Raw genomic sequence first — 72,089 nt, 5'->3', positions numbered from 1 at the left:
AAGTAAGTAAAAGAAACTCCCCTCCCTACATGCACACAATCACAGTACACACATGTATTCCTACATCCCCTACCTCTCCAACTAGCAACAGAAAGAAAGAGGTCCTTTGGAAGTAACACATATCCATCCCAAGGTTAGGCTAATACGACGGCTTGCCCCAAATGTCGACCTGGACTGTGATGACTCTGCACTGGCATCCTGAACTTGGGCTGCCTTCATAGTTTAGACCTGTGGGTTGCTGTATAAACACAGCTGACTGTGTTACTCTTATTGAAAGCAGATTACATTGACTCAATTCATCAGCAAATTGCCTATCTTTGTTCTCTGCCTGTGAGAGCTTGACCAGGTTCTAGTAGTGGCTTCAGGTCTGTTTTCGCTTGGCAAGGCTGCAAAGTATCACCTGACTAGTTCTTGGTGTTTCTAACCTGGTTCTCTTGGACCCATTGATTTTTTTACCCCCTCCAGTGTTAACCTGCTTGGCACCTTTGGGTACTTTTGTACTACAGATAAACCCTAAGGCAGCCTCAGAGTTCTTGTGGTAAATTGAAACCACAAGTAAAAAGAAGCATGGCCCCTCCCACCACCACCACCCTTGCCATCTGCCACCAGAATCTCTCTCCCAGAGCGAGCCGTGGCTGAGGAACAAGTAATTTATCAGATATGTGGATTGCAAATATTGTTTCCCTGTTGCTTGTCTTTTTTTTTATTGTTGCTTGTCTTCATTTTCTTAATGCTATCTTTTTAAGTACAGAAGTTTAAAATTTTGATGAGATCCAATATTTTCTTTTATGGCCCATGCTTTTTATGCTATATCTAAGAAATCTTTGCCTAACTCAAGGTCTTAAAATTTTGCTCCTAAGATTTCCTTTATTTTTTTTCTTGTTTTAGCTCTTACATTTAAGTCTATAATCTGTTGCGAGTTAAAATTTTTTGTGTGGTGTGAGGTAAGGGTGTAAGTTCATCTGTTTGTACATGGATATCCAATTACAACAGCATCATTTTTCAAAGCTATTCTTTCCCCCAATGAATGGTGTTGGCACATTTGTCAATAATCAAATGACCATAAATATATGAGTTTTTTCCTAGATTCTCACTTCTGTTCTACTGATATGTGTCTATCCTATTCAACTACCACACTGTCTTAATGACCGTAGCTTTATAGTTAGTTTTGAAATTAAGTGATGAAAGTCCTCCAACTTTGTTCTTTTTCAGAACTGTGTTGGTTGTTCTAGGTTTGCATATTCGTATAACTAAATTCCTATTAGTTATTTTTTTTTTTAGCTGAGCCGTCCTGCCACCTGTTGGCAGCTCAGCAGCAGCTCAGCTTGGGCCAGGAATTTAACCGCTGTTGCTCAGAGCTCAAACTCTTGAGCGAGTTCTTAATGAACTGAGCCACTCGGTTGGCCCTAAACTCCTATTTTTATAGTGAGGAAACTAAAGTGCCCCAAAAGCTTGTAGTTTTAAACAGAGTCTAAATAATTTTGTGTTAGCCTTCTTACATTTCAAAACTCATGCCCGGTGGTGGCTCTACTTTAAAAGCTCCCAGTAAAACTCTATCCAGCCTTTCTAGTGATCATAAGCCCAATGCCTGCTTTTTATCAGAGATCCTACCATCACCAGGACCCTGTCCTTTCCACTTTCACCCCAAGTCTCCTGATATCCTTGCGTGTCCCATACTCTCTCCCCTGGCTCCTCCTCTACAATCTACCTAGTAAACTTAGCTCTATTCTATAGCACTGAATTAAGTATTTGATATACAGGTCTTAGAAAATCCCTGCACTTGGCCAGAAAAGTTATGCTTCAAAGAAATTGCTTTCTAAGAGTCATATGTTTCTAATGAAATTGGTTCCAAGCAGCTGAAATCCTGAGCTCCTTGAGTGGCACTTGCCAGGGTAGCTAGTGTCTACCAGCCAGCTATGCTCACAGCTTCTTATGAGCATTACTTTACCAAATCTGAATCAATATCAACAGCAAGGGAAAGAGGCAAATTTGCCTATCAATGGGATGCTGAGGCTTTGAGGGGGCCCAGGAACCCATTTGAGCAGGTGTTTGCACCATCCTAGAATTCCCTCTTGTGTCCAGTTTCCATTCAATATGACTCCTCTCTATATAAAGGCACTTAAGAAATAAAATGGTACCCCTCTTGCTTTTCCTCATCCATTTATCTTTATATTATTCACCCTATGGCTACCTTTCTCTCCCCTTATCTCCCTGTAGTACCCGCCTTAAGAACAAGATGTGGTATGGCCTTTTGGGAAGCAAGGAACTTTTGCAGCGCTCTTACAGGAAACTGGAAGAACGAGTGCACCTGGAGGTTAGTGGGAAAGAGGGTAATCCTTCCTAGGCAGAGAAAAAGGAAATCTCATGACCTTAGGAATCAACTTTCCCCTATATCTTTGGTTTTCCCCAAGCTTTATTTCTGATCCTCACTCACAGCTCATGGGAGGAAGGTATGAAAATAGATTTCCATTTTATGGATGAGAAAATGATAGCATGAAGAGAAGACAGAGCCCTTCCCCCATCTCTGTAAATGACCCTTCATATTGGTATCTTTCAGTGTGATGGAGAAGCCATCTCCTTGCCAAACCTGCAAGGCATTGTAGTGCTCAACATTACCAGCTATGCTGGAGGCATCAACTTTTGGGGAAGCAGCACAGCAACCACGGTGAGTATGGGAAAAGGAACAGGGAGGGAGAAAGGGGTTCCCCCACTAAGGTCTCTCAGAAAAGAGAGCTAGACTGACTGGAGTAGGAAGTGGACAATGTGGGGTGAGGAGATAGGATGGGAACTTTTATTAGTAGCAGCTATAAAGCAGTTTTTAAAAAGGCAAATACCATTTCATAGCACAAGAATTAACCAAAGACCTCAGGAACAGATCAATTCTTAGGTGTTGCCTAGACTTTGAATTTTCCATTCCTCAGGCCTAACAGATACTTGAAAGGTTACCTAGGCCATGCTCTTTTCTCCAAGGAGGTCTGTCGATAAAATCTCCTGGAAAATTGGCCATGACCCTTTTCTTCTGAGCTGACCCAAGAAGACCATGAGGCCAATGGGACTGACCTTGGGCATTTTTGATGCTAAGGAGGGAACCAGCTAAGAGCTGTGATCTCAAAAGGGGCTAAGAGTTTTTACCTCAGTGCCCTTTTCCCAGATTGGTTTCCTGACCTCATCTTTCCCCCCATTTTTAAAAGATTTTATTGGGGAATTGGGGGAGGGGAACAGACAAGTTGCTGTCCTTTTATTCTTCAGTCTTGTTGTGGCGGACGTCACTTCACTGGCCCATGTTGGTATTATCATTGCGCTCTTCCTGGGTGAGGCAGTCACTCACTGGCTATTGGACGGCCGCTCGCGGTGGCTCACGGCAGCTCACGAAAGCGCATGCCAGCTGCCGGCCAGCCCCACTGCAGCCTACTCCGTCGCCGGGGAACCACGGCAGCCCAGCTCCAGGTCGAGCTGTTGTTCACCATCTTAGCTGTAGAGGGCGCAGCGTCACTGGCCCTCATGTGGGATCCGAACCGGGGCCCTGCTGCTCAGACCTGGGGTCCCAAGCCAACTCCTAACCAACGCAGCACTCGGCCGGCCCATCATCTTTCCCCGTTTAATAAACAGTTACTCCACTCTTCATGAGCTAAAAAGTTCTCATCAGGAGCCTTCAAAGCATACCTGCTTATGATAGATAAGATGTGTGGGATATGTGACATCGTTCTTTCTCCTCAGGCATATGAGGCTCCTGCAATAGATGATGGAAAGCTGGAGGTAGTGGCAATCTTTGGTTCCATACAGATGGCAATGTCTCGTATTATAAATCTGCATCATCATCGTATCGCCCAGGTAGGCACCTGAAAGGGGCTGGAGCTCTATGGCTACAACCCAGGATAATGGGGTTGTCCCAGGAATTAACTAGGTATCAGTGTGTCAGGGTGGAGGGAGCTGATTATCTGATGGGCAGCAAGGTGCTGGCTAAGGTCAGAGACAGAGGTGGTAGGGACTAAAGAAGCAAAAAGCCCATAGATCGCAGGTGTCTCCTCCCTGAGATAATCTGATTCACATCCTTGCCAGTCCTGCTTCAGATACACATTAAGGCCATGACTGTGGGATTATCAGATTGGTTTATAGTAGTTGACTCATTTTTCTCCCCCATTCTCTGTCCTCTTCTGTGGCAGTGCCGTGAGGTGATGATAACCATTGATGGTGAAGAAGGTATCCCAGTGCAGGTTGATGGGGAGGCCTGGGTTCAGAGACCAGGCATTATCAAGATTAGATACAAGAATGCTGCCCAGATGCTGACAAGAGATCGGGTAAGAAGGGGAAGGCTCCTCTTGGGTTCCTACATTGTCTCATCTACAGCTATTGGGTTGTCGGAAAAGTCATGACGTATTTTTTCTATGTTTTTTGTTGCAAAAATGCATCATGACTTTTCCGACAGCCCAATATTACTTGAGTACTGAATACTTCCAGTTAAGCAGAAATCCTCAAAGGAATGTCTGCATGCTGCTTGCATCAGAGTCACTTTGGGTGCTTACTAGAAATGCACATTCCTGGGCCCCACACCAGACCCAACGAATCAGAATGAGGGTGGGTAGTTCCTGGGAATTTGCATTTGTAGACAAGCCTCCTGAGACATTCTGATATATACTGACATTTGGAAACCACTGTCCAAGGGAGTGAAATAAGGAGCTCCCTCCTGTAGTTTTGGACAAAGTTGTCCTCCCCCCACTGCACAGAGAGCTGAAGGTCTCAGGTGCTTATGGAGAAATCTGCTCTTTCAACAAGAGATTCTTCATTGAACATGGTCTTTAGGTTCCTTTAAGATTACTTAAAATGCTGCATTTGCAAACGTCACACACTTCAGCTAAACCATCTAAAGCTAGAAAGGAGCCATTATTGATCAGATGTTCTGTGCTTGGAGGCTTTCTTCCATTCCGATCTGAAGACAGGGCACAGAAGCAGCAATAGAGAGGGGAGGGGAAGTCTAGTTTATAAACTGCCTACCTTGCACTGGGCACTTTACATATATTCATTCTCTAAAGGAGGTCCTCCCAACAATCCTATGAGATAGATACACTTATTCCCTTTTTACAGATGAGGAAAATGGGGACCAGAGAGGTTAAATAATTTGCTAAAGGTCATACAACCAATAAATGATAGAAGGATGATTCAAAATTAAATTAGATATGTCTGGCTCTAAAATCCATCACAACATATCACCTAGATTTGGCAAAGAAGGGAGCGTGAACGGTGTTCCACTGTCTTATTGATAATGATGCCCTCATATAGGAGTTTCTGGAAGGGAGACATCTGTCTGATGGAAGCATGTTCTCCCAAGACTCAGCATAGTAACAACAACAAAAACTAAAAGTGCCTAGTACAGAAGAATAAAATGATGGATAGATGTATAGATGTGTAGCTGGGTGTATGGGGGAATGGATGGGGCCCGATTCTCCCTTTGCCCACTATACCCACAAATATGAGACTCAGAAAGATCTGTCACAGCAATCATTAGGATCTGACACTGTCTTCATCTCCAGGACATTGAGAACTCAATGAAAATGTGGGGGTATAAGCATACTGAAATTCAAGCTGCCTCTCAACCCCAGCTGGACTCCCAGGAATCTCAAGATAGCCTCTCTGATGAGGAGTCTGCTCAGATGCAGCACTTAGCTCGGCTTGCAGAAAACCTCATCAGCAGGTAAGTGGACTAGATTAGCCCAGATACAGGGCTGGTAATCCTAAGAAGGGATAGAGAGAAGAAGCCAATTTGTGTCTTTTGGCTACTGGGGAGCCTGGGCTCAGAAAGGAGTCTTATCCAGGGCTCTGAAGATTGATAGGGACCCTGACAACCCAGGCAGGCAATGGTCTTTGTGCTCAGCAATAAGCCAGTTTGGACCTCTCCCATTAGGCCCAGAGATGAATTTTGATCTCCTCCTGCTGCCCCAGACCCAACAGGACTGAGAGTGTTTATCATTGCCCTTAAATATCAGGACAGCCTTGGACTTCCTGGAGTCAGCTGCCCTCCCCTATCTGGCCTCCCACTTTCCCAAAGCACCCAATATCTAATACAGGTGAGACAAGGATGGACAAAGGTGAATACCTAGAAAAGAGGAGAACCATTTTTGGCTTGGTGGCTACCTAGAGATGAGTACAAATAACAGGAGGGAGTAAAGAATCCAATTTGGGTACCCAGGGCTTTCATTTCTATTCTTAACCCAACCCTCACCAGCACCCCAGGCCAGAAGTCCTTCAGAACTCCAGACTCATCTATCCGTCCTTGTTTTATTGCAGACTTACTGACCTGAGCAAGGTCCACCAGCATGTGTCTGTCCTCATGGATTCTGTGAATGCCAGTGCTAACATCTTGAACAATGTATTTTATGGCCAAGACAGTGGCAACGAGGCAGGTGCAGCTCCCTGTACTCCCACTGAGGTAATGGGGGGGGAAAGGCAGATGAAGGAAAGGAGTCAAGCCAAATAGGAAAGGGGATGAAAGGGAAGGAAGGGGCGTCGCAAGGCTGCATGGAGAAGCTGGGCAAATGATATTTCAGGAAATTGATGGATAGAGTGAAGGGGAAGGTAGGCATTCCTTGACTTGTTACAGGTCCAGAGTGGCTACTGGGGGAATCCCATAGCAGATTCCATCACCCTGAGAGCTAGCCCTCTTCCCTGATAACCATCTACCACACTGGCCTCAGGGGAGAAATGGCAAGTGAATGGAGAGAAAGTTGGTCTTGGCCCGTCCTCATCCCTGTTAAGGTGACACCTGTCATTGAAACCTGAGCTCCAGGCTGCCTTTGTTTCACTCTTGAGGGAAAGGTCCAGATTAAGATACTTGATGTTAAATGTGCTGTCCTGTGATTTTACCCACTGCCAAAAGATTTAAGGGATGCTTTTAAAAAGCAACTTTAGTGTTAGGCAAATGATACAAATGGGCCAGGGTCAGGGCCTCCTGAAATGTGGGTTACCTATTTATTTTGGGCCAGATCTTAGTTGAAGGAGGCCTGGAACTCAAGGCTTGGAGTTTCAAAAAGAGAGTTGGTTGGACCTAACTTCACCTATCATGGGAAAGGTACTTTCAGCCCAGCGACAAGTAGCCCCAAGCTTACTCTCTGGTTTGCATATTTCCTATTTCCCTATACCCATAGCACTCAATGATGCCAAATACGAAGTTGTGCTGTGCCACCACTTCATAGGACACACCACTACAGCTATAGTAGTTGACAGCTGGTATCAGTTCTGATTGGTTGGTCCCCATTCTGTACTAGTTGTGCTGTATTTTGAATATTACTTTTTCACTTACGGCCACATCCTACTAGCCTGCTCCTACCTTCCCAAAGAGAAGCCAGCTACTGCTTGCCTACTAACCAACAACTCCTGTCTTTGTCTTTTCTCTTCCTTTCTTTTTCTTTCTTCTCCTCTCAGACTCTAAGCAGAAATGATGCAGTCGATGTTACATTTAGTCTTAAAGGGCTCTACGATGACACCAAAGCTTTCCTGGATGAAAACTTGGTGAGTGGAGGGGGTTGGAACAAGGGAGGGCAAAGTATCCCATCCAAAGATGGTCATGGTCTATGCTTGGTTCTAGGACACTGGAAGACCTGTAGGTATATTTTGGCCAAGTGCTTACCTGGCAGTCCCTGCTGTCTCATCCTCACTCAGGGTTGTCACTGACTGTATCACTTCATAGGTTATGCTAATCCATAGGGACTACCATATCCTTGAAGAAAAGTGTCCCCCTATTCTTTGGCAAATGTCTCCTGGGTCCAGACCAGGCCAATCAAAAGCAGGTTGTTCTCATCATGCCTAAAACAGCTTCAGTAGAAATGGGTGAGCTCTTTTGAGCTGTTCTGTGTCTCCCAGGTGTCCATATACCTCTCTCACCATGTGGGAAGACAGTATGGAATAGTGGGAAAAATTGGTGGACTCTGTTCAAATCCCAAATCTGCCACTTACTAGCTGTATTAGTTTCCTAAGGCTGCCGAAACAAAGTGCTAAACCTTGGGTGACCTAAAACAACAGAAATTTATTGTCTCACAGTTCTATAGGCCAGAGCCTGAAATCAAGGTATCAACAAGGTGATAGTCCTCTGAAACCTACGGGGTGGGGGGGTCCTTCCTTGCCTCTCCCTAGCTTCTGGTGACTTGCTGGCAATCTTTGGTGTTCCTAGGCTTGTAGATGCACCACTCCAATCCTCCAGCTCCACGTGGTGTTCTCCCTGTGTCTCTCTGCCTTCAAATGGCCATCTTCTTATAAGGACACCAGTCATACTAGATCAGGGGCCCATCCTACTCCAGTATGACCTCATTTTAAAAATTAATAATAGATATGTATGATATCACGTGTGGGGGGGGGCAGTAGATTGCGGGAGGGGGCTTGTCACTTTGTGAGAGTTGAAAAGTATAACTATTGCATTGTTTTGTATACCTGAAATTGATAAAGAAATTTTTTAAAAATCGAATTATATCAGCAATGACCCTATCTCTAAATAAGGTCACATTCTGAGGTACTGGGGGTTAGGATTTCAACATATCTTTTTTTTTTTTTGGCGGGGGTAGGGGGCGGGGTCACAATTGAATCCATAACACTAGCTGTGTGAAATTACTTCACCTTTCTGGATCTCAGTTTCCCTATCTACAAAATAGGAATTGTAATCTCTACTTCTCCAGGCTGTTGTGAGGATTAAACAAACTATTGTATATTAAGTGCCTACCTGTGCTTGGCACATAGTGGCAACTTGATAGATGGTACATTTTGTTAGTGTTAGGGAAAATGGACTCAGGCTCAGTTTTTGAGCTACAAGAATAGTTGCGTGTTTCCTGAAGGCAAAGCCCATAGGCATGCCCATAGGTCTGATGAGTCAACTGATCATGACCACCTCACTTTGGAGTCGGCTATTAAGGCCCTGAGGCAGGTGCTGTTCTTGTCTCTCATCTAACTATGGTTTATTTGAAGAGGGGCTTCTGAGTTGATATTCCAAAAAGTGCATCCATGTCTTCTTTTCAATTTGCAAATCTAATTGGCACCCTGCACAGGCAGCAGAGTACTCAGGCAATCAGGTCAGGCTGTCCCAGCATCTGAACCCCAAGCTAGAGTCTTTCAGCCTTAGACAATAGCAACAGAAATACCTTCTCTATATAGGCAGAACTCAATGCCTTACCACTTTGGGCAGCAGGAAATATGGGAATTTGGTCTCTCATTGCCACTCAGGCTTTCTTGAGGCTCATGGTATGGATATTGGTTCCTGCCAGCCAACAACTCACATTGAACACATACCATACTTAACAAAGGACTTACTAAGGATCCACACATATCCACACATCCAAATGAGACCAAGGGCAGGCAGCGGCTAACTAAGAATGACCAAGTACATCCAGAAAAGCTATGTCATAGATGTGGAATGGAGGTAAGGCTAATTTCATTTGGATATTGTTATGCCTCCCCTTGAAACAGGACAGTACAGAGCTCAATGTTGGCAGAGGGATGGAGACTTATGATGAAGTAAATCCCACCCAATAACTCCCACTTCCCTTATTTGGCAGCCTCACTTGTACTATGGCTAATGATGTGTTGGGACAGGAACCAAGAAATGAGCAACAAAGTCCTCTGAGCCAGTTTGCACATTTACCTCAGAGAAGGGTCCTGGACAAGGTTTCCACTGGAGCCAGAAGGACAGGAGAATAGACCACAAGACTCAGGCCCACCCACCTACTATTTTTCAGAGCCTGAGTCTCCAGACGCCAAATAAGAAGTCATTAGGAAGCCATTTTATTCCTTTCCTGTTATGATTAGGGATCACTTTCCAAGGCCCCAAATTCCTCTCTTTCTTCTGTGCTTTTGGGTTTGACTACCACACCATTTTTGAGTACCGCTAGTAAGTATGCCCCTAAGGACTCCCTGCCCCTCCTCCCCTTACCTGGCCATTTTTCCCTGACATCCACTCTCCCCCATCCCACCTCCATGTGCACACAAATGTCCTGTGCATCTGGGCTACTCTGTACTGTTCTAAATCATTAGCTGTAAAACAAAATGACGAGATTATTTGTCAGCACTGATTTGTTTCATCCTGACTGGCTATAAACTCCAATGCCATACCCCACGCATTCCTCGGCCACCCATTTGTGACACTTGGCAAGGATCCACTTATGGCTGGAGCATCAAGTGGCCCATGCACAGTAAGAAGCCACATACAGGCCAGGTTGAAGGTAGAGTTCATGCCAGGGAGAAGAGATGAAGCCAAGTGAGGTGGGCTGGAAAGCATGCCCAGGCTGAAGATAGCAGCATGCACCTGTTCTCCCAGCCCAGTTCACTGAACTATGAACTATCTCACCTGTGTTGCTGGTCTAGAACTTGGTTTGTCTGAGTTGGAGATGGTCCCAGAAGAATCCATTTTGTCTCCCTTGGACTGAAGAGTTCATCCTGTGGGTGCCGGGAGTTACTAGGGAATGCTTAAGCTGTGTTTCCTGAACCTGTGGGACAAGCCATCTGGAACTCATTTCTTACTAAGAGTGAATAGATAGGGGCTCAAGCACAGCCTGGGGAGGCAGGCCTTCTTTGCCAGGAAGGGAAATTGAGCCAATCTCTCTCTCTAGCCCTCTCCTTGCTTCACAAAGCAGCCTTTAAATTATAGTAACTGCAATAAAGATCCGGCCCCACCCAGCATCTGGCCATCTCACATATCCTTTCTGGGACTGTGGTTTAGAGGGGAGGCTATAGAGTTAAACAGATCTGGGGTCTGTCTTGCCATGTGATCTTGAGCACTAAACTTCTCTGAGTCTGTTTTCTCACCTATAAAATGAGAACAATAGTACCTTGTAAAGGTATTGAAAAGTTATTGGAGGGGAGGGGGGTGGAAAAGGTGAAGGGATTAAGGAGTACAAATTGGTAGATATAAAATAGTCATGGGGATGTAAAGCAAAGCATAGGAATATAGTCAATAATATGGTAATAGCTTTGTATAGTGGTGCCAGGTAGGTACTAGACTAGTCGAGGGATCACTGCCTAAATTATATAAATGTCTAACCACTATGCTGTATACCTGAAACTAATATAAAATAATATTGAATGTCAACTATAACTGAAATAAAAGAAATAAATAATTTTTAAAGTGTTGTTGGAAAGATGGAATTTTGAAATCATGCATACACAGTGCCTGGCATACAGTATGTGGTCAAAAATTGGTAGCTGTTATTTAGGGATGCACTCAGATGTCTCTAGGAATTTGAGGGTCGGGCCGGCCGAGTGGCTCAGTTGGTTAAGAGCTCGCTCAAGAGTTTGAGCTCTGAGCAACAGCGGTTCAAGTCCAGCCCGAGCTGAGCAGCCGCTGAGCTGCCAACAGGTAGCAGGATGGCTCAGCTTAAAAAAAAAAAGGAATTTGAGGGTCAAGGGTAGGATCCTTGTCCTGAACCCTAAGCTGTCAGAGTATAAATGAGCATTACACTGGTCAAAGGGCCTTTCTGCGTGCCAAACTGAGCATGTCCAGCCCCACCACCTGGTTGTTTCCTGGGTCTCCCTGTTGAGAAAGAAAAGAGCTTTCCATGACCCCAAGGCCAAAGGGGATGGAAGTTGGCACCCTGTGGTCTCATGGCCACTAGCAGGGACTGGGAGTGGGGGATAGGGCAAGAGTCTGTGAAGGCAGGATGCTAGGCATTGGACATTCACTTTCTCCTGTCTTCCCCAGCTGAGAAATGCTGAGGATGAAGCCACACTGCAAACCTCTTTGGATGCCATGAATAGGGAGTTTGAAAAGCTATCCGAGATCGACTGGATGAATTCAATCCTTGTTCCGGAGGTATGAGATCTGGGGATTGGGAAATAAAATGAAAGAGGGATTCTTTCTTGGTGCTTTACCTTCCAGTGTGGGCCAGGACTGATGTAGGAGAGGGAGTCCAGTAGTGGCTCTTGGACTGAGCTTTTAATAGAGCCTCCCCCTCCCATCTTCTCATCATAAGGAGACAGGACAAGACAGAAAGCACATTGAAAAATTAGATGACCATGGGAAAGTGACCAGGAAGAAGAACCATTCTGTGGCAGATGATTGGGAAAGAATAAGCAAGATTGGTTTTGTTTGTTAGTTAGTTAGTTTGTTTTCCTGTACTGTTCTCCTGGCCACAATGTGCCCTCCCTGCTCAGTGCCTGCATCTGGTACATACAATTATGGCCATACCAGCTGTTTACAGCCAACTTCTGTTCTACATGGCTGGCTCCCAGGTCTTATTGGTGGTTAAATCTTCCAACTATCCCCTCTCTCTGCTGCTTATCGTCCCTCCCCCTCTGGGAGGATGGTAGGTTCTCCAGTGCCTTCCCCTAGCAGGTGCGTGGCTTGAAAGCAAATCAAGCATGGCAGTTGTAGCTACAATATAGTTGTAGGGACGCTGTCATTTTTGGACAACTCTGAGTACTTTCCTGACATCGAAAAATAGTCCCATTTAATAAATCAAATGACTCAAAGGTATCCACCTATCACTAGGTAAATTACTACCTTTACAGTCTGACAGGGTTTTTCATTAAATTTCCCCACCATAGACTAGCTCATTTCAAACTGTAGGAGTCCCTGGTTCCCCTACTCATTATACCCGTTTCTGGCTCCATACACCAGTCATATGCAAGTGAGCAACCCATACAGGCATGTTTGGACTAGTGCAGCAATCTGGCTACCATTTAAGAGAAAAACCATATACAACTTCAGGTATTAAAGGATTTAATAACTTACTCATATGACTTGACTGATGACTTTGCTGCTCTTGATCAGTAGCCCTCAGGGGAAGGAAAACATGCTGGCATGCAGAAAAGGAAGCACACTCCTGTAACACCCTGTTTCTATTATTACTCAGTTCAGCTATATCTCACCAAGCTCCTGAACTAGGCAAGTGGGCTGGATATTAAGAGAAATGAGAAAAGGCATCCATGGCCTGATGTCTCAGTGTGTGAGTCTGCCTGGCCTGGAGCATAATCTCTTTTCTGGGCTTCAGTATTTCCATAAAGATGAAGAAGCGAGGCTCTAAAGAAGGGCAAAGTGGATTGAAAGAAAGCCAGGAAGATGTTGCTCATTCACGTGACACTAATTTTGCTCAACTTAAGGCCACAGAAGATTCAGATCCACTTTGGCGGGGAAAAGCAGGGTGACTCAATTATTCCTTGGGCTTTCCAAGGCTTTGGCTGAGGGGCAAGGTCCTGTGCCCTTCCGTTAGGTTTCTTCTGAAAGGCAATTCTGAAGTCTCTTGTCTATGTCCTCAAGAAGAGTGTAAGTGGGAGTCAGAGCAGGAAGAGGAGGAGGACAGGTTTATATTCTTCTTCTAATGGAGGGGATCAGAGGTATACATAAACTTGAAGAGAAGAAATCCCAAAGTTTCTTGGAATGCGTTTGGCTGAACTTTCCAGCAACAAAGTTAACCTTGGAATAATGTTTTACTGAGCCCAGTAGCAAAACAAGCACACTTTAGCAGGAGTGAGAGGACTGGGAGGCTAAGGTGAAATTAAGGAGCCTGCATGATCTGTACAGCAGAGAGCCCACATTCCTCATGAAGAGCTATGTGTAGAGACCACTTTTTGTATTCCACACAGGAAAGCAGGTGGCCTGGTTCTTCCCTATAGGAAGGTATTTGGCCAAGGGAATGAGTCGGGGCTCACCAAACCATATGTCTAAAAGAAGGGATGATTTTTCTAATTCATGCAGAGGTACCACTTGAGCTAGCAGTGGCCCTAGCAATCTCATCCTACCAATCCCTAGTTGCATGACCTCAGGTGACATATTTTACCTCTCTGAGCCTCTGTGTCCTCGTTTATATAATAGGGGTGATACTAGCCAACTTGCAAGATTGTCGGGGGTTCATATGAGAGCATTTAAAGCATTTAGCAAGGCACCTGACACAGAGTAGGATCTTGGTTAAAAAAAAAGTTGCCTTCCTAGGGCATGGGACTAGTGGATAGGAGTGTTGCCTTCACCTGGATAGATAGCAGATCTGCCTGCTTTCTGCAGCCATCTTTGTTCATTGTCTTGCTAGGCCTCCAGGAATTGTTTCTGAATGTCAGGCAACTAACATTCTGACCTTCCTCTTGCTATGGTTTCCCAGGACAAATCTTCAGACACTGACAGTAGAAGCCTCAGGTTGAAAGTTAAACTCCCCAAATTGAGGAAGAAGAAGCTAGAAGAGGAAGACAAGTCTAAATCAAGCCAAGGAGTCCAGGGTTTTATTGGTAAGTCTCTCCCACAGGCATGGGGGTTCCTTGGCAGCCCTGGTATGTCCCAGGGACCTAAAGCTACATTTAGAAATGTTTACAGGTATGGATGGTGGTGATGGAGGAGGCTGGCTGGGAGCCAACTTTAGGTAATGCTAAGCAGTCTCTTGGACGAGATGTAAGTTAGAAAGTAGAATGGACACTGGCACAAGGGAGAACCTGACAAGGAACCTTGCCATGTGGTCTCTGTGTTATAGAGAACTGAAGGGAAAAAATGACAACAAGCAGTTACTTTTCTGCTTCACCCATTCCCATTCTGGGTTGATAAAGTATGGCAAAATAGTCATACTTAGGTCTCCCTCCTAGTCAAATACAAGCTTTTGGTCCTGCTCCAGAAAGCAGTATTACTTGAGATGGGTTGGTGGTGTCAATGGTGGGCACCCACAGGGTCAGGAACAGGTTCCACGACCCAGCTAAACATTTTATTCCCTATCTGTTATAGCAAAACCCAAGAAATACACAACTTCTATATTACATTATTTGAATTTTGGTTCCATCTCTTTTTCACAATTGGACTTAATACATTACTGATGTTAGTGGGGCTCAAAAGAAGGCTCTCTTAGAGTTGTCAGTTATGCCAATTCTGATGTTAATGGTCTCTCCTAAATTTTGCGTCTAGACGACCTGGAAGCTTGAGAGATATAGCAGTAGTGGACATGGGGGGTGGCAGTTGTTTCGTTTTTGAGGAAGTGAAAGTTTGCACAAATATCAAGGGAGAATCCCCTGGACCAAGCTGTGTTTTCTCAAGTTTGGTCCAATGGGCTTGATTCCCTAAGAACCTGCCAGTTGGGAAACTATGGTGTTATGAGAGTCTTTCGGAAGACTTTGAAGGGGTCAACAGCAGTTCCATGGGTTATTAGGTTCTGAGAACTCATCCCATTTGTGTTTGGATGGGTCAGAGATGGTTGGTACAATAGAAACAAACCAGTCTATCTCCTAACAGTCTTTGTTTGCTCTCTTTAGGGGCCATACGTTTGGGCATCTGGCAATATGCTAACCTCATTATTTCTATACTTTTTTTTCCCTGAAGGAAATTTGTGGCATCGCAGAAACCGTGAGGATGAAACAAAAGATGATGATTCTCCAACATCATCAACATATCAATTCTAGCCCTGGAAAGCTGGAAGGAGAACTCACAATGTTTAGAATTCTACTAAAAAACTCTCAAAACCTTAATACAGGCTAGACTAAATTATTTCAGAACAAATATGAGCACCACCAAAAGGATCTCCCGATTCTTTACACTAATACATTTTTCCTGGACTCGATCAGGTCTCCTTAGAGGTCTATATCATCTCATTGGCCAAAGATTCTTGTTTTGAGTTGTCTTGTTTGGTTCTCCTTCTCTTTGTGTACCTTGAGCAAGTACAGTATTTAATTGGGATAAGCTGTTTATGAATGGCCTGGTAGCTATAAAGGATTCAAGGGAGTTCACCTCTTCGGGGAGTTTGGGAATGGTTTTCTCTGACTGGCAGAGAAACTGTTGATGCTCGGGAATGAATGAAAGAAAGAAATACTCTCAGGGAGTTGAGGAGAGAGGTCAGGATAGCCAGGTGCGGTTGTGTTTCTCCCCCAATCCCTGCCAGCTGCAATTTCAGGGGGTCTCTTCTAGTTGGCTCATTAAGCTGAGAACGAGGTCCTGGGGGCTTGTCCACTTGCCTGTTACAGTGATCGTATGAAATCTTTCCTTGTAGACGTGATGACTGCTCTTTCTGCAAAGTTTTTGTTTTTCCATGTGTGCATGTATATTTTTGCACATGTCCAGGTGGTGCTCCGGTGGCTGGGTGGGCCCATTCGTTCGAACTCACCCCTATGGCAACCATACAGGCTCCCCTCCTACTGCCTTGATCCTAGCCTGCCTGCTTCCATGGAGTGTTTGCCTGCATTTTTGCTGGATTTTTTAACTAAATGTTTTGCCGCTGTGCTGCAGTATAGATTGTGTATAGAGACATAAAGATGTATATATTATATATATATATTATATATATATATATATTTTTAAGAGCTGAAGATACAACTTAACCTCTAAGTGACCCTATAATTTATTGTGCTAACCAAGGAATCCCTCCTCACTCTGATCCCAACCCCAACCCCCATTATCCTACACACACATATATGCCTCTACCAACTGCCCTAGTTCTTGATGGAACTTCTAATCTTTTGGTGCATTTTTAGCGTCTTTGAAGTGGCTGGGATCTACCTATAGCCCAGCTGATTCTGACGCCCCCTTAAAATTCTGAGCCAGGCCACGGAAAGGGGAACAAAAACACCAGTGCCCTAGAGAAGGGGACCAAGCTAGCATGCTGCCTGTTTTGTTCTATTTGTCCTGGACTCTACATCAGCAGCTGCCCTGCCCTGTGCTTTCCCCTTCTCCACTAAACGGACCGTATGGAGCAACCAGGCCTTGAGCTGTGACTTAGATGCCTAAGCTAGGGACTGCCTGACAATCAAGTAACAGCCTAGGCCTTTCCCCACAAGCTCCATCTTGGCCTGCATTTTCTGGACCGTCTGCTGGGTCTGTCCTGAAATCATCTTCAAATTTCCCACCTTGCTCTTTCCCTTGAGTACAGAGGGGCATTCAGGGCAACCAGTAAGAACACGGGCCTGGGAAAATGGAGGCTAAAAGCCTCTGCTTCTCCCACGGTTCCTCCAAATTTCTCATGAAAACGAACTAGGCCCAAACTGCCCCCAATCCCAATTAGCATTGTTTTCAATGCCCACTCCCAGTCAGGCAAATCTAATCAAACTCCAGTGTGCAGAGAGGTTCTCTCTGGTCTGCCTTGTATCCCCACTCCACCCTCAGCTCCTATTTTAGGTAAGTGTCCCTTCCCACTTATCAAAAGAAAGCCAGAAAACTGGCCTCTCCCCACTTCTCAAACTTAGCGTGCTCAGTTACCTGACTCAGTCCAACAGCTGGTTCATTGAGGTGCACAATCCAGACTCCAGGCACTGGTTCTCAACTCTGGAACTCCACCAGCCTAGCCCACTTAAACCAGCCACCTGTGTTCCACCTCTGCAGGGGTGAGGAGAAAAATAAATACTACCTAGGGGATCGTCCCCAAATGTCTGATTGCTGTGCCCAACAAACTAAAAAGTTCTAGCTCTACAACTTCAGGAGAACGTTAATGGAAAAAAGATAAAACATTTAAAACTTATTTAAGCATCAGCGTATGTGAACTTACTGTACATATTTGAGTGGGGAATGTGCTGTTGCTGTGTCTTTCGCTTTCTTGGCATCACTCTTTCTTTCCAGGAGGAGGTATTAGATCAAATCAGCAAGGTCACCACTGCAGCCTGACTTGGTCCCTGTGTGGCTGCACACATTAACACCTGCACACACATCACTCACAGAGTTGGGAACCAAGTTGCATTTTTCTCCAAAGAGCCTTTCCCAAAATGGAAAATTTCCAAATGAGCAAATTTAAGGAAACAGAAGGAAGTCTTGGGAGAGGGTAGCCTTACTTTGGCAGTGCCTAAGCAGGGCTGGGTCTTGTAATTATTTTTATCACTGATGATAGTAAACTGTAATAGGACTCCATCTCTTGTGCTTATTTTGCTGACTTACTATACATCTTTGTACACTGTAATGCTACTGTTCTGTTGTACCATCTGGATACCCTTTCACTCACCCTGTCCTCCCACTCTGAACCAGAATAATATTGAACAAAACCACAAGGATTTGGGGCTGGAGTCAACTCTTGGAGCAGAATCAACAGGGTTTGGGGCCCAGGAGCAGGTGTGGTTTGCTAAGTCACTTGGTTACCTCTTAAATGGCTTAGTTACCAGTTGTTTCCCCAAAAGGAAGACAGCTTGCTGAGCACCTGTTCTTGCATTCACTAGCTTGGAAACAGCAAGAAGTGGTGATCTCTTTCTCAAGAGAGTTGGCTTATTCAGCCTCTGGATACATAAGCTCCTTTCAGGACTTCAGTATTTACTACTTGCAATAATACAACAGCTTGGGTGGTGGGAGCAGGCACCAAATATCCATCTCAATTCTGTTCAGAGATGCCATTAAAAACCAAAGTTCCAGGGTTTGGTTGCATCTTTGGTAGCACTTTCTGAGTGACTGATTGAGTGGGCAATTCCTGGCCAGAACAATGAGGAAGCAGAACACCGAGATACTTGGATTGCCACCAACTGCTTCTGATGTCAATACTACAGGTCAGCAGCTATCAGTCCTTTCTCCAAAAGGGATCATGCATGCTGTGTCCAAGGGCGGGGGAAGAATAAGGAAGCGAAATTCAACTGAATATTAGGTTAAAGATTGATCAAAAGAAACAGTTGGGGTAAACGTAATCTTCCCTCAGGACACAAGTAGAATAATTTTAGTTTCATAAGAGGTAGAAACTAACACCAAAGCAACCAAACCCATTAGCATCATTCCATCCCATAAAGGACGTTGGTTGGCCATATGGTTTGTGGAACTGCATTTGTCTATTTGTCTGCTAATCTGTAATCCATATTGTTTTCTGTACTGTCTTTTCTTTCCTCAGAGGCCCCTGCAAATAAGCAGCAAGGCCAGGGGCTGCTTGGGGGAGGAAGCTGGGGGTAGTTATGGGGTAACAGGATAAAGCAGAAAGAAAAGGCCCACAAAGTGTGCCTATTCTTCCTGCCCACCCCCAAATGGAACATCAGTCCTCAAAGTTAATAAAGTTTTGCTTCTTAAAATATTTTAATAAATGGATAAACATAATCAACACCAGTGTCTCATCATTTACCTCAGCATGGGGGGAGTTGAATGATGGAGGAAATGTGGGATGGGCTTGGGAGGACAGCATAGCGCTAAAAGTGCTGCCACAAACAGTTCTAAAACCTAGCTGCAACCCAGGACAACCCTATGGAGAAATACCTGCCAATTTAATTGTTCTAGAAGCCAGTTCTCTGCAGGATCCAGGTTTCAATGAAATTAGTTACTGGGGAGGTGAAGTGAGGTAGAGGAATAGAGCACAGACTGCTAAATAGATGCATAAATGCAAAAAGCACCTTGAAAAACTTTTGACAACACAATCTGCCCACCTAACACACATGAGATACTCCTCAGCCCTCCAGAAGGGTTTTGAGGTGGGAAGGAGTGTTCTGTTCAGGTGCAAAATTGGTGAGGCCTGGGACTGAAGATGGTTCCATTTCTGCCCCACTAACAGTGCCCCTGGGGGAGCCAGTTTATTAGTCACATTTAATAGGTAGGCAACTAAGCCTGTGCTAGACCAGGATTCCACAAAATGCTACACCAGGATGAGAACTCGGATCTTCTAAATCCTTGCCTTTCCAATACTAAAACCTGTCTCTTTCTTAGGGACAAAACAGATGTGACCTTCCGGACTACATTTCAGTCTACCCCCATAAAACTACATTCTTAGGCTTTATGAGGGAAGCAGCCCTGTTTGCCAAGGAGCTACTGCCAGGGTGGACTCTGTAATTCATGTTAAGTTTAGAATACATCCTGTAGGCTAGGGAAGCACCATCAGAATCGAAGTCTGTTTTTTAAATTACAGAAGAATAAAATTGTCCTTTTTTTTCATGTACAACTCAGTGAATTTTAACACATGTACATATTCGAGTAACCACCACCACTATCAGGATGTAGAAATTTTTACTGCTCCGTCAGTCTCCTTCATAGTGTTCCTTTAGAGACACACTTTAACCCTAGCTCTAACACTGACCTATTGTCCATCACAATAGGTTCTTTTTTTCCTTTCAAGTATGTCAAAGAATATGCAACCTTTTGAGGCAAGCTTCTTTAACTCAGCCTTCCAGACTCTTTCAAGTTGTCGTGTGAATCAATGATGTTCCTTTTTATTGCTGAGTAGTATTCTATCGTGTGGATGTCCCAGTTTGTGTACCCATTCACCCACTGAAGAAACTTTTGGTTGTTTCCAGTTTGGGGCAATTATGAAGAGAGCTGCTATAAACATTTATATGCAGGCTATTGTATTCACTTTTCTAGGATAAATACTCAGTAGTGGGATTGCTGGGTTATACGGGAAACACATGTTTAGCTTGGTAAGAAACTTGCAAACTGTTTTCCAGAGTGGCTGTGCCATTTTGCATCCAAACCAGCAATACATGAGAGTTCCACTTCCTCCACATCCTAACCAGCTCTGGGGATTCATTAGTTTTTATTTTAGCCATTCTAACAGGTGTTTAATGGCATCTTATCATGGCATTTTCCCTAATAGTTAATGATGTTCAACATCAACATCTTTTTATGTGCTTATTTATCATCCTTAAATCCTCTCTGCTGAAGTCTGTTAAAATTCTCTTCCTTTTTTTTTGGTAATTGTGTTTTCCATTTACTCATTGTTGAATTTTCAGAATTCTTTATGTATCCTGGATCCAAGTTCTTGGTCAGATAATTTACAAATATATTCTGCCAGTCTGTAGTTTATCTTTTCATTCTCTTAACAATATCTTTCAGAGAAAAAAGTTTTACGTTTTTATAAAGAACAAGTTATCGTTTTTCTTCTATGGATTGTGCTTTTTTGTGTCATATCTAAGAACTCTTCCTCTAACTCAGTGGTTTTCAGCCATGGGTTACTTTGTCCCCTGAGAACATTCAGCAATATCTGGACACATTTCTGGCTGTCACAGCTTGGGGGGTGGGGGCGTGCTACTGGTATCTAATGGGTAAAGGCCAGGGATACTGCTAAATATCCTACAATGTAAAACTCCCACAACAAAGAATTATTATAAATATACAAATCAATTTGAGAAGTGACATTTTTACTCAGTTGACATTTCCATTCCATGAACACAATGTCTCTGAAATTTATATGATTTATTTCATCAGCATTTTGTAGTTTCTACCACACAGGTTTTGTGAATGTTTTATTAGATTTATAACTAAGCACTTCATCTTGGGGAGCTACTATAAATGGTATTTTAAAGTTTGAACTTCCTTGTGCATTGCCAGGATATAGAAATGTGATTGATTTTTGTGTGTGTTGATCTTGTGTTCTGTGACCTTGCTAAACAAACATATTTGTTCTAGGAGTTTTGTTGTAGGTTCTTTGCAATTTTCTACACATATAACCATGCCATCTGCAAAAAAATAAAAATAAAACATAAAAAATTCAGTTTTATTTCTTCCTTTGCAATCTGTATTCTTTTTATTTTTTTCTTGTCTCATTGTACTGGATACAACTTCTAGTATAATGTTAATAGGACTAATGAGAGTAGACATCCTTGCCTTTTTCCTAATGTTAGGGGAAAGTATTCAGTCTTTCACCATTAAATATGATATTACATGTAGATTTTTGGAGACAACCTTTATCAGGTTGAGAAAGTTTCCATATATTATGTTTCTTGATCATTTTTGTCATGGATGAATGTTGAATTTTGTCAGATGTTTTTTCTGCATCAGTTGATAAGTGGTTTTTCTTCTTTAAACAATGAATATAGTTGATATTCTGGACATTTCAAATATGACATTATAAAACTGGTTGCTTAATGTGTATGGAAAACATTTATATATTTGCTTTAGTGGTCAATCTGATTTTCAGGCCACATGTTCCCACCAGCCTTCCTTCCAAGGACTGATGGCCCAATGTCAGTTCAGTTTTCAAAGTCTTTGTAGAGTTATTCAGATCTGTCTGTGGTGTGTGTGTGTGTGTGTGTGTGTGTGTGTGTGTCACTAAGTGGTTAGTCTGGAACCAGATGTGCTGTATCATTTCCAGGACCTCTAAGTACTAAACCTTGTCTTTCAAAGCTTCCTGATGGTTATTGCCGAAGGTGTCTTGCAATCACTATAAGAAACACAAGGGCTGGTCCAGCCACAACATTGGTTATCAGTAGGCTGAGACCGCACAAAACACATGAATAGAAGATTTAATATGGTTAAGATGGCAATACTCCCCAAACTGACCTACAAATTCAATGCAATCTCTATCAAAATCCAGCTTTCTTTTCAGAAATTGACAAGCTGATGCTAAAAGTCATATAGAAATGTGAGGGATCCAGAATAGCCAAAACAATCTTGAAAAAGAGGAACAAGGTTGGAGAACTCACATTTCCTGATTTCAAACCTGAATACTAAGCTACAGTAGTCAAAGTGGTACGTTACTAGCATAAGGATACACATACGTAAATGGAATAGAATTGAGAGTCCCGAAATAAGCTATCACATTTACAGTCAATTAATTTTCAACAAGGGCACCAAGATTTTTTCAACAAATGGTACTGGGGCAACTGGATATCTACATGCACCATATATAAAAATTAATTCAAAATAGATTTAAGGCATAAATGTAAGAGCTAAAACTATAAAACTACCAGAATAAAACATGGGGATAAATTTTCATGACCTTGGATTAGGCACTGGTTTCTTAGACATGACACAAAAGCAAAACTATCCAAAACATACACTGGACTTCAAATTAAAAACTTTTATGCTTCAAATATCATTTAGCAAGAAAGTGAAAAGACAGTCCATAGAATCAAAGAAAATATTTGCAATCACATATATGATCCAGAATATATGAAGAACTCTTACCACTCAGTAATAAAGAAAATGACCCAATTAAAAATTGACAGAGAGGTTTGAATTGACATTTCTCCAAAGAGGACATACAAATTGCCAGCAGGTACATAAAAAGATGCTCAACATCACTAATCATCAGGGAAATGCAAATCAAAACCACAATAAGATACCACTTCACACCCACATGGATGGCTATAATTTAAAGATAAATAATAACAAATGTTAGAGAAGATGTGGAGAAATTGGAACCCTCATATGTAGGTGGTGGGAATATAAAATAGTGCATGATCCAGCAATTCCACTCATGAGTATATACACAAGAGGAACGAAACATGTACACACAAAACCTGTACATGAATATTCATAGCAGAATTATTAATAATGGCCAAAAGGTAGAAACTATCCAAATTTCCATCAACTGATGACTGAATAAACAAAATGTGGCATATCCATTCAATGGAATATTATTCAGCAATAAAAGGAAATGAAGTACGACACTTGCTATAACAGAAAAACCTGGAAAACATTATGCTAAGCAAAAGAAACAAAACACAAAATGCCACACACTGCATGATTCCATTTCTATGTAATGTCTAGAACAGACAAATCTATAGAGACAGAAAGTAAATTAATGGTTGCCTAGGGCTGGGAAGTGGGGTTATAGGGTGGAATGGGGATTGGCTGCTAATGGGTATGGGTGTGCTTTGGGGGTAATAAAAATGTTTCAAAATTAGATTGTGGCAATAGATGTACAACTCTGACTATACTAAAAAGTATTGTATACTTTAAATGGATGCATTGTATGATACGTGAATTATAGCCCAATAAAACTGTTAAAAGTCTATAAGGTTACAAAGAAAATCAGTTATATTGAACTAGGGTCACCAAAATATAAAAACAAATTCTTGATAAGGGAATAGATGTGCTTCTTTAATAAGGCATTAAATAACAAGATAAAGGTCTAAGAGCTCTCTTGATTTTGAAGTAGTGATCAATGTAAAATAAATCTGAGACATGTGCAACAACGAAAATGATTTATGCTTCCATTAGCACCTCTAAAGAACAGAGTTGGAATAAAGGGGAGAAATAATTGAATCTGATGAAGCTCCAGAACCAAAAAGCAGGTACAATACACTTCTTTTTAATGGGGCTAGAGATTTTCAAGATGGATTCTAGTCCAGTGCTTTTAGCACATTTATGTAATGTTGGCTGTGCCCGCTCGATCACTATCAAGCAGCTTGGACCTCTCTGACTGTACCCTTTTAGTTATCTTGCAAAGCTGTGGAATGCGGAATGAAGAAACCTAATGATATCTGGTCACCAAGGCAAAGCAAGTTGGGAGGGAAAATGGGATATTGACACAAAAGGTAAGAAAGCACTAGGACATTTAAGAGCATGGCATATTATTATTATTATTTTTTTTTTAGCTGAGCCATCCTGCCACCTGTTGGCAACTCAAGAGCATGGCATGTTTTCCCTCCTGTCCCAAACCCTTCAGAAAAGGTGATATGACCAAACTAGCATGGGGAGTCTGGGGTAAGAATTGGGGAGGCCTTTTCCCCATATCTTTTCCATTGACTGCCCACTTCACCAGATATTACCCCGTGGACTGATATTCAAAATATTTGGCAAGTAGAAAAAATATATATTTGGCAAGTGGTAACAAATGGCCACAGGCCAATCAGAACAGTTGCCAGCCACAGTACTGGAATAGAGCCCCAGAGGTATACTGCTATGACAGACATTACTTGCTTCAGTGGCTAGATTATGGGGAGGTCCCAGAGGTCTTAAAAGCAAAATTAAGGCAGTGTCTCTTCATCAACTGGCACAGAGGATGTTCAACGCTTCTGGGAACAACTGATAGCTGTACCAGAATCATCACCCCAAAGACTATATATATGTAAAACCTCCTTAAGGCTTTATGAGTGAAAGATTGAGCGAATGGTCGATGCTTGTATTCACGGCATGCCTCACTGATTTTCCAGGCGGAAATTTCTCCTCTTGATGGAAGATAAAGACCGAGAGAGTACAGCATGCCACTCCAAGCTGTTTTTTCAAATTTAGACTCTAGAACGCTGCCCAACTATGCAAGTAGGGCTACATTTGGGTGAAAATCCCGATCCCCACCTTTTCTTCATCTAGGAAGAAGCAAAGAAAGCAAACAACCTGAGATAGGGACCAAAGGGTACTGGTTCAGATCTGAACAATGGGGCCTGTCTGTCAGGTAGAGGTCACTCTCCATGGACTGGGCACCTCCCAAACCGCACGTCCTCCAAAGAAACCTCTTTCTACAGACACATCCATCAATTCATACCTACCTCAATGCCTCTTCCGGGCAAGAGAAAGCTTCCAAGCAGAAAAGGAAACCAGATAAGCCAGACACTGAGGAACAGCCTTTATTAGGCAGGAAAAAAAAAGTCCTCGGGCTATGCATGGGGTTCCTGGGCAAAAAGACGGGAGGTGAGCCATTTTGAACAACAAATATTCTTTTTTTATTAGTTTTCGAAACAAATACAACCTTTTTTTTTCTTTCATAAACGACTTAAATATTTATAACATTAACAGTTTGGGAAAAGTCAAACAAAGACAGTAAACATGAAGAAAAGTGAAAAAAAGAAAATAAATTCAAGGACAGAATAAATATAGCCTCTTTAATTTAAATGCGTGCCTGGCCTTGATGACTGCTGCCAGAGTTCCAGGCACTCAGTCTCAGAAGTGGCAGGAGCTCACAATCTCCTCCAGCTCCAACGTGCCAACGGGGGGGATTTTGGTCACTTCAAAGAAGACCCTGCAAAAGGAAGAGGTGTGTGCTCAGTGTAAAATAGGCCAAAGCAAGCAGTCTGCAAGGAATAAGTGGGACCTAAGGCCCTTGGTTCCTTATCTTGCTTTAACCCTAGAGCAGAAAATAAGGGGGTAAGTACCTGAATCTTTCTTTTCCTTTAAGTGAAGCTAGTCTGGGCCTCCCCATGACTGATCACAAACCCAACTTTAACTGGAGCTTGGCACTTACTGGTGAGAATACTTGGAATGCACAGCCTTGAGCTTATTGCAAGAACGTGAAGTCAGCATGTTGTTCAGCTGCTTGACCAAGGGGTGAAGATCAGAGGTCTTGTAGCCACTGTGATGCTCCAAGGTGGGAGCCTGGGAGAAGCAACATGAATAGAGACTTTTACAACAGGAAGCAGGCCCTTCCTCTGTCTCTACTATCCCAAATCCAAACTTCCTATCCATGGTATGGAAAGGGAAGTCAGTCAAAAACATTTCAGCCTCATGTGGCACACACACTGACCGACAATTATATGGTACTACCTAGAATAGGTTTCAGCCACAAATGAGTGGTATGGCTATATCCACACGGACCAGTTGAGTGTTAGCCCTGGCCATAGGTACTCAGGTATGCTGAAATCCACCTACGGCACAGGACTAACTTTGTAATTTACTCACTCTCAGGTCAAAAGCCAATGGCCAGGAAAACCTCAGAACAAACTGGAGGGCCCAACTCAACATCCAACAGTAACTTAAGGCTGTTCCTCCTCTCTGGCTCTAATGGCTATCACTCCATGCATTCATTTTCTCATTCAAGTTCAAGGATGCCTGTTCTGTGGCAGAAGTAAAATAGCAGAGTATTTAAGAGCAAATGTTCTGGAGGCAAACTGCTTGGGTTCAAATTTCAGTTTCACTAACAGCATGGCCTTGAGCCAGTTATTTATTAACTTATTGGTGCCTCAGTTTCTCAATCTGCCAAATGGGGATCATTACAGTAATTAAATTATAGGGTTAAATGAGTTACTATATACAAAGCACATGGAAAAGAGTCCAGTACAGTTAAGTGCCTAAAAAATGCTAGCTAGGATTAATGCTATTACCAAGCTGTGTATAGGATGCAGGGACTATACAGATGACTAAAGCCCTGCCTTTGAGGAGTCTGTAGTGTAGTGGGGGAGACAGATGTGCACACAGAGAATTAGAAAATGTGTGGGAAGTGCTATGATGGAAGTGAGCCTGGAGCACTAGGGGAGCAGGGCAGCAGGACCCATGAATTTTGGCCAGCAGTCACAGAAAGCTTCACAGAGGAAGGCACATCTGCAATGAATGTCGAAAGTGAAGTGGCAGCTCCACAGGTAGAGAAAGGAAGATTTATTCTATAAGGCAGTGGTTTTCTAAAAAAATCTTAAATTATTTTCCCTGAGCTCCTTTTTTAAAAACATTTTACCCGGAAGCCCAAATATCTTACCTGGAATTGGGGGTGAGGGCTAAGGCCACCAATTTGGATCCCTTTCCCTTTTACATGGCCCAGGGACCCTTCTGCAGGAATCCCAGGGCTCTACTGAATAATGTTTGGAAGCCACTGTCACGGGCAAAGGGTAGTCGTTGGCATGCTGAGCAGGGGACTAACACAGTACAGGCGGTGTGTTAAATAAGGTCATGGCCCATTGACACTGCAGTGATTTGGGCCCCAATGCTTTACCTTGAATATTACCAAAGCTTACTCTCTGGTGTTGCCACTTTTACACTCTCTCATCTAGTATACTTCCGTCACTGCTATACCAGTACTGTTTCCAAAACACACTAACCAGAGCATGTCACTCCCCTGCCTAGAAAACTTCCGATGCCTTAGTAGAAAATGGGTCTCTCAGCATGGCATCAAAGGGCTCTTACAATCTGACCGCATCCTTCGATTCTGGTCTCATCTCTGACCGTTCTTTTATTCATATAGCCTCTGCTCTATCCATAGGAAATGTCTTCTTCTGCCCCAAATACATCACACTCTTTTCCTTCTGCCTTCATACCTTTTCTAGTTATTGTTCCCTCTACCTAGACTGTCTCCTCTCACAGGTTCCTTTCAAGACTCAACTCAAAAGTCACCTCCCCAGTGAAGCCTTTCTTATCATCTATAGAAGCAGGATATATAGCATAGAGGACTATGGAGCTGTACTATCAGGGTTCAGATTAGGGCTGACATTTAGCTGATACTCACTGGTACAGCCATGCCAAGTGTTAAAACATTGAAATATTTCTATACTGGTTGGTAAGCAGTTTGCTGCCATGAGCCCCTCAATTGTCCCCCTCAGGGCCTACCAGACTTCCCCAGGATCTGAGGGTCAAAGCTGGGTTCAGCACTGGGCCTCCAGGACCATGGCTCTGGGGCTATGGCCACACCCATTCTGATTATACAGTACTGAATATGCATAACCCCAGGCTGTGCCTCTCATTAGCAGAACATGGGAAGTTATTTCTTATCTGTAAAATAGGGATAATACTGATCTTGTAGGGTTCTTGGGAAGATTAAACAAAGTGCTGAAATCACTATTTAAGCACTCAACCTATATAAACGTAACTGTTTATAGGGTTTTTCTCAACACAGAGGCTTTCCCATCTGTTGCTGTTTTCCCATCTACTTGCTCTAGGATTTGTAGGTTGGGGGAGGGGGAGCTTAGGAGTGGCTGGGAAGAGTACGCTGACTTGCAAGCATACTTTCTGTACTTGGATTGCGTGTTACATATCAGTAAAAATTAAGTTCTCTCAAGTTGCTTTTATTCACAATTTTCCATAAAACTGAGAAACCATCAAATACGGGTTTTATTTCTTTTGGGGAAGGAAGCTCGGTGAGCCTCCCTCTTCAGAGAAGAGCACTAGAGTGTATCTGTGAGTCCCCTGTTACAGACATGGATAGTTGCTTTCACTACTCTGTTGTCTGGGACAGTGCCTTTCAAACCCCGTTCCAACAAGATCCTTCAGGGGGCAACCTAGCGGAGGGGACTACGAAGGGCAGAGGTGAAATGGGATCAGGTAAGAACTGGGCCCATCCTACCTACCCCCTGCTGCAATCAGAATAATTTCACATTAGTCGGTTTTGCAATATCAGGCTTTCAGGTAAGTGTTCTTTGGACTAAGAAAAATGAAATAAAATTCTGGAAAACAATTGCTGTTGAGACACTTTAGGCAGCTGGGTTCCTACTATGTCGAGATGTCAAAGAACCTGTAACTATGGGTATCCGGCAGTGTTGTCACCGAATCTCCCACAGCCCTAATATACGCCTTCCTCCTGAGCCCACCCTGTGCTTCGGAATCCCTACCCCCTGCCCCGGGGCAAGTTTACCCAGTGTCCGAGCTTCTTCATGTAGAGGGCCAGGAGGAAGCAGCCAGCAGCTAGCCTGGAAGCCCTCTCATGGATATAGTCGTATTCCTGCAGGGTCATCTCGCAGATGAAGCGGGACAAGGTCAGTGTGTTCATGTTGGCACAGAGACACTAAAGACAGCAAGAAGACTAGCTCAGCAAGCAGTTGAGAACGCCAGCACCAAGCAGAAGACTCCCTAGACCCACTCTCTCCAGTTATCCCACCTCAGGCCTAAATGGCTTTCTGCCTGACCCCGGGCAACTTTGCACCTGGTTCCACCCTAGGGAGTGTTCCATGCTCCAAAAGAACTCCTTCCCCTTTCTTGTTTGTCTTTTTTTAACAATTATAACCTCTAGCACATGCATACAGGAAATGAAGGTAACACCCACTTGTAGAATACAATGAGGAATGATAAAGTGATGCCTCCAGTAACCAATACTCAGGTGAAGGAAGAGAACTTTGCCAGCATCTACCCCAAAACGTTCCCCTGTGTCCCTTCCTGATCAAAGAACCTTCTCTCCCTCCCCTACTCTGCCCTCGCTTCAAAACTTTATAAGCACACTGTGGAAACCTGTACTTTTCTTCCTCCCACACTTCATAAAGATTGCCATTCTAAGAGGGTGGACTGAAGAAGAAATTCCCCTACCCCCAATTGTCCCTTTCCCTTTCCCTACCATTCAGGCAGCCACTCTGGGTATGGAGGGGATTAGCCCAGCCGTGGGAGAACGGAGATGTGCCTCCTGTATCTTACCACAGCATATCTACGCAGAAAATGATAGGCTACAGGAATGTTGATATCAAAGTTGAGGGTTTGCAGGATGCTAATTTCCATGGCGAGCATCTCCTTTCGCTGATAAATATCATCGCAGATGTACAGGAAGTCATCCACACAAGGTGGGTAGGGCTCCTACAGGTGGAGAGGGGAGGCAGTCACAACCAGGCAAAGACAGTCCGCTCCTATCTGCTTGTAGATGAAAGGCAGAGGGGCAGAGGGGTGAAGGATAGGAGGCAATAACATTTCCTGGCATCAACATTCAGGTCAACCCTGAGAGCCAGCTTCAGGTTGATTTGAGTGGCTCATCTGCAAAACAAAATCTGAAAGACAGGAGAGATCTGCCTCAAAAGTGAACCACTGGAGAAAGAATGCAGCCTCTTAGGGTGGATTCTTACAGCCTTGGAAGCGTAATATGGCACAAGGCCTGGGATCAGTGATCAGCCTTCTAATGAGTGAGAGCCAGGAAAAGGAAATCTAAGGCCTGTTCTGGGGGCAAGGGAGGAAGGAGACCACACAAAGGGGAACTACAGACGGGAAATAAGCCTTCACTTTGTGTCCTATTCTAAGGAATAAATAAGGATGATTGGGAGGGGGCACTGCCGGGGAAAACAGGCAGTGAGAGAGAGGTAGCCAGGCACAGAGGGAGCCTACCGTATTTGCAGGCATATAAGACGACTGGGCGTATAAGACGACCCCCTAACATTTCCACTCAAAATACAGAGTTTGTTATATGGGCAGTCTATCTGAAGTGTACCTGGCGTATAAGACGACCCCCCACTTGGAGGCATATTTTTCAGGGCCAAAAAATCGTCTTATACGCCGGCAAATACGGTAAGTCAAGACTGAGGCCTGCAGGGGTTGGGAGGATGTGTATGGGGGCTAGACTGGGAAGATCCAGCCCAGGTCAAGGGTAAGAAAGAAGCCCTGTCTGGGAGCACCTTACTATGCCCCGCCCTCTGCAGGCTGAACACTGGTTTTGGGGAGAGGAGTGGGAGGCAGGAAGAGCCCTGAAGCGTTTCTCTAACTCCATCCGCATGCCCACCCCAGCCTTCTTCCCACACCTTTCTATTTTCAGATCACAAATTGGACCAACCTTCTGGTTTCTCAGACAAGGAAATTGAGACCCGGAGAGAGGAAGTGACTTGTTCAAGTTCACACAGCAACCTAGTGGTTAAGACCAGGTCAAGAAACTCTCCTTTCCATTGCTCTATTAACCGCTGGCCCCTTCCTTTCCTTCCTTCTCATACCATCTCCACACCTCCCCTTGCAAAAGTCTTTCTGCACTTCTCAATCATGTGAAGGGAAAACACCTCTTCTCCAAAAAACTTAGTGGGGGCCCTTGGTTCTGGCAACCAAAACAGGGGTGCTCCTGGTTCCAAGATTTGCTAAGAAGTGTGCTCTCCTCCTCCCTCCTGCACTCTAGGGACCCCAGCTGCTTTTTTAACCCCCATGAGGTTGAGGCATAAAGTATTTGTTCAAGTCATAAGAATGGTACTAGGTAGGGAAAGGGAGGAGGAAAAGGAGGGAGGGAAGGAGTGGAAGGGGGGGGCGGACATGGGACACAGGGAAAGAACCAGGGTGTGAGTGAGCAGGGGAGGAAATGTGCCAGAGAGGGAAACAGTAAGGGAGGGAGCAAGGGTGGGAATGAGGGGAGGGGCGCGGAGAGACAGAGAACAGGAAGGAGGAGGCTAGGAAGCAAGGGAGGAAAGGAGGATGGAAGAGGAAAGGAGGATGGGTGGGAGGGAATGAACAAGGAAGCAAGCAGGAGAGGGAGCTATCAGAGAAGGTACAGAGAGGAAGCAGGGAGGAAGGGGAGAAAGGGAACCAGGGAGCAAGTAGGAAAGGAAGTGAGCCAGAGAGGGAAACAGTAAGGGAGAGAGCAAAGGAGGGAGGGAGGGAGGAAGGAAGGGAGGGAGGGAGACTAGGAATCGAGGGTGGGAGGTTGGAAAGGAAGGGAAGAGAGAGAAGAAATTAGCAGAAAAGTGGGGAGGAGGGAGGAAAGGGGGAATCAAAGGAGTGGGAGGGAGCAAGGCATAAGAGAAGCAAAGTGGCGGGGGTGGGGGGGTGACAAACAAGGGAGAGAGGGTGGGATGGAGGGGAGAGAGTTAGCAAGAAAAGAAGAGAGTAAACAAGGAAAGGGGAGAGAAAGGGAGGGAGGGAAGGCGGGAGGAAGATGGAATGGGATGGAGCAAGGGAGGGGATGGTGGGTGGGAAGGCAGCGCGGAAGGAGACAGAGTAGTGAGGGATGGAACGAAGTTGGAAGGAAGGGAAGGAGGGAGAAGGGAGGAAACTAATGAGCGCGAGGGGGATGGAGCAGGGGATAGAACGAGGGAGTGAATGAAGAGGTAAGGAAGTGAGCAAGAGAGAGCCAGAAAGGGAAAGAGCCACAGGGAGAAGGAGCCCACTATGGAGTGAGCCAGTACACAAAGCAGGGAGAGAGGGATTAAGGGATGGATGGATTGAGAGAAGGCCGGAGGGAGGACAGTTGCTAGGGAATGAGGGCAGAAGTGAAGCAAAGGCAAGGGTGGCAAGGGAGGAAAGGAGGGAGGCCTGGAGATAGGGAGGGAGGTACTGACCAAGGTAGGGAGTGAATGGGCAAATGAGGAAGACAGGAAGCCAGTTAGGGATAGAGCTGGGGAAGGAGGGAGCATAAACACAAACCCACAGTTCTAAAGCTCTTTGAACTCAGTGAAAGTGGCTACCTCTCTGCTCCTAAACCCTAAGATTTCATACAATTCGCCCAGGGGTCGGCAAACTGCGGCTTGCGAGCCACATGCGGCTCTTTGGGTACGTTCCGTCTCAAAAGTTTGCCGACCCCTGGAAGAGCCAATCCTGTCCCTCACAACAATTTAAAAATTATTCGAGAGCCATAAATATATTTTTACATAATCACCATTATGTGAATAATACCCTTTAAAATTTTTATAAATGAAACTATGATAGTTTTATTTTCATTTTCAATTTTACTTCAGAGCCACAGTTTTTGAGCCGCAGTTTGCTGACCCCTGGCCGCTCTTCCATCTCAAAAGTTTGCCGACCCCTGAACGAGGCTATCTGAAGGAAAAAATGAGTTAAACAAGATCATTTAGCATCTAAAAAAGAAGAAAAATTCAAAGAAATTAGTTAGATGGATTATGATTATGAAGGAAAGACCAGCTACTTATTCTTATACTGCCACTTCAAAAATAACTGTTTCACCTGGACTCATTATCATGTACGCCAGCCCATTTCTCTTAAGTGTCTCCAGCACCCAGGTTTGAAAATGCTTTCTTATATATGCAGTTCTACATTCCACTAGATGGAGATGGATTGGTGAAAAAAGAAAAGAGTGGAGTGCAGAGAATCACCAAAAGGAAGCTTTAACACTTTTGCCATGACAGTCAGATATATCCGAATGAATATTTCTATCCGCTGACTGCAGATGAAAACTTCAGAGAGGAAGTTTAGGAAAGCAGATGTACATTTTTCTGTTTTTGTGTTTTTCAAGAATGAACAATAGGAAAATTTTATACATAAAAATAATGTGATTTTGGGCCAGCAGAGTGGCTCAGTTGGTTAAGAGCTTGCTCAAGGGTTTGAGCTCTGAGCAACAGCGGTTCGAGTCCGGCCCGAGCTGAGCTGCCACTGAGCTGCCAACAGGTGGCAGGATGGCTCAGCTAAAACAAAAATAATAATGTGATTTATATACAAAGCAGCTCAAATTGTTACTAACTGCATAAAATAGACAAAATATCAACTTTTTGTTTTTTTTGTGGATTTCTGACACATTTTGAAAATAAAAACTTGAAATAAATTAATGCAGTGAACTAAAAAGAATGATCCATTTAATTAGGCACATGCCCACATATACACATGTTAAGAGGAAATGGAAGAATCTAGCTAATGCTAAGAAACAAATTTACCACCATCGCCACCTAATACCAGTTTCTCTGCTGGGGAAGACATGTGAAAAATTGGTAGGAAAAACTTTGAGTGTGTGTGTATATAATTGTAAACACATATGCAGGTACGAATATATGCAAATGTATATAAACACGTGTATAAATGTATATAATACATATACGGTATACATGTATATATAAATATACACGACTACATATACACACACATACTTGTACATAGACATATATATGTATTTGGCTTGGACAGAAATCTGATTGATGAGTCCTTTCCAGGTCCTGTGGACTCAGCCTCACCTCAAATTTTGCTGCAATCAGAAAAGCAGTGGAACCAATGAGTTGTAGCTTGTCCCTCTTGCATATTACCTCCGTAAGGTAGTGGTCCACCAGTTTCACTGCCAAGTAGAGGGTCTCGTGACTCACCTCAAAGGTCGTCTGGAGGAATACACAAACAAGAGCAGCAATCTGTATATTGTCCAGCTCCAAAATCACATCCAGATAAATCTAACTACCTGATCTGCAGCACTGAGAAAAGCGGAGCTACTAGACCTGGCCAGGTGAGATTCTGCTATTAATGTGGGAGCTACTTCAGGTAGGTGCCTGACTATATGTCCGGTGCCCTTGAGGACTCTGGCAGTAATCTATCCCTACACATCTGGGTGGGTGACCAGTCTTACAAATCAGAGAGAAAAGCTCTGCCTTCTTTATGAACGCCTTGAGTGAATACCCTCTCCCTTTGATCTCCAATACATGCTTAGATTCTTACTTTCCCCATTTGCTATTACCTTATACAGCAAACTTCCAAAAGAGATCATATTTATTTACCTCTGAAATACAGAGACTTGTTTGTTTATTAGTTTATTCATCCATTAGTTTCTCTTCCAAACTAGCTATGCTATTAGAATGTCTGGACTGGGAACAAGCACCAATAGCACCATTTGGAAGTGAGCTAAGGGGCTGGAGAAGCCATAATGAGACTGAAGCATTAGTAGTATAACCCTCCTTCCCTTCTTTCATTCATCTTTGTCTTGCCTTCACCAATTCCAAGAAACCAGTTCCTATAGCAATCGTCCCCAAGTTAGTGCTGGCCTAGATGGCATCTTTGTGAAAATTAAAGAAAAGATGCCTTCTGTGGGTGAATGCCACCCTGAAGGCACACATCTTATCAAGTAGACAGTACCTTTATATGAATTAGCAAAAGGTGCCCCTGTCTCAGGGCATAACAGCCCCACAACCAGAATGCAGCTTGGCGAACAGAGTATGAGCTGGATTCCATTGCCCGCTTTTGCTTTGGCTGGAGGCAGTGTGTAGGCAAATATGCACTGTACACAGGGGTCCTACCTAATCCTCAGTGATGCTTCTTCCTCACAACCCTTAGGGTCTTAGGATTCGAGAACCATAAAATCTATATCAGTCCAACACCTCAACCAATGCTTGAATCCTCTCTTTAATGTCTCCACCAAATAAGTTGTTCAGTTCCTGCCACAGAACCTCCTAACACAGCCCCCTCTTTCAATAGTTTTAACAGAAAATTATTCCTTTATAAAACAAATTATTCTAAAAAATAGACTGAAAAGTGCCAAAATAGGGGTTATGAACATGGAGCTATGTGAATTAAGAGGAAGGAGAACTTACTTACTGCTGGTTATAGAGCTAGGGAATACTTTGTAAAGAAAGCACATTGTAGCTGGGCTTTTTAGGACAGATACAGTAAAACACTTGTAAATTAGGAGGGAATCAAGTATACTTAAACTTGGAAAGAATCAAGTACAGAAAATTTTATTTATAGAATTTTCTAAAAAACATGATGTTATAAAAACATTATATTTTTCTGGGAACTAACATTAAGTCCCATTTGATTCACTCTAGAGATAAAATAAATACATGTGAAAATGTTATAAATGAAATAGATATGGGTATTTTCATTCTTCTTAGATAATATCATCATGGAGATGTAAAGTATAGCATAGGGAATTTGGTCAATATTTTGTAATAACTATGTATGGTGTCAGATGAGTCCAGTACTAGATTTATCAGGGTGATCATTTTGTTAAGTTATATAAATGTCTAATCACTAAGTTATACACCTGAAACTAATATAATATTGTATGTCAACTGTATTTGAAAAACAGAACCATATGATTTCACTCATAAGTGGGATATAAAACTGAAAGCAACAAACGAAAATGACAAACAAACAAACAAAAACTCATAGTCACAGACAACCGTTTAGTGGTTACCAGAGGGTAATGGGGGAGCAGAGTTGATAGATGAGGGTAAAGGGGAGTAAATATACGTGATGGAAGGAGAACGCACTGTGGGTAGTGAACACACAATGTGATATACAGACCATGTATTACAGAATTGTACACTTGAAATCTATATAATTTTACTAACCAACATTACCACAAAAAATTTCATAACAATTATAAAAAAAAAACAAGAGCAGGGATCTTCAACAATGAGAATAAGAAAGAAAAGAAACATCTCCTGAGATCATCTCAGCCCTTACTGGGCTTCCTTGCTCAACAAAGAAATCTTCTGTACTAAATAAATTTCTTGGCTGTCCTATGGAAAATGTGCTTATTTTTTAATTTAATTTTCAGATATTAATGTGCTTAATACAAGTATTTTGCAAATCAAAAAAATTTTAAAACAAAACTTTATGAAATTTTGTGAGCTGTGATTAAACATTATAAACTTAGTTAAATAAATTATATTTAAAAAACAACACACAGAAAAGAATGAGACTTCTTAGATATATATTGGCAATATATCTAAAAATTTAATCTCATTACCAATTTTATCAAGCTGTCAAAAATAATTCATATTTTTTTCTTTCAGAATCTGGAAGGACCATATACAGAAGCATGCTAGCTGTCTTGAGGAGAAACCTTTATGCAATTGTTTGAATTTCTAGCTGCACTATCCACTTTTTTTTTCATGAAACACAATTTTTACTTCAGGGAATGACTAACAATGAGGCTATAATTATTCACATGTGGTTTATGTGGAAGGTATATTCTCAAAAATTAACAGTGAACCTTTCATTTCAAAGAGAAACAGTTGATAATATTTTAGCCATTGATTAAATTTAAGCTTTCAAGAAAAATTAGAATTTTGGAAAACTTGCACGTTACCATGGCTGTGATAGCTTCCCCTACATAAAGGCTTTTCTGATGAGACCAGTGGGGATACTAACATTTTCTTGATATTGTGTAATGAAATTTATTAAATTTGGGGGTTCTGCCTAATTCTGTGAACACTTTTTTTTCAAATGACCAATGTGTGGTACATAAAATCATGCAGGACCAAAAGTCCATCCCAAGTGAAAGATAGTAACAGATTACAAAAATTACACTGAGAATTTCAAATTCTAAATTTCTAGTAATCTTTAAGAAAATACTAGTGTCCAGTTTTTGTATAGTATCAGAAAAGAATATTTAGTTATCTAAAAACACTATTAAATCACTTCTGCATTTTCCAACTACAAATCTGCATAAGCCTAGATTTTCTTCATTCTTCAAAGCAATTATGTCAAAATAATGAATGCAGAATTTGATAGAAGAATCCAACTGTCTTCTAGTAAACCATTACTCTGCTATTTTTGTTTCAGAAAGGTTATTTTTCATAATATACTCTCTATATATGAACATACAATGGGTCTGCTATGATTTTAAATGAATTCATATAATAATGTTTAAAAATTTGCAGATTTAATTTCTAATACAGCAATTATTGATAGATATAACTCACATAATGCAAAGTTCTTTGGGGTCTATCTCAAGAAGTGTGTGAACTGATAGTTCAGATTATTTTAATTATATTTCGGAATGCACAGATTGCCACTTCAAATTTTTCTTCACCATGGTATGCATTTTCTTAACTTCTAATTAATAATAACTAATGGAGGTATCTCTTGATTTCTACTAAATTAAACCAACACAAGATACTGCAGATTGTAATCTAAGGCATTATAACCAAACTATTCTCATTTGCAGATTGGAACATTGTAAAAGAAATGCTTTGGTAGAAGTCATATTATTTGTCTATATTACTAGAGCAAAAGCTAAATAGCAAAAATTCGGAACAAGGGCAATAAAGCATAGAGAGTTTTGAACATATTATCCTGTGAATTTTCCTGTTGAAATTTAGGCAAATATTATTATTATTACTTACTTAACACAGACAAAAACCAATGGTACGAAAAGAAATGAAACTGGTAATACACTTTAAACATTTTGCTAAAATATTGAAAAGGATCAGTCTTTGTGATTTTTAGTTGCACTTAGTACAGCATATTCAAAGGAAAAGGCTATGTACCAAAAAAGTTTATGTCATAAAAGAGATTAAAAACAAGAGTTTTGCAAGGTCATGAAATGGATGACAATTTTTTTAAATGAAAAGTTAACAAAACTCTTCCCCTTCCCTAGCACTAAAAGGCAACAATACAATGTAAATTTCCAATGTGAATAAGAAAATCATGTCTGACTTATTTCACTTAGTATTATAATCTCAAGATCCATCCATGTTGTCGCAAATGGCACTATTTCATCTTTTCTGATGGCAGAATAGCATTCCATTGTTTACACCTGAAATCTATGTAACTTTCCTAACAATTGTCACCCCAATAAACTTTAATTAAAAAAAAGAAGAAAATCATGTCCAAACTCAGATTAATAAGCACTTGGGTCTTTGATACAGGATGCCATGCATAAGCTAGTCAAATATAGTACCAGTCTTTGGGGACCCGCTAACTCACAATTCTCTAAGGTGACAGAAAAATAAAATTGCTGGAAGAAATAAAACTTTTCCCATCTACAAATGACATAACTGTTTATGTATATAACTTCAATAAGTCTACAACAAAAAACCTAAAAATTAATAAGTGAGTTTTAGCAAGGTTATAGAACACAAGGTCAAAACATGAATAGCAATATTTCATACTGGCACTAAAAATGGAAACCTAAATTTTAAAACATACCATTCATAGTAGCTCCAAGAAAATATTTTGCTATAAATCTAACAAAAGATGTACAGAATCTGTATGGTAAAAAAAATCAAAGAAAGCCTAAAGAAATGAGAAACATACTACATTCGTGGGTTGGAAGATTTAACATAGAAAAAATGTCAATTCTATTCAACTCTACCTATTAATGTGTGTTTGGGGTCCCCAAAATCACATGCCTAGGAGGACTCACGGGACTTGGGATACAGTCATAATCTTGGCTATGATTTATTATAGCAAAAGATACAAAGCAAAATCAGCACAGAGAAAAGAAGCATTAGCAAAGTTTGGTGAAAACCAGAAGCAAGCTTCCAAGAGTCCTGTCCCAGGAAAGTCGCTCAGGATGCACTTAATTCCTCCAGTGATGAGATGTGACAATGTGCATACAGTGCTGTCTACCAGAAAAGCTCATTAATGACTCGGTGCCTAAGATTTTATTGCAAGCTGGTCACGTAAACACTCTCTGCTTAGCATGTACCAAAATTCCAGACTCCCAGAAGGGAAGCAGGTGTTCAGAATAAACCATTGTTTGCACAAAGACTTTAGGGACAGTTATCATTAAGGGAGGGTTTTATAGCAGTGTAGGGAACTGTTTACCAGTCAAGTTCCCAGATGCCAGCCAAGGGCCACTTTGCAAACAGACCTTCTAAGGATAGCAGCATTAGGCCCGTTATGGGAACTATTTTCTGCACAAAATGTCACTCAATTCTAATCAAACTCTCCGCAGAATTTTTTATAGATACAGACAAACTAATTCTAAAATGTATATAGAAAGGCAAATAAATTACAATAACTAAAACAATTTTGGAAAAAGACATAATAGAGTTGAAAGAATCATGCTACCTACTTTTAAGACTTACTATAAAGCTACAGAAATAAAGGCAGGATGGTATTGGCAAGGGATAGACACGGAGATCAGTGAAATAAAATATAGAAATTAGTACAGAAATAGATCCACACAAATAAGGCCAACTGATTTTTGGCAAAGGTGCAAAAGCAATTTAGTAGAGAAAGTATATTTTTCCACAGTTTTAGAACAATTGGAAATCCACATGCAAAAAACAATGAACCTTGACCTCAAAAACTTCACACCTTATACAAAAATGAACTCAAAATATATTACAGATTTAATGTTAAAACTATAAAACTTTTAGATAAAATATAAGAGAAAATATTCATGACCTAGGTTTAGGCAAAGCGTTCTGAGACATGACACAAATGGCACAATCCATAAAGGAAACATTGAAAAACTGGACTTTATTATCAAAAGTAAAAATTTTGCTCTGTGAAAGACACAGGTAAGAGAATAAAAAGGCTACAGAATGGTAGGATATATTTGTAAATCACATATCGAACAAAGAATCTGTATCCAGAATATGTAAAGAACTCTCATAACTTGACGCAAAGAAAATAAACTACCCAATTTAAAACTGCAAGGGCCGGCTGAGTGGCTCAGTTGGTTAAGAGCTCGCTCAAGAGTTTGAGCTCTGAGCAACAGCTGTTTGAGTCCTGGCCTGAGCTGAGCAGCCGCTGAGCTGCCAACAGGTGGCAGGATGGCTCAGCTAAAATAAATTAAAAATAAATAAATAAATAAAACTGTGCAAAAGACTCAGACACTTCACCAGACAGGATCTATGGATACAAATAAGGATGATGTTCATTATTAGCCCTTGAGGAAATGCAAATTAAAACTATGATGACATTCCTCTAAACACTGACTAGATGGCTAAAATTAAAAAAACAAAATACCAAGTGCCAACAAGGATGCAGGGCACCTAGAACTCGCTCATACTGCAGGTGAGAACGTAATATAGTACAATCTTCCTGTGACAGTTTCTCATTAAGTTAAACGTACATTTATCATATGACCCAGCAATCCCACTCCTAAGTATTCATGTTGGAAATGAAAACTTCTATTCACATAAAAACCTGTACATGAATTTTTATAGCAATTCTTTTCAGGGTCTCAAAAACTGGAAACAACCCTAATGTCCTCCAATGGGTGAATGGTTAAACAAACCATGGTATCGCTACCATGGAATAGTACTCAGCAATCAAAAGGAATGAACTATTGATACACACAACATGGATGGATCTTAATGGAACTATGGTGAGTAACAAAAGTCAATCTCAAAAGGTTACATACTGTATGACATTATGTGACATTCATGAAATTGCAAAATTAAAGAGGTGGAGAACAAATTAGGAGTTTCCAGGGACAGGAAGGTGAGGGGAGGGAGATAGCTGCAGTTATAAAAGGGTAACATGGGAGATACCTGTAGTGATGGAACAGTTTTGTATCTTAACTGTGGTGGTGGCGGTGGTGGTGCTGCTGCTGCTTACAAAATTTACATATGTGATAAAATTATATAAACACACACAAATAACTGCATGTAAAACTGATGAAATTTAAATAAAACCTGTGGACTTTGATTGTGACACTATATTACATTTATACAAAATATTATCATTGGGAGAAACTAGGTAAAGGGTACACATGAACTCTCTATACTATTTTTGCAACTTCTTATAAATCCATTATTTCAAAACAAATGTCAAAATTTCACAGAACTGTATACCAAAATAGTCAACTGTGATTCTCTATCAAAAGGTATATAAGGACCGGCCGAGTGACTCAGTTGGTTACGAGCTCACTCAAGAATGTGAGCTCTGGGCAACAGCGGTTTGATTCCCGGCCTGAGTTGAGCTGCCAACAGGTGGCAGGATGGCTCAGCTTAAAAACAAAAAAACAAAAACAAAACAAAACAAAAAAGGTCTACTCGTACATTAGTATACCTTCTGTAAAGCTCACTTGCAGAGCTTTATAAAAATATGTGTGCCTGGGGCACAATCCCATAATTCTGATTTGGTGAGTCTGGGATGGGACTTGGGCATTTGTGATTCTCTGATTTGTGCATTACAGGTGCAACCCTAGTAGATAACCACCACTTTAAAAGTGGGGATAATATACACACCTATTAACAGTGGTTGTGGGATCATAGGTAATTATAATTTCTTACTTTGCTATAATAAATGTGAATTTACGTGCAATAAAAATAAAAGCTGGGCCGGCCGAGTGGCACATTGGTTAAGAGCTGGCTTGGGATGCCAGAGGGCCCCGGTTCGGATCCCACATATGAGGGCCAGTGACACTGCCCTCTACAGCTAAGATGCTGAACAACAGCTCGACCTGGAGCTGGGCTGCCGTGGGTCGCCGGCAACAGCATAGGCTGCAGTCCACTGCTGCAGTGGGTTGCCATGGGCTACCGTGTGTAGCCAGCAGCCAGCGTGAGCGGCCAGCAGCTGCCGTGAGCGGCCGTCCAGAGGCCGGCGACTGATCTGCCTCACCCGGGAAGAGCGCAATGATGGTGCCAACTTGGGCCAGTGAAGCAACATCCTCTACAACTAGACTGAAGAACGAAACAACAGCAACTTGTCTGTTCCCCTTCCCCTGATTTCTCAGTGCTGTTCCCCTCCCCCAATTCCCCAATAAAATCTTTAAAAAAAATAACAGAAGCTTAGAAAAGGTTCAGTTTATAATTCCAGCTGGTAGAGATATTTTATCTCTGTTATCCACTTATTCCCTATCTCTACAACCAATTTCAATTACCTGTGAATTTGATGAGTAGATCTTCTCTGTTCTCATCTACATCACTAATAAAACTGTTGATCAGAACAAAATCTGCTGACCGTCCACTAGAAATCTTCTAGCTTGGTAATGACCAACAACCTTTGAAATCACTTTTATTTATTTAAGATCTCCCCAAATTCTACTCTTATCTAATTTACTATTCTTTTAATCATTTCCATAAGATGAGAGATATTTTCATGCTTTGAAGATGTTCAAATCTACATTTCCCTGGTCTGTCACTACAAAGTGAGGCTGAACCACTTCTCAGGTACTTAAAGGATATTAAACTATATTACTTTTTCTCCCCAATTGCATAGTAACACTCTGCTGGGCGTAGACTATGCCTTACATTTCCATGCAAACTCCACAGCAATCCATTCAATTCCACTCATTCAACAAATATTTACTGAGACTCTACTATGTGCCAGGTACTATTCTGGGCTATCTTTCCTTTGTGTAAATTGAAAATTAAGTATTCATAGCAGTATTTCCTCAACATCCAACCCTGGACAAACAGCTGCAATGTCTGGTGCTACAATGTCCTTTCTATTACCTATCCCACCCAAGCTTGAAAGACTTTATCACTGACCTCTATCCAAATCACTATACTTTTACCAGATTTTAAGAATGATTAAACTAGCATACCAACATTACCTTTTCTAGAAATAATCTCTCCTTCCACTGGGTTCTCACAGTATCTTACTTATAACATTCTTATAGTACTTAGTGTATTCTACTTTGTATTGTACTTATTTGTCTGCATGGCTTATCTTGCCCCCTAGATCATAAGCTCCCCGAGGGCAGGAATGATGGCTTATCCAGCTCTATAGACCCAGTAAATTTTTACCACACTTGGCTCCTGGTGATGTGGAATGAATAACTGATAAAGAGAATAGCAGTAGTTGTCAGGTTTACCTGCACCTCCACCAACCAGTCCACAAGAATGGCCCTCATGTCACTGTTGATGTCAGTCTGCCTATTCATGTATTTTTCAAGTATGAACTTTTCCTGGTGGCAATAAGAAAGAAATGTTAATAAACAAACCCTTCTTATATTTCCAAAATTGTAACTTAGGAAAAAAATACTTGCAACTAAACTCAGAAAAAATCATAACATCATAATTAACTTCTTCACAGTTCTAACTCATTATTTTCAGCTGGTATCTGATGGGAGCATATCAAAGTATCCTTTTCCAGACAAGTTCCAGTTATCCTTGGAAAACAGACATACAGGATACTCAAGCAGGAACACACTTGTAACTATACATGGATACCAAAGAAAGTCTGCCCCTTTTTTGCAATTCAACCTAAAGCTCAATACCATGCTATACAGAGCAGTGCTTCTCAAATTTAGTATGCACATGTACCACCTGGGCAATCTTTAAAATTCAAATTCTAATTCAGAAGTTCTGGGGCAAGGCTAGGTTTCTACATTTCTAACAAAATCCCAAGTGAAACCTACACCGCTGAGCTAAGGCCCACACTTCTGGTACAGCAAAGCTTTCTCTTACTTCCTCCAAGGTATACTAGAAAAAAAATGTGGGCTCTAGAGTCAGTTAATCAAACACTATGTCTCTAGAGAGAATACAAGATATTCATCCTCCCTCTTCTACACGGCCTACTAAAATTCTAGATGGCAGATAATCTTGGTCCCATCTGCTCTGTTGAAAAAGACAGAAAAAACTTGGAATCAATGAATATTAGTAGTATAAGAGATTGGCAGATTTCAAAGGAGGAAGAAAATTTCATGAGGGTGGAGAGCTGAAAGAAAGGGTATGATTGTACACATGAGGCCAGAAACTTGCTTAGAGAAAAGATTTCTAAGAGCAACCACTCAGAAAGAAACGACTTGACCATTTTTGAGTCTGACACTGTCTCCTCAGCAATGAGAGGCACAGGCTTACAGTCTTTGAGGTAATCAACTTGAGTCCATATCCCAGCTCTACTACATACTAGGTGTGTGACTGAGCAGTTTCCCCAATCTATTAAAAGGAGATAATGCCTACCATCATGAAATTATTGGGAGACTTAAACAAGATAATTTAGTTTATAAATCCCTTAGCACAATGTCTAACTCATAATAAGCTGCAAGGAGATGTCAGTAGTTGCTCCCCTTTCAACTTGCATTTAAAGGATGAAGTGATAAGGAAATGAGAACTAGAAATCATTAGCCCGCCCAGCCACCTACATACCTCTCTCTGCTTCATGTAATCGAAAATATCGTTGGCATATACTGAATTGAAAAATTGATAATTGTGGTAATTCTCCATATCCTCCGGTGGGGTTATCTGCTTGGAAATCACCAAAAAGACATATTAGAAGGAACAACATTCCAAAGAAGGCTTAGCACACACATAAAAGATGACTCCTTTCTTTCCACTGTCAGCTGCTAAGGTTCCTCAAGGCTCATTCATATATCCTGGGCCATAACAGAGCACCCATGGGCCCTGCAATCCTCATAACTGCTGAGTGACCAAGAAATGTTTAGTCCTCTTGTACATGCCTGTTCTGCCATAGGAACCAGGCAGCATTCTTACAGGGAAGCTCAAGACTCTCCAACAAAGACACTCTCATTTTACTATTTTGGCATATGTTATCTGTCTTTTGAGGTTCCTTGTTATGCCCCAATGCTTTGATCTGGCCCAATTCATCTTGTTAGTAGCCTTTTCCTCCCTTCTACACCTTCACCTAGGTTGTTCTGCTTACAAGAGGGGTATTTCTCTTCCTGCTTGCCAAATCACATCCTTTCAATTTACAACTTAAAGGCCATCTTCCTTGAGATTTGCCTCTGAACTTGACCCATCTTTGACTGAAGCCCAGTGTAATGCAGACTGTAATTACTAAGACAGGCAATCTTCTGAAAGAAGTAAATACTACTACAAAGCCAATATATATATATATATATATATATACACACACACACACACACACACACACACACACACACACACATAAATACCCTTGTGGGTATTTCTGGAATAAATACTTTCTAATTGCTTGGATGAATCACTATGCCAATTGGGAAGTCAAGAGATTCTACAAGGCCAACTTGATTCACTATCACTTCCTATACACAGCTTAATTACTTAGGGGAAAAAAATCTCTTTGCTAGCAGCCACCTGCAGGACACCAAAGACCACTTCATCCAAATTAAGAAGAGTGAATACCTCATTCTGTGATATCTTGTCCCAAGATGAGAAAGGTTTATTGGAACTGGATTCACAAGCACTGGAATTGCTTGTGGTACTCAAGTCGCGCAGACTGGACAAGGTGGCAGTGCTGGACTTGCCTGTTCTGGACACAGTGGCAGTGCTGGACATACGTGGGTTGGTCTTAACTTGAAGGACCAAGTAATCTTTAAGAAAGGTGTCTTCCTTGTGGGTGGGAGTCTCTTGCAAGTCCACTGGCTTCCCAAAACAGAACTGTTGTGCCGTGGTGGGTTTCCCACTCAAGGGGGATATCCCCTTGAAATGGAATGCCTCATTGATGGTAGGCTGCCCCTGAAAGGCTAATGGCTCCTTAAAGAGGGCCCCCTTCTCACTGCTGGGCTCCTGCAAGGCCAAGAATTCCTTCAGGATGGCATTCTTCTCACTGCCAGGCTTCTGCAAAGCCAGGGGCTGCTTAAGAAGGGACTCCTCTTCATTGGTGATGTTATCTTTAAAGGCCAACTGCTTCTGCAAGAACCCCTCCCCTTGAGCAGTGGGCTTCTTCTTTAAATATAATTGGCTCTCTATGCTTGGTGTTGCCTCAGTGGAGACGTTCTTCAGAACCAATGGTTTCTTGACAATGGATTTCTCTTCAGTGGTGCCTTCCTTCTGCAAAGCCACCAGCTTCTTCAAGGAGTCTTCTTTGGTATCAGTCTTCTGCACATTCAAACCCTTCCCGGAAGTGGGGCCATATTTGTTGGTAGGATTAACATGCAATGAAAATGGCTCCTGAGAGAGGACTTCCTCCTCAGTGGTAAGCTTCTCCTCTAATGGTTTCTTAATACATGCTTCTTCCTCATTGGTGGTCTTTACCTGCAAAGCTAATGGCTTCTTTGAGAGGGATACCTCCTGCAGAGTGGTGTGCTTCTTTTTCAATACAGATGGATCCTGGAAGAGGACTCCCTCATTCGTTGAAGGCTTCTTCTTATAGGGAAATGGCTTCTTAAAGAGTGACTCCTCTTCAGAAGTGCTCTTCTCTAAGACCAGCGGCTTATTTAAGGGGACCATCTCCCTCTGAGTTTTTCTCTTCTCCTTTAAAGAGACCAGTGTCTTGGTAGGGACTGTCCCCTCAGTTGAAGACTTCTTCCTAAATGACACTGGCTCCATAAACAAGGAAGCATTCTCTTTGCCAACCGTATTCTGCAAGCCCACCAGTTCTTGGCAGGTGGACATCGTTACTGGAATGATGGGCTCCTTGATGGAGGCTGCCTCATTTGTGATATGTTCCTTCCTAAAGGAAAATGACTCCAAAACCGATTTATTTTTACTGTGACTATCCTCCAATACCCGTGAATCCTTCAAGAGGGCTACCTTCTCCTGAGTGGTGTGCTTCTCTTGTAACAGAGATGGCTCTTGGAAAAGGGACTTTTCAGTGGTAGGCTTCTTCTTAAAGGGCAATGATTCCTTCATACGCCCCTTTTCTCCAGAGGTGGTCTTCTGCAATACTAGTGGCTTCTTCTTATGGGACATCTTCCCCTGAGTGGCACACTTCTTCTTTAAAGTTAACAGCCTCTGCATGAGCATTGTCTCCTCAGTTTTAGGCTTCTTCATGACGTTCATCAGCTCCATAAAGCAATGCTCTTCAGCGTTAATTTCCTGCAAGGCCACCTCCTCCTGTTGGCAGGACTGCTTCCCCTGATTTGTGCACATCTTCTCTAAGGGCAATGTCCTCTTGGTGATGGCTGCCTTCTCAGTTTCATGCTTTTTCACAAGTGTCATTGGCTCTGCAACAAACTCACCATCATTGTCATTCTCCTTCTGCAAGGATAGTGGCTTCTCCAACAGGGACGCTTCCCCCTGATTTGTGTGCGTCTTTAAAGATAATGGCCTCTTGGTGAGGACTGCGTCCCCATTAGTGGGTTCCTCTTTTAAAACTAATGGCTTTTTGAAAAGAGATGCCTCCTCAGTAGTGGGTGTTTGAGAGATGGTAGACATCTCCGAAAGCAGTGGTTTCTCCACAGTGTTTGGTACCATGGTGGTAGAAACTGCTACTGGTGAAGGTTCCAGCTTATACCTGTAAAGAAAACGATGTCTGGGTAAGTAGTTCCTAGAATCCTCACCTACCATCTCATTTTGTTGCTATATTCACTAAAGGTATGGAAGGGGAAAGGGTTTCAACTCTAAAAGACAGATTAGAGGGTAAAAATCAATGGGTACCATAGTGAATCAACTAAGTAGCACAGTGTATAGTTTCTATGGCCTAGGTCCCCACACTTTTCTGAAAAAATTTCCCTGAAATCCATGCTATGCTTTCTCATATATGATTTATTACCTTTATTTAGATGCAAAGGCTATCATTATAATACTTACCATATTGCATGAGTTATCTGCTGATATGTCAGTCTCCCTCACTAGCTGCATTTACTTGTCTTTGTCTAGCAGCACCAAGCATCCGGTAAAATGCATGTTGAAATTAATATTGTTTGAAGGCTTATGAGAGGGGATTATAAGAGAGAGGCATATAAGAGGCTTATGAAGGCTTATAAGAGAAAGGTGGTCTGGTACTTAACATTGGTGGTATCTAACCATATTCCATTTACCCTAGGCTATACACAAGATCTTTTCCCAGTGGACACAATAAAAAGTCCAAAATAGATGTTCGTTCACATGTATCAGATGCAAAGCTTTGTTTTGAACAGGATTTCATGTCCAATCAGAGTGACTAACCTAGTGTAACCCAATCACTGGATGACTAGAAATCAGAAGAGAATTAAAGGCAAATACAACCATCAGTCTGAACAAGAGTAAGTGCTTCCAAAAGACTAGATATCATATGGCTCCATTTATCTTAAACGTCCAGAATAGACATATCCACAGAGGTATATCCATAACAGAAAGTAGACTGGTGGCTGCCCGGGCTGGGAAGGGGTGGGGTCTGGGAAGGGAAAGGCAGGAAGGGAGACTGGGAAAGGGAAAGGGCTGCTAGTGGGTATGAGTTTCAGGGGTGTTGGAAAAGTCCTAAAATTACATAGTGCTGATGGCTATACAACTCCATGAACACAAAAAAAATAAATTATTTTTAAAAAAGGAAGTGCCAGCTGGCTTACTAGAAATGGACAAGTTGATTCTAAAATTTGTACGGAATTGTTAAGGAACCCAGAATAGCCAAAACAATCTTGAAAAAGAGGAGTAAAGTTGGAGGGGGTCACACTTCCCAATTTCAAAATGCCCTATAGAGCAACAGTAATCAAGACAGTTGTCACACTGGTTTAATGACAGACATGTAGATCAATGGAATAAAATTCAGAGTTCAGAAATAAACACATTTATACTCAATTGATTTTCGATAAGGGTGCTAAGACAATTAAGTGGAGAAAGTTTAGTCTTTTAAAGAAATGGTGGGCCGGCTGAGTGGCTCAGTTGGTTAAGAGCTCGCTCAAGAGTTTGAGCTCTGAGCAACAGCTGTTTGAGTCCTGGCCTGAGCTGAGCAGCCGCTGAGCTGCCAACAGGTGGCAGGATGGCTCAGCTAAAATAAATTAAAAATAAATAAATAAATAAAACTGTGCAAAAGACTCAGACACTTCACCAGACAGGATCTATGGATACAAATAAGGATGATGTTCATTATTAGCCCTTGAGGAAATGCAAATTAAAACTATGATGACATTCCTCTAAACACTGACTAGATGGCTAAAATTAAAAAAACAAAATACCAAGTGCCAACAAGGATGCAGGGCACCTAGAACTCGCTCATACTGCAGGTGAGAACGTAATATAGTACAATCTTCCTGTGACAGTTTCTCATTAAGTTAAACGTACATTTATCATATGACCCAGCAATCCCACTCCTAAGTATTCATGTTGGAAATGAAAACTTCTATTCACATAAAAACCTGTACATGAATTTTTATAGCAATTCTTTTCAGGGTCTCAAAAACTGGAAACAACCCTAATGTCCTCCAATGGGTGAATGGTTAAACAAACCATGGTATCGCTACCATGGAATAGTACTCAGCAATCAAAAGGAATGAACTATTGATACACACAACATGGATGGATCTTAATGGAACTATGGTGAGTAACAAAAGTCAATCTCAAAAGGTTACATACTGTATGACATTATGTGACATTCATGAAATTGCAAAATTAAAGAGGTGGAGAACAAATTAGGAGTTTCCAGGGACAGGAAGGTGAGGGGAGGGAGATAGCTGCAGTTATAAAAGGGTAACATGGGAGATACCTGTAGTGATGGAACAGTTTTGTATCTTAACTGTGGTGGTGGCGGTGGTGGTGCTGCTGCTGCTTACAAAATTTACATATGTGATAAAATTATATAAACACACACAAATAACTGCATGTAAAACTGATGAAATTTAAATAAAACCTGTGGACTTTGATTGTGACACTATATTACATTTATACAAAATATTATCATTGGGAGAAACTAGGTAAAGGGTACACATGAACTCTCTATACTATTTTTGCAACTTCTTATAAATCCATTATTTCAAAACAAATGTCAAAATTTCACAGAACTGTATACCAAAATAGTCAACTGTGATTCTCTATCAAAAGGTATATAAGGACCGGCCGAGTGACTCAGTTGGTTACGAGCTCACTCAAGAATGTGAGCTCTGGGCAACAGCGGTTTGATTCCCGGCCTGAGTTGAGCTGCCAACAGGTGGCAGGATGGCTCAGCTTAAAAACAAAAAAACAAAAACAAAACAAAACAAAAAAGGTCTACTCGTACATTAGTATACCTTCTGTAAAGCTCACTTGCAGAGCTTTATAAAAATATGTGTGCCTGGGGCACAATCCCATAATTCTGATTTGGTGAGTCTGGGATGGGACTTGGGCATTTGTGATTCTCTGATTTGTGCATTACAGGTGCAACCCTAGTAGATAACCACCACTTTAAAAGTGGGGATAATATACACACCTATTAACAGTGGTTGTGGGATCATAGGTAATTATAATTTCTTACTTTGCTATAATAAATGTGAATTTACGTGCAATAAAAATAAAAGCTGGGCCGGCCGAGTGGCACATTGGTTAAGAGCTGGCTTGGGATGCCAGAGGGCCCCGGTTCGGATCCCACATATGAGGGCCAGTGACACTGCCCTCCACAGCTAAGATGCTGAACAACAGCTCAACCTGGAGCTGGGCTGCTGTGAGTCGCGGGCGACGGCGTAGGCTGCAGCCCCTGCTGCAGTGGGTTGCCATGGGCTACCTTGTGTAGCCAGCAGCCAGCGTGAGCGGCCAGCAGCCGCAGAGAGCGGCCGTCCAGAAGCCGGCGACTGATGTGCCCCGCCCAGGAAGAGCTCAATGATGGCGCCAACATGGGCCAGTGAAGCAACATCCTCCACAACTAGACTGAAGAACAAAACGACAGCAGCTTGTCTGTTCCCCTTTCCCCGATCCCCAGCGCTGTTCCCATCCCCCCAATTCCCCAATAAAAAATCTTTACAAAAAATAAATGGTGCTGGGACAGCTGGATATGTGCATGCAAAACAATGAAGTTTAGACCCCTAACATACACCAACAACAAAAATTAACTCAAAAACCTAAGTTAAGAGTTAAAACTTGAAAACTCTGAAAAGAAAATCTTAAAAGTAAATCTTTGTAACCTTGGATTTGGCAATGGTTTGTTAAATATGATACCAAAATCATAAGCAACAGAAGAAAAAATAAATTGGATTCTTCAAAATTAAAAACATTTGTTCCTCAAAGGACTGCAACAAGAAAGTGAAAAGACAGCCTACAGAATGGGTGAAAATATTCGCAAATCATTTATCTGATCAGGGACTTGTATAAAAAATATATAAAGAACCCTTACAACTCAATAATGAAAAGCTCAATAACCAAATTTTAAAAATGGGCAAAGGATCTGAATAAGCATTCCTCCAAAGAAATATGCAGTAGCAACCAATCACATGAAAGATGCTCAACAGCAGACAAATGCAACTCTGAAATAAACCACAATGAAATATGATTCACACCCACTAAGATGGCCATTAGAGAGAGGGAGAGAGGGAAGGGCAGAGGGAGGGGAGGAGGGAGGAAGTGACGGAGGGAGGGAGGGAGGAAGAGAATAGGATGGAAAGAAGGAAAGAAGGAAGGAAGGAAGGAAGGAAGGAAGGAAGGAAGGAAATCGCAAGGGATGTGGAAAATTGGAAACCCTCTTATACTGCTGGTAGGGATGTGTAAAATGGTGCAACTAGTATGTAATACAGCTTGGCAGTTCCTCAATGAGTTCAACATAGAATTACCATGTGACCTAGCAATTACATTCCTAGGAAAATAAACACAATAATTAAAAAATAGGTGTTCAAACAAAAACTTATAAATGAATGTTCACACCAGCACTATTTATAATAACCAAAAGGTGGAAACAACACAACTGTCCATCAAGTGATGAATAGGTAAACAAAATATGGTGTATCCATACAGAGGAATATTATTTGCCAATAAAAATGAATGAAGTACTGATGCATGCTACAACATGGATGAACCTTGGAAACATTATGCTAAGTGAGAGGCCAGACACATAAGACCATTTATATGAAGTGTCTATAACAGGTAAATCTATAGAGACAGAAAATATATTAGTGACTGCCTAGAGCTTGGAAGGATAGGGGAATTGAGATGATAGCTATAAGTACAGGGTTTCTTTTTGGGTTGATGAAGATATTCTAAAATTTATTGTGGTCACAGCTGCATAACTGTGACTATACTAAAAGCCACTGAATTATATACACTTTACATGGATGAATTGTGTGGTCTGTGAATTATATCTCAGTTAAGCTGTTACCAAAAAAACTCACTTAGAATAATGTGTGATTACACTGAGCTCTCAATAACTGTTAGCTATCCATTCTAGTCTATTATTAGGATCCATTCCACTGAACCCCGAATGAAGGCAAGAGTATTTATGGCATTTTGTGAGGCTTTCCCTGTTCAAGGCAGCATGATGAAAGAAATTAAAAAGGAAGTAAGTCATGAAATTCACATAAAATGCATGCAAATCCCAGGAGTTCCATTTCAGTAAGAAACCAAGTAGGGCTAAATGTTAAACTTCTGGTTTGATTTCTTTCTGCTGGGTAATTAGCAAAGTGTCCTGTGGACCTGGCATGTTAATTTTCTAGAGTTCAACTTTTCCCCCTTACCCTTTGGAGCCCATGCTTAGCCCCACTATAGCTATCTATCTGTCCCACTGGAATGAGGAGAGGACATAGAATGGTTTCACTCCACTCTCCAACTCCTCTTCCAATAACAGTTTTTCTAGAAATAAATCCCTTCTCCAATCCTAGATGAGAATACTCATACCTACTAGGAGAACCTATGAACAGTTCCTTGTAAGAGCTGGGAAACACGTTTTTCTGCCTAGGGAGACAGTAACCTCTCTCCAGTAACAAGGGACAAAGCTCCCCTAAAGCTTCTAATGGATAGGCAGACAGGCAAGCTATCAACCAGCTGCTGAGAAGCCTCCGAAGAGTTAAGTTGCCCCCACACTCTCAAGCACAGATGGCTCAAACAGGGACTGAATTACTAAAAGATAGAAAAGATGAGCACAAGATCTTTTGGCAGATTCCCCAATGACACTGTTATGTCATCTTTCAATATGCATATCTTTCAATACGGAGAAAGAGAAAGAGAACGAGAAGAGGCCTGTAACACTTTAAAACCACAGCGAGGCCCACCTCAGCAACCAGGGCTAACGTAGTAATCACCACTGTGGCTCAATGGCGACAAAAGGATGTCACACGCTCTCTTTAACCAACTAAAACAATGCCATCTGTGTGCCCTCTTACTCACTTTTTCATATTCATCTCATTGTTTTCGGCCACTCCAAGAGTAGGTGTGTCCCTGTTTATCATCTTGGAAACTTCTTTAACAAACTCCTTATTGGCTTCCCTCTTGAGCTGGGCAGGTTGACTTTGAGAAGCCTGCAGAAAATAGAGGGGAGAAGGAAGCAAAGAAATGGAGAGAAGCACTAATTCCCACAGAGGTGGCTCTTACAGAAAAGTCCTGACCCACATGCCTGCCCTGAACACCTTGTTCGGGTGCTCCCAGGAACAATAACCAAAACATCTCACAACCGGTATAGCACTGGTGTGGACTAATCACAGTGGAACCTAGCAGTACAGTACGACTGGTAAATATTAGCTAAACAGCATCCCTAAGTGATTCTAAGTCACACAGGACATAGTTCTGATCTCCACGTCAGACATACTGGCCGGCAAATTCCCCAAAAGATGTTTTGCTAACATCACATTCCATTTTGACCCCATAAGATGTTCGGGGGAAGGGGGAGGGGAGGCAATATAACTGGCTTTGCTGCCTGGGTATACCAAGATCAACTAGCTTTTCAGGGTAGACCTGTAATATAACACTACCTGTGATACATCTATCCCATCTCATTGAGGGGATATTTATTTAACATGTGGCTCTGGGAAGCTCCACCACAAACTCTAATCATGACTAATTCTATTAAACAGTAGAGGAGATCATGGGACTATAAGTAATGTTAGTAAAAATAAATTTAAAAGTTATACCTTTAAAATGAAACAAATTGAACCTAATTATATTTTAAATAAATATAACCACACTAAAGAAAAAAAAACAGAAAAAAATTCAAGACAACTAACCCAAGTAAATTCAGGATTTATTTTAGACTATATACCCTCAACATATATACCCTCAATCACGATGGGCTTATGGAGTGGCAGAGAATATTGCAAATGAATCTGGAACGTCTTTTAGTAGGTTTGTTTATTATGATGGTATGGACGTAGTAATTTTGAAACTCTTTTAGAGGTATTACAGTATTGAGTAAATACACTGATATTCTTGGGAACCAGGATTCTAATTGTAGAAGGAACATACAAATATAGAGCAGGGAATACAAGAAAGAACCCTGTTTTTTGGAATGAAGGGTGTATGACCTCATGTATATGTAAATATACATCTGAGTATATAGATATATGTGTGCCTACCTATGTGTTTAGATATATGTATATGTATGTTGAAGCACATGTATGTGTGTATATATGCACATATTTCCTAGTTCTGTCTGCTGAAAGGGCATAAAAAGCAGACACCCCAGTAGCACATCTAGCACTGAGATCTTGGTCTCTTATACCATTCCAGGGCTGAGATAAAATACATCCAAAATGAATCTGGAACATCCTGTTATGCACAAAAGAAATTGCTCAAAAAAATTATGAGTATGTCACAAAGACAGTATGTCACAATTATGAGAGCATATCACAGTTGTCAGTTTGAAGTGGACCCTACTGACCAAACCTGGGACAGTTTGAGCACCAAAATAATTAAGTGCAATAATGAACAATAAACCACAGAAAAAAATAGGAATTCATAAATCTATGCCAATAATAAATAAACAGAAAAGGAGGGAAGACTCATGTTTGTGGTAGAATGCCAAGGTCAAATTGATAAATAGGGAGCAAGCACTAGATTTGGAAAAATCATCATAAAGACCGGTTTAGGCAAAAATCATCAATGGATGCTAAATCAAGGTGACCTTTTGATGACGAGGTTATTTGCAGACGGTTGTGTCCCACAGACTGCTTATCAGTTATAAGATAAAAATAAATAAACAAACAGTAATTATGCAGCGGAGAAACCAAATAACATCTTAACAAAGTGATCAAAATGAACATCACCAATGAGGGACAGATGGACATTGTGTAGCTCCAGATGTGATACTATAAGAACAGAACATCATCTACACAGTATTCTAGCCAAGAATATACAACATCAATCTAACCACATGGAAACATCAGACAAACACAAAATGAGGAACGTTCTATTTTTAAAAGAGGGAGTTGGGTGGGATTGTATTCTTCAAAAAGGCTAATGTCATTAAAAACACACACACACAAAGATAGGCTATGGAAAAGATTAAAAGAAGCTACAGACATGACAAGTAAATGACCCTAGACCGAGTCCTTTACTGGAGGGGAAAAATGCTTTTAACACTGACAATATAAAGTCAACTGAAAAAAATTGGATGACAGGTTACATAAAAATACTGTTATCAGTGTAATTTTATTAAGTTGTTAATTGTACTGTGGATACACAAGACAATTTCTCTGAGGAAATATACGCTGAAGTACTTAGGGGTAAAGGGACATGATTTATGTAAGCAAATGGGATAAAATGTTAACAATAGGTGCCTCGGTAAAGAGTATATGTGTGTTCTTTGTGCTATTTTTTATTTTTTGCAACTGTTTGTAAATTTTAAATTATTTCCAAATGAAATGTAAAAAAGTGATGCCTTTGTATCATCAGACCATAATAAGCAACTACAATCCAACAGGGAATTCTTTCTTAGGCCCTGAAGTCATCCACCTCTGCTCTTCAAAGAGCTTGGCAGTTTTTATGTTAACTTCACCTAAAGTTTTACAAACTCCTTTTATGTGCAACTGGGATTCAGAATTGGAAAAGAAGCGCATTCTTAGCAGGAGAGAGGTGGAGACCCTAGCCCCTAGGGTCAAACTCTGCATTTTTGCCATATGTGAAGTCAAGGCACTAACATATTCAGATCTAAGCTCAAGGGGACCTTTACTGTACTTCTCCATAATTCTTTCATCAAGAAATATAGGAAAATAAGGGCCGGCTGAGTGGCTCAGTTGGTTAAGAGCTCGCTCAAGAGTTTGAGCTCTGAGCAACAGCGGTTCGAGTCAGCCCAAGCTGAGCAGCCGTGAGCTGCCAACAGGTGGCGGGATGGCTCAGCTAAAAAAAAAAAAAAAAAAAAAAAAAAGGAAAATAGAGATGAAAATCCTACAGACACAAAATCATTTAGGTAAACATGGATATGGAACCTAGTGGTTTAAGACCAGCTCTTACATATCAAAAGTCTGTTCCATGCTGGAATGATAAAGGAGAGGAAAAGAAAAACACTCATAACATTAATTAAAATAGATCAACTGTTTTGGCAGGCCAGGACCTCACTGTGGTGAATGTCAGGGAGAAGACAGATATGGGAACATGGAGACCTAATAATACTGAGAGGAAGAAGAAAATCATCAGACAGAGTATCCCCAAAATTCATAGAGAAAAGTGCCCTAAACCTTCAAATAGATGAGCTCAGACATCTGCAAATGCCCAACCCTAGGAATGGCTTAGGTACACTATAATAATGGAACTTTCTCTGGAAAGCACCAACGACCATTCATGGTGACTAAAGTGAATCTTCAGAACTTGAATGCAAAATGAAAATGGCTTTCTGAGATTCTGTAAAGCAAGATAGAGGCAAAGCTACTGCTCAGGGATGTCTTGCTAACCCCACCCATACCCTGGAGGAGGATGTGACCTAACAGATGTTGAAATCAGTTAGAGAGTCAGGAGGGTCCTGGATATCTGCATGTACTTCCTAATAGTTTATCTGTGTTTGTTCTTCATAAATGGCCATATAGACTTCATGGAAAAAAAGGAATGAGACATAACAAGAAAGTTTCTCACATGTTGTGAGAACTTGCTTTGCAGTGTCACCATACACCCATCAGGGGCTCTGTGGGCCAATGGAAGCCACACCAAGATTGATTTCATCTGGTCTTGATTTGTGTGGCTATCTCATTTTAGCCAAGTCTCAAGATTCATGGATAAACAAGCCATGAAATGAACCTAACCTTACAGGTCTATGTGGGAGGAGTCTCTTTCAACCAGCCTATAGTAAATCTGAAATTCTGCAGAAAGGTGTAACCTAATCTTATATGTTGTAATCTCCACGAAGAGACTGTGTTAGCACGAGGGTGGACACACAGCATCTAAAGAGCAGAGATTCAGAACACTGTATTGGCAAACTTTTGTAGTGTGAAACCAACCAAGCTGTTCGCTTAGACAGGTTCAGTAGCAATCCATCACAAGATGGAGTGATATATTTAGAACTAAACATGAGCAGGGTAATGGGTCAGAAAATCAATATTTTAACATTGAAGTAATTCCAAAATGACCGATAGATAGGGACTGTGTATAAAATAAGAACTATTCTGCACAACATCTATAGGAGGTGGTTGGGCCTGGATGCATAAAGCACAAAATCAAAAGTAGCTTCAGCACAAGTCTGTAAGCTAAGATAGGATGTCTGGCTTTGTCCCCAAATGATTTGGAACTCACAAGCAACTGAATCATGGTTAACTGTAATGTTGCCTGTTAATAAAAACTACTATATGAGCAAGGGTTGATTTAAAACAATAAAAAATAAAGACCATAGATTCAAAGGGGAGAACTTTGTCAATGCTTAGCCAATCCTGCCCAAGGGAGTAAAATATTGGGTTGTAGGAAAAGTAATGACATATTTTTTCTATATTTTTCATTGCAAAAAAAAATGTGTCATGACTTTTCTGACAACACAATATTACCCAGTAGATACAAGTATTCTGGTAGCCACAGAAGGGCACTTTATTATGGAGGACAAGAATAGCTCCCCAGGGTTCTCTGTATCCTAGTCAAAACAAGACTTCAAAACCAACATTGGGTAAGTCCTCATTTGTAAAGTACAGATAATTATACGATAGTGTCTACTTCATAGGCTTATATGAGGATCGAGTTAATACAGAAAAAAGTGCTTAGAATAGTGCCTGGCAGATGGTAAGCACTCAGTAGGCATCAGTTATTATTTTCTAAGCCTACAGATTACCTTTGTCCCAATTCTATATTCAATTAGTAACATCCTAACTATTCATTCTGCTTTTTGCTGGTACCTTAATAATCCCAGAAGGGAGATAAATAAAGCAAACTCAAGAATTCTAGTCAAAATTGAGTTTTCAAGATCTCCATAGTTAAAAACCAGATCATGGAACTGTGGGGCTCAACGGTTCTGTACTTCAGGGGGCATTTTTGACTGTCACTATGACTAGGATGCTACTGGAACTTAATGCCTGCAGGCCAGGGATGCTGGCTGAGGTCAGTCTTATGCAACAGAAAAAAATGTCCTGCCCAAAATGCCCACAGTGCTTGAATTGATCAACATTGCCCTAGACTGCAATGAATCCATCAAAGTACTGACCTTTAAGGCCTAGGCAGCCAGCTGACCCACCTCTGGACTTGATCTAACTGCAAGATCCCATAGTTCTCATATTTATCTACAATTTCATATCTGATCATCACTTTGCTTCTTCCAGAGGGCTCCACCAATTAATTCAGATGGTATATGCCAGCAGAAGAGCCCCTGCAGGTTCTGAAACTGGGTCACTGATTCCAAATAAAATCAGCTCTCAACATTCCAGAGAGGGCCAGAGTCTGGTAAACTGGAAAGGTCCCTCAAGGAAGGGGCTGTCTAAAGCTTATGCAATACCACAGCAGAGGACTGGACTAGCATACTCACATTGGTGACATCTTCCAGAGCTGATCTCTTTTTGAGTGGTCCCTGAGGTAAAGATGGAGCTATCTTTGCTTGGTAGTTCTCCCCTTTCTGAAAAAGCAACAGAGGTAAATGAGTATATCCAATTGTGAACAGTCTTTTCAGGGACTTTGGGTCATCTTTGGGGCTCAGGGGGAAACTCTAGAATCTCCAAGCAACTGCAGATGCATATAATAAACCCCAATAAACTATAGCAAAATGAAATTTTGGCACGCACTGCTGCTTAGAGAGTCTCTGAAGGAGGTATCATTGATGATGGGGACAAGACTGTCAGGGAACAAGGCTGTTGAGAGACAAGATGACCTTCAGTGTAGCTCTCAGAATGAGCAAAATATCTTGGTGAAGTTAATTTTCCCTCTTACTTCTCTCATATTTATAGTTATCCTATCCAAGATTAACAACCACCATCGGTACCCTGCCTTTCCCAGTCATTCCTTTAATATGGATCCTCTCAGATAAATCAGTTCAATAATTTAACAAACATTTAAGTGTATCTTATGTTAAGTAGTTAATTTAAGACATTCCCAATAAGGACAATAATATACATACCTAGATACTGGTCCAGGATCAGCTCTTTACTAGCCATTGACCTTAGACAAGTCACTTAATATCTTTGCCTCAATTTTCTTATCAGCAAAATTGGAATGATAACCCACCTTATTTGAGGACTAAATAAAGGAATGCATGTAAAAAAAGTCTGTATACACTATAAATGGACATAAATCATATTTTAAAAGTATATAGTCCAAGGGAGCATTTGAGACCTTGCTTCCTGGCATGCCATCTGTTGGGCTCAAATAAACTCAAATTTAAAAAAAAGTATATAGTCCAATATAATTGTAAAGCTCACAGGGAAAAATTTGTATTTTAATAAAGGACTTTGGTAATCCATATGAATTCCTATTTGTCAGTGTATACATAGGAGGGGTGATAGAAGGGAGGAGAGGTGAATATTTTGGAGCAAGGGGGGGGCTTTCTTTCTGAGTATTGTTTATCTGTACATGCCTTACCCCACTCTCAAATGAGTTAAGACCATCTACTTGTATAAAGGTTAGGGTAAATCACATTGTAGGACTCTCCTACTCCTTAATAGTGTTTATTTGGTGAACGTTTCCCAAGTATCAGATATCCTTTAGGAAATCAAAATAAACCCTGCCCTATCTATATCAGAGAGTTGTTATAATGTGAAACAGATGCACTGAGGTCAGACCATTTATTTGCTCTGTTCTCCATCTACACCATAAATGGTTAGTAGATGACACAGTAAGTGATCAGAAATTTTGAGAATTGGATTCATAATACAATACACCAATCCAGCACAGCAGAGTAATCCCGAAAGAGCTGAGAAGAATTACTTCTGTTTTCTAATTGATTAAGCTAAGAAATAAGTAAGCTATTAGTCTTTTGTGTAGTTCATGATAACTAATCCTAGTGGAAATAATTAACACAAATAAAATGTTATTTGCTCACAAATTAGTTAAGAAGTAAACTGTCAATCTGTTATCTAATTAATTCCTACTTAATATTACTAGCAGAAATAATAAGCCCCAAATAAAATTTACAGTTGAAACTGAACTCAATAAAATTTAGATTTACAAAAGGTACCTCAAGAAAGTTGGATTTTGAAAAATAACTATCACAAACACATACAAAAATCTTACAATGGTAGAACTCTAATCAGAAAATTTGATATGGACAAAAATCTGATGAATGTATCAAGTCTTTCTTGCCAATTTATATAGAAAAACACATCTGGCCCCTCCATGAAAATCATTTTAGTAAAACAAAAATGAAAATGATTAGAAATATTAGTACTGAGAGGAAACTAATCAAGGAAATTAAATTGGCCTAATGATGTTTGTTCCAGCAAATACTTTCTTAATGGTAATTCATTAGTTTAGTAAAATGCTGATTAAAATATGTATGATGATGAACAAACATATAACATCTCAGGAATCAGAATGACTATGTCAAACGATTCACAAGGTCAAACAACAGAGTCAAAATGGACCCATTCTCCAAATTACCGGTAAATAGCTGTGAAAAGCATAACACATTTGTTGACCTAATCTTCATCCTTTCCCCAGGATGTATATCAAGCAGCCTCCTGGCAAAGTGCTTTGAGCATCTTAGAGAAAGTAAGAGTATAAATGTGATCATTAACGTGATCATTAACAAGAGTTTTGTTTGCTTCTGCAGACTGTAGAGGGTGGCCTTCATTTCAGCCATGCATTTAAAAGAAAGAGCTCACACTTTCTCCCCCAAGTTCTAATTTGCTGGTTTCCAACTACAAGAGCTCCCACCCCTTCCCTCCTCCTCAAGTTAAACCACCCATATTCTGAAAGATTTAAGGGTGAGGGTAGGGACTGAGCCAAAAGAGGAAGAAGCTACTCGAGATGCCGTTGGGAGAGAGAGCTTGTTCTAACCTTTTCAAATTGGTCATGATCACTGGGTACAATTTCGCTGGACCGAGATTTCTTAGTCTCATGTTTGGAGCTTTGGGGTGGTAGTGGAAGTGACATCTCTTACAGATTCAGCAGTGTCTATCCAAGGCACAGCTGCAATCAGAAAGTGACTCTTTAAAACACCATTCACCAGAAACATCACAGAATTCTCTGGAAACCTGAAAAAACCCAGTCTCTCTATAGCACTCCTAGGAGAAAACAGACTTTGAGTTAGGCAGATCTGGGTTCAAATCTTGTTTCTACCACAATTAACCTTGGGCAAGTGGCTGAAACTCCTTGGGTTTCAGTTATCTCATCTATAAAACGGAGATAAGTATAGCTACCTCTGCAGGGTTCTGTTCAAATTAAATGAGATACTCTATGTAAAAAGCCCAGCATAGTACCTGTCATCTTCTGTGGGCACCAGTACTATGGCCTAGCCCCTACTTTAGGCCTAGGAACATTGGGGGGCAACTTACATGAGACTTTGACAATTGAAAACAATCAATAACATGACAGATAATATAGTATGGAGGCTAGCTGGTAGGATTAATGTTCTTTAAAAGGCATGGGGTCCTGACCACAGCGATTATAATGATGCTACAGAGAAGACACAAGAATTCATTGTACACACACATATGCACAATAGGTCAGAGTATTCAAAGGCTGCATTCAATCAGAAGAAACTGTAATCCAGTTCTTGAAACCTAGTAGGGAAAAAAAATCAAAAGATGAGATAACAGCCGAAGGAACTCACTTATTGAAAATCACTTGACATAAAAATGTAACAGGCATTACAACCCTTGGGAGAATCCTACCTTCTTCAGTATAGAACCCCATTCTATATTTCTTAATGTTCTTTTAGTTTTTAAGTCCTCAATAGTTAGGACACACGTATGTCTTACAAGTAAATACATTATGAGGAGGAATCATTTTTTTGGCTACACAAGAGACCCTTCCCACTCAGATACAACTGCCCCTCCAAGCCCACCCATATTCAATCTCCAAGTTCAACTGCATTGACAATCAGGCTTTTTAAAGAGAGACCCTAAAGGCAATGCTACAGATGTACCAGTATATACCAAATACTTCAGGCAATGGAGCTACAAACACAAATAAATCATGGATCTTATCCTAGAAGTATTCACATGCACAGCTGTAACAGTCATTAAAATATGACAAATGACTTAACCAAGTACTATAGAAACCCAATGGAAAGTCAGTGACCTTGTGGGTGGAGGGGAGAGGGGCGGAGAAAGGCTTCACAGTGGAGTTTATATTCATTCCATCTGGACTTAAATGACAAAGCCATTCCCAAGAAGACTGAGGGGCTTTCCAGGCAACGAATGCCTAAACCCAGACAGAGGCTTGAACCTGCAGAGCACCAGGTTCAGGGATGTACAGGTTGTCTGGAGTATAAAGAATTTGTCTCAGAGGAGTTAGAAAGGAGCCAAAAGCTAGGCTGGGGCTAAGCGGCTGTTAAGAAAGAAAAGCAGAGAAGCCTACAGCTTGAGGAGTAGGTTTAAGAAAGGAGAAAGGCTGATTTGGGTTTTGCTTTGGATGGAGAAGTATTAAACATGTTGTCAGTGAGGAAAAGTCAGTACGAGTATGTGCCTTCATATTTATTAACTCAGTTGATCCTGACAAAAATGTTTCCAACTGACTTACTACACAGGACAAACTGTAAGCAGCATAGATCACCCAACTCTTTCCAGGACTCTTTCTAAAATACCATGAAGTCTCTCCAATCACACTCAAAAACATTCCAAAACAGTCCATAGTCTAAAGTGAAAGGCTGTAGTGTGGCAGTGTGAGGAGGTAGAATGAGCACAGGTTTTTTTTTTAAAGAATTTGGGCTTCTAAAGCAGCCAAATTAGCATCTTTGAGCCCCAGGTTCCTCTTGCACAAAAAAGCTATGCCACCTTTCACTTGCAGAGGTATCCTGTAGCTCAAATATAAATTTGCATGTCAAAGACTAAGCATGGTAGGCACGCTAAATAAATGGTGGGTCTTACTCACCTTTCCCTTCCCCCAAATCCAAAACTATTTTCAAACTCATCCTTCAGAATTCAGCCAAGCAACAATAAAGCTACATTGGGTGCACCCACCCTTAACTGCACTGTATGAAAACCACTTATTCCACTGTTATTGTTCATACCTCAAGCCATTTTTTAATGGATGACTAAATACTCATGTTCTGAAAACTTTATCTTTCAAAGGGAAATTAAAAATCAGACTGGAGCAAAATAGGCTAGAAAACTTTCAGTGATGATGTCACAGGTTAATTAAACCTCAGAGAAAATAAGGTTTTTCACATTGTGGACAAATCAAAGGGGGGGATCTATGGTAAGTGACCTCACAGGATGATCTGATCATAAATTCCTAACAGGGCAGGTCATGGTGGGTAGTCATGCCCCAGGCACAGAACTTCTTTAGTGAAAGGTTTTATGCCAGCCCTGTCCATTGTTCTAGTGAATTTAGGTTAACACACCTTTGAAGTGCCAGAAGTAATAACCCTCGCAGGGGTTATTAACCCTCAAGAGCATATAACACTTGTTAACTCTTAATTTCAAATGCATAAAAAAGGTACAAAATTGTTCTTCTCCAGAGCGTTTGAAATCTTGCTCCCCGGAATATGTTTGGCTCAAAGAAACTCTTATAACAATTATCCACAGGTTTGGACATTTCTTATGTCGACAACATTAAGGTTACATACCACCTTCACTATCCTGAACAACAATCACTTGCTTTGGGGGACACACACACTGACTTTCAACTAATTTCCCTGTCACTTGGAGGGGATAAGGGATTGACACCACCAAAAACATGCTTTCATAAAAAGACACTTTCTGCAGAGCACTCTCGACTTCTACCACCTACAAAACGCCAAGCCTTACTTAAACAAAAAAATTAGAATCCTTTCCATTTTCCAGACTTTCCATCTCCCCTACATGCACACTAAGTGTTGAAGACCCCACTGGACGTCCCAGAGCAGTGCTGAAAAGCACACAGGGACAAATTGGCTCTTTTAGAAGCCCAACTGTTCAGACTCCAAGACTGTAGATCAAGACAATCTATAGGAAACAGTAGTAATTTCATTTTACATACAACTTCAATTTACATACAGACAGCAAGACGCTGGGGAGAGAAAACAGCATGATGTCAATAAAAGCAGCACTGGGCAGGGAAGGATGCCTAGGGTCCAGTTCTGACCCTGCCCCTAGCTGGCTGGGTGACACTGGGAAAATCCCTTTTCTCTATCTAGGCTTCCTTTCCCCACCTAATAAAATGAAGCAATGGGACCTGAGCCTCCGCTATTTAAACCGTGGTAAATGGACCAGCACCAACAGCGTCACGTGGGAGCTTTTAGCAATTTAAAGTCTCAGGCCCAGGTAGGCCTTATCAAATAGGAACATGCAAATTAACAATATCCCCGTATGCATTTTAAAGTTTAAGAAGCACTATTCTAGGGTCCCTTCAACCTCTGACCTTCTAGGATTCTAATCATATAGCAGAGAACAATGGGCTAGGCAGAGCTGAAGTGATTGGAGGCGGGGATAGAAGCGAGATAAAAAGGATAATAAGGGAGAAAAGACTCGTTTTCATCCTCCTTCATACCCGTCAACCTGTAGTTCAAAAGACATCCATCCCTAAAGTAGCATTCTCTGATATATCTTGTGGAGGAAACTGATCCTGCACACTTTCACTTGTATAAAGACGTTTTATAAATGGATTCTGATCCAGGCACGTGTACCGGACGCTCCACCTAAAGCCTGCGGGACCCAGTCTCATTTGCTCTGCCATCTTACCCTCCAATACACACTCCCTGCCCAACCGCTTACAGGGCTCTCTCCGCAGACTTCTCACTGACAGAACAAAACAACGGTTTCCTAACAGGTACGCCGGCGCAACCAACAAGAGAAGACAACGGTAACAAGGGGCCGGAGTGATGCCCAAGGAACGACCCGCGTGCGACAGAGCCAGATATTCCAGCGGGCAGTACAAACCCAAAGGCACCTACCTCACACCGAGATTAAGGGCAGAGCAGGAAAGACCATGGGCACACTTCTAGACCAGGAGAGGCCCCTGGAAATGAATGGAGCTCCGTGTCGTAGCTACGCGTCTTGCTCGCAACCAGGCCAGTGCTCCCTGCAATCGGCCAGTAACGAATTTTGAAAATTCCAGCTCCCGAAGAAGCGCAGTGATGATTGGCCAGCAGGGGCCAATCAACGTGCAGAGTTGCGATGTGCGCTCGCCCCGCAAGGAGGGGCGGGGCTGGGCTTTTTAGTTGAACTCACTTTGCATTGGGGCGTCGTTTCCATAGGTTGGACTAGGCTGGTTTAACCAGCGAGCGTACTGGGTCTCTTTAAAGAGGCATTTTCATTTAAATAACACTGCTGGAGGGAGGGAGGAGAGTGGCGGTACAACGTAGGTTCAGCCTAGTTAAAACATTAATGTGAATAACCCTTTGTAGAATCAAACGTTAACTTCTGCTGGCTTCACAAATGGCGTTGTGAAGGGAAGCAGGGCAGAAATTATTACCCCTTATATGGGTAAGTATCCAAGTGCAGAGAGCTAATAATAGTAGCTATTATTAACTCAGCACTAGCTCTATGCTAATTATTATAATTTTTTAGTATTTTAAACCCTGTCCAAAACGATAGGTACTTTTATTATTGCCATGTTATAGATAAAATTGTAGTTTGTTAACTGCTCAGTATCACAAAGCTACATTCTGGCACAGCAGGTACTACAACTAAGATATTCTCATTTACTTCATTCATACATTAATTTATTCATTCAAATATTTACTGAGCACCTACTTTGTTCCAGGAACTAGAAAATATATGTAAGTAATTGACAAAAGACTAAAAGAACATATAGCCCTGCACTGTCCTCTGAGAAGGCAAAGAGAAAAGGGAGATGCCAGAAATAAAATCTAGGACTTCCTGCATATAGAGCAGATACTCTACCACTAAATTATCCCTACCTTTATTATTAGCCCATTCTCCTTTTAGTATCTCATAGACTCTACATTCAGTGTAAAATATTCACATAATCGAAGGCCCTCTTCTCTTTTTAATCTCCCTATGTTATCTCATCCAGATCCGTGACTTTAAATATCATCTAAAAACTGGCCATGAACTCCAGATTCATAAACTCAACATGTTCACAACCGTTACCAAACCTGATTCTTCCCCCAATCCCCCCCATTTCAGAAACTGGTACCACATCAAGCCTGTTAATCAAGCCAGAAACCTGGTATCATCCTTGTTTCAAACTTTTCCATCACCTTACTCTCTCATATCCAATCCTCCAGCAAATTCTGTTGATTCTACCTCAAAAATATAGCTTCCACTTCTCTCCATCTCCACTGCCACCATAATCTCTCATTTGAACTACTGTCAAGCGCCTTCAAGCTGCTCTCCCCCTTTCCAATCTTGCCCATCTCTAATACATATACGACATGACAACAAAATCAATCTTTTTTAAAAAGAAAAATTATATCCTGTCCCTCTCCTGCTTTAGTAGTTTCCCACAGAATTTAAGATAAAATCCAAACTCCTTAATCTGATCTACAAGTCCCACCTATCTCACTAACCTCATCTCATACCTCTCTTCTCATTTATTCCATTGCAACCATAATGGTATACTTTCAAAGCTTTGAATATACCAAAATCCCTCTCCTCAGGATCTTTGCACATGCTGTTTTCGTTGTGTGGAATATTCTTAGCTCCATTCTTTAAATTACTTGTTTTTTTCTCATGTTTCCAGTCTCAGCTTAAAAGTCCCCCCTATGCCTTTCCTGACCACGTTAACTAAGGTAAAATCACCCCCTCCCCCGCCTTATACTCTATCTCAGCCCCTTACATTTCTTTTAGAGCAATTATTGCTATTTGTAATTTTTTAACCCATAACCTCACTCAAGAATGCAAGGTCTATAACTACAAGTACCATATCTTTTGTGCTCTATCTCCAGTGATTAGCATTAATAATAGTTCACATTTACCAATTGCTTACTATATGTTTTACACTGTTCTGACACTCACAACAATACAATGAGGTGTTAATAGCCCCATTTTTCAGAAGAGGAATTTGAAGCACAGAGAAGTTTAGTAACTTGCCCAAGATCACACAGCTACTATATTATTGGGCTGGGATTTAAACCCAAGCAGTCTGATTCCAGAGATCAAACACATAAGCATTTCCTGATACGAGCTTACTTGACAGATGACTGAAAATTATTTGTTAACTAAGTAAATGAGTATCTTCCTTTAAAAATCATAACTGTGGATAACTGTCCCACTGGGATGAACTATAAAGGAAATATAGTATTAACATAAGTCACTATATGTCTTCTTTAGTCAAGAGAAAAAAAGGTTCACCTACCAAAACAACAGCAACACAAAAATTACAAAACAAGCTATTTCATTTTTCCAAGTATGGTGATCATTTCACAATACATACACGTATTGAATAATTATGTTGTACACCTGAAACTAATACAATGTTGTATGCCAACTATACCTCAATTTTTTAAAAGTTATTGAGTACAAGTTGTGAGTTTTCCAAAAATTTTTGAATTTGTTTTTCTCTCAACCTTCACACCTCCCATTGACTTAACCTTTCCTTTGGGTGGCACTCAGAGATAAAACTGAGACAAAAGGAGACAGCCCTTTGACTCTACCATTTTTCTATATTTCTCTCCCCCCAGGCATACAATATTCTCATAAACTCTCCTATCTCCTCCCTCCTACATCTCTGTTTTAAAACATGATAGAAAAGATCTGCTATTATCTACCTTACTTTTACATGAGAATATATTCCAGGCGGATCCAAGATTTAATTGTGAAAATGAAGCCATGGAAATACTAGACGAAATATAAAAGAATATTTTTATAATCTTGCAGAAAGAAAAACCTATCCAAACAGGACAAAAAAATCTAGACACAGCAAAAGGATCAATAAATTTTAGTAGCTAAAAAATTTTTAATTTTGTTTGGAAAAACAAACAGGAAACAAAAACAAGGTTAAAAAAAAACTAACAACAAACTGGCAAAAAACGTTGGCAGCACAAATGACAGAAAAATAATTTCCAAAATGTACAAAGAGAACTTCATGATCCACAAGAAAAAAATGAACCACCCATCAAAAAAAAAAAACCTGGCAAAAAATGAACTAGAGAACAAATATGAATGGTTAATAAACATGAAAATATGATTAATTTCACTAAAAATAAATGCAGATTAAAACAGCAACACATTTTTTTTGGTTTGGGACATTGGCAAAGGTTTTATAGAATAATAATAACTTCTGCTGATAAGGGGGTGGCTAAACAGGCACTTTTATTCACTGTTGGTAGAAGTAAAAACTGCCATAAACTTTAAGAGGGTTATTTGAAAATACCTACTTAATTTTAAAACTCTTCTACCCAGATATTCTACTTCTGGTAATCTTCTCTACAAAAATACTTATTGTAAAAAAGGCTGAAAATTCCCCAAACTTGATACATAAACCTATAGTTTCAAGAAGCTAAGCAAACCCCAAACAGGATAAACCCAAAGAAATGCAAACAAAGGCACATTATAATCAAGCTTCTGAAAGATAAAGACAGAGAAAAAAATCAACCTTGAAACCAGCAAGAGAGAAAAGGCACCTTTCTAATAGGGGCATTTTTTTTAAATGATAAAGGATTTCTCATCAGAAACCATGCATGCCAGAAAGCGGTAACACAAGGTTTTCCAAGAACTAAAACAAAAGAACATTCATCTCAGAATTCTATATCCAAGGAAAATATCCTCAGGAGTAATGGGGAAATCAAGTCATTCTTGGATGCCCACATTAAAAGAATAGAAAGTTCACAAAGTAAAAAAAAAAACCATATATTAATAGGAGGAATCTTGTAAAATCAGGAAGAAACAACAGTGGAAAGAGCAAAAATATAGGTAGATACAATAGACTCCTTCTGATATTGTTTTCTCAATTATGTTTGACAGTATTAGCAAAAATTATAGCACTCTCTGATGTGGTTCTCAATGTATGTAGAGGAAATGTTTAAAACAACAATATAGATGGGGAAGGGTAAAGGAAGGAAAGGTTTCTACCCCTCCATCAAACTGGTAAAATGTTAACTCAAACAGACTGTGATAAGTTGTGTATGTATAATGTAATACCTCAAACATGCACTAGTAAAGAGAGACACTCAAAAACACTATCGATACATCAAAATGGAATTCAAACAAATCCTCAAGTAACTGACTGGAAGGCAGGAAAAAGAAAACGCAAATGAGAAACAGAGGAAATCATCAGAAAACAAAAAGTAAAATGATGACCTTAAACCCCAACAGATCAAAAATCACATTAAATATAGTTTAAGTAAAATAATTAAAAGACAGAGATTGGCAGAGCGGCTTTGAAAAACATGATCCAATAACATGCTGTGAACAAGAAACCCACTTCAAATATAATGATATAAGGAGGTTGAAAATTAAAAAGTGGAAAAAGATATACCATACATATATTAATTTTTAAAAAGCAGGAATAGCTATATTAATATCAGATAAAGTAAACTTCAGAGCAAAGTCAATTACCAAGGACAGAGAGGAATATTATTACATAATGATAAAAGTATCAATCCACCATGAAGACACAGCAATCCTAAATGTGTATACACTAACCAGTAGGGCTGGAAAATACATGAAGCAAAATATGATAGAACTGAAAGGAGAAATAGACAAATCCATCATTCATCATTCAGCATTTCTGTACTTGGAAAAATAAAACTCATAATGAAATAACTACAACACAGGCAGAATGTTATAAGTGCCAACAAAGATGAATATACAACTGCTAAGAATTTCAGAGGATACATGTTCCTCAGCACACTATTACTGCCAACACAATCACTGTTATAATCACCCCAGCATCACTAAGAGTGATTACTGAGTGTCTAAGTACTTGAGCCACTGTTACAGTCTATACAGAGAGTTGGACAATCACTTCTTCGAACCTATACACATCTTTATGATGGGGCTATTAAGGAAATATTATTATATTCCTAAGTATAATATTATATAATCTATATTATAAATATAATATTAAATATTAAGTCAATAAGCATAACATACACCAAAATGCAGTTTTTAGGATGGGAAGTGATTCTACCAGGGTGGAATCACCAATTTCTCTTTTAGTTTGAGGAATGCTTGGCAAAATGGACTTTTGTGTGGGGTAATCTTGTACTGTGTGGGAAACCGTTGTCCAAGCAGTGGCGCCTCCCTAGTGGCCACATGAACTCACTACCCCCATTTACCATCTTGTTTTGAGAGCAACAGGCACAGAAGGGCTAAATCTGACACCCCCACGGGGCAACTACATGAGAAAGCTGAAGACTAGGTCAGTCTTCATCCCATTTTAATGTCCCTAAAACCAGGGGGATCCTTAGGGGTGTGTGTCGGGCGGAGGATGCCTACAAGCTCTGTGAGGGAACCAAAGGGGTTCGTGATTCCAGATCCCCTTCCTCTGCTTCACAATCTTTTTTAAAAAAACATTCATTCACAGATAAAGGTATTATTTGGAGGGAAGGAGAAAACCTTTGTCACCAATACCATATTTAAGCACTTTTTCTCAGATGTTCGAGACAAGCTTGTTGGTTCGACAGAAAAAAAAATCTGATTTAACAGCCTAGTTCCCTCAGCCACATCTCCAGCCCTGATATAGAATATATTTACATATTTATATATATAAGGCAAAAGGCTCTTTTAATACCTAGAAAAAGTAATTGTACCCTTAACAAGCCATACATGGATCGGAACTAAAGGTACTCAAGGGAAAGGCGCTCCACACCGATCAGAAACATAAACAAGACAAAACAAATCAAATCAAATCAAATCAAAACAAAACAAAACAAAAAACAGATGAGGGACAAGGTACTAACCGCCTCAGAAGAGCCTCCCTCCTCGGAACAGCCGCCTCAAGATAATCGACTCCGGAAAAAGCCGGCTCAGGCACGTGGATCTCAGAGGAGGCTGGCCGACCCTACCATTCTCACCAGCAGGGGGAGATAACCGACCAACACTTTTTAGTCAGACATGAAACCACCAGATGGGGCCAAAAGATCAGACTAGGGACCCTTTAGACTCCCACTCCACCCCCTCAGGGAATTTCTCTTTTGCATTTTGGACCCTAGAAGAAAGAAAAGGCATTCTAATCTCTGCACACAGACACCCACCTCCACGATGGTGGAAGTGGCTAGTGCCGGATCTAGCTCAACCGCCAGTTGGCTTCGTGCGCCAGCTACCCATCAACAAAATTAGAGTTAAAATAGTACCTTTTTCCTAGGGCTGTGTGAGAATTAAATGAGATAATGTATGTAAAACACAACACCAGGCAAATTTTCAGACCTGCAGAAACTCTGGGATGGTGCCCAACTATCTGTTTTAATAAGCCCTCCAGGTGATTGATTCTAAGGCACGTTGAAGTGTGAGAATTCTTGCTCTAAGAAGAAGGCTGCCCACTCAAATAGCTAACCAAGTTTTTTGTCATTATTACAGATTCCAAGACTCCATGGCTTCTGAATTATTTTTTCTACTTGAAATTCCAAAACCATGTGTTTCTTGAGCCCAGCCGTGTGCCCAGTATCGCTGTGGATACAATGAGGAGAAAACCTGCCTTTGAGGCTCCAGTGTAGGTGATCCAGGAATAGGAAAAGTTAATTAACTCTGCAAGGCCAGATCTAGTAAACTTCAGATAAATTATACAGACAATAAGCAAATGTTCTAGGAAATCAGAGAAGGGAAATTTCACAATTATAAGAGAGAGGAGCCTGGGCCGGCCGAGTGGCGCGATGGTTAAGAACTCGCTTGGGATGCCAGAGGGCCCCGGTTCGGATCCCACATATGGGGGCCAGTGACACTGCCCTCCACAGCTAAGATGCTGAACAACAGCTCAACCTGGAGCTGGGCTGCCATGAGTCG

General features: G+C 41.1%; 2 protein-coding genes across 6 annotated transcripts in view; one reads left to right on the top strand and one right to left on the bottom strand.

Annotated features, from left to right (window-relative positions):
- The window catches only part of DGKK (diacylglycerol kinase kappa), a 133,890-nt gene extending 118,551 nt beyond the window's left edge, over positions 1 to 15,339 (top strand). Inside the window, exons 18-28 of the mRNA XM_019631046.1 lie at positions 1 to 2; positions 2,218 to 2,314; positions 2,558 to 2,665; positions 3,718 to 3,831; positions 4,164 to 4,298; positions 5,529 to 5,689; positions 6,283 to 6,424; positions 7,417 to 7,503; positions 11,672 to 11,782; positions 14,064 to 14,187; positions 15,260 to 15,339. The exon at positions 1 to 2 is cut by the window's left edge and continues 106 nt beyond it. Coding sequence (XP_019486591.1) covers positions 1 to 2; positions 2,218 to 2,314; positions 2,558 to 2,665; positions 3,718 to 3,831; positions 4,164 to 4,298; positions 5,529 to 5,689; positions 6,283 to 6,424; positions 7,417 to 7,503; positions 11,672 to 11,782; positions 14,064 to 14,187; positions 15,260 to 15,339 — 1,161 coding nt within the window. The remainder of the gene's footprint in view (positions 3 to 2,217; positions 2,315 to 2,557; positions 2,666 to 3,717; positions 3,832 to 4,163; positions 4,299 to 5,528; positions 5,690 to 6,282; positions 6,425 to 7,416; positions 7,504 to 11,671; positions 11,783 to 14,063; positions 14,188 to 15,259) is intronic.
- A 9,887-nt stretch (positions 15,340 to 25,226) lies between these two features.
- CCNB3 (cyclin B3) lies at positions 25,227 to 71,125 on the bottom strand. 5 transcript variants are annotated; one of them, XM_019631041.1, is made up of 12 exons: positions 71,051 to 71,125; positions 61,096 to 61,227; positions 58,634 to 58,720; positions 53,098 to 53,228; positions 45,304 to 47,356; positions 44,329 to 44,427; positions 43,053 to 43,145; positions 33,796 to 33,933; positions 29,576 to 29,731; positions 28,806 to 28,955; positions 25,716 to 25,846; positions 25,227 to 25,493 (listed from the first exon to the last, which is right to left on the bottom strand). In XM_019631041.1, exons 2-12 carry the CDS (start codon positions 61,189 to 61,191, stop codon positions 25,415 to 25,417), a joined length of 3,213 nt encoding a protein of 1,070 aa, XP_019486586.1. In that variant the 5' UTR covers positions 61,192 to 61,227; positions 71,051 to 71,125; the 3' UTR covers positions 25,227 to 25,414. The 5 variants fall into 5 exon arrangements, with proteins under 5 accessions (XP_019486586.1, XP_019486588.1, XP_019486587.1 ...); XM_019631043.1 differs by having other exon boundaries at positions 44,329 to 44,424; XM_019631042.1 differs by lacking the exon at positions 71,051 to 71,125 and adding an exon at positions 65,135 to 65,250.
- Between the last annotated feature and the right edge of the window lie 964 nt (positions 71,126 to 72,089).

This window comes from Hipposideros armiger, unplaced genomic scaffold (assembly GCF_001890085.2).
Source record: "Hipposideros armiger isolate ML-2016 unplaced genomic scaffold, ASM189008v1 scaffold_980, whole genome shotgun sequence".
NCBI lineage: Eukaryota > Metazoa > Chordata > Mammalia > Chiroptera > Hipposideridae > Hipposideros > Hipposideros armiger.
This window is presented reverse-complemented; position numbering and strand designations above follow the sequence as displayed.

Coding starts and splice junctions, on each gene's coding strand:
- CCNB3 (XM_019631041.1), bottom strand. CDS start 61,191: ATGTCACTTCCACTACCACCCCAAAGCTCCAAACATGAGACTAAGAAA. Junction 33,934..43,052: donor ACTGGTTGGTGGAGGTGCAG/GTAAACCTGACA, acceptor GTATTCCTCCAG/ACGACCTTTGAGGTGAGTCA. Junction 29,732..33,795: donor TGATTGCAGCAAAATTTGAG/GTGAGGCTGAGT, acceptor CTCCACCTGTAG/GAGCCCTACCCACCTTGTGT.